This window comes from Solanum lycopersicum, chromosome 5 (assembly GCF_036512215.1).
Source record: "Solanum lycopersicum chromosome 5, SLM_r2.1".
Classification (NCBI taxonomy): domain Eukaryota; kingdom Viridiplantae; phylum Streptophyta; class Magnoliopsida; order Solanales; family Solanaceae; genus Solanum; species Solanum lycopersicum.
This window is the reverse complement of record NC_090804.1, coordinates 58,978,820-59,050,908: the sequence shown is the minus strand read 5'-3', so window position 1 is coordinate 59,050,908 and position 72,089 is coordinate 58,978,820. Positions and strand designations below refer to the sequence as shown.

The window sequence follows — 72,089 nt, the reverse complement described above, 5'->3', positions numbered from 1 at the left end:
CACAACATACTACGAGTTGGTAATGTGACCAATGTCAAGTTCTGGAAAGACATAGCTGGGGAATACAACTCTTCATATTGCTTATCACAATTTTTCCTAATCTCTAGCAACCCAGATTTCACAATGTCACAAAATAAAACAGGAAGTACTTGGGCTCCACTGTTCAGAGGAAATTTACAAGATTGGGAGCTTGATAACATACTCAATCTACTGGAAGGTTGGAGAATTGTGCAGCGAATGCTCGGACTTCAGATAGATTAACATGGGGCAACAAAGCTGATAGTTTATACCCTGTCGAAGCAGGCTACTCAACTCTTTGTGCCCAGAAGGAGGTGGTAGAAGACTGGCCATGGAAATTAAATTGGAAAACAAAATTACCCCCGAAGGTGATTTGCTTCACTTCGATAGCTCTCAACGAAGCATCTCTGACTCAAGATAATATCAACAGAAAGAAAAATGCCCATTGTCAACAATGCTACAAGCGCAAAACAATGTACAGAAACTAACAGTCACCTACTACTACACTGCTCAGTTGCTACAGGTATCTTTTTTTTTTTTGAACATGATGCTGCTACAGATATCTGGGATATGTCCTTTTCAGTTTTTGTGCTCAGTCGGGTCATGCATGCCTGAGAGCATTAAGGATGCTTACATATGCTGGAGTACTTGGAAAGTTGGTAGAGCCATCAGGAAAATTCTGGAAAATGGTCCCTGCTTGTATTTCTTGGTGTATTAGGATAGAAAGGAGCCGTAGATGTTTTGATGGAATAGCAACTCCTAATCACATTCTCAAGGCTAAGTGTCTTAATTTGTTGTATAGCTGGAGTGATTTGTCCCCAGACAACTTTTTGGATTTTGTTAGCTCCTTTTTTTTGTATGGGACTCATTGTAAGGAAGCAAACACACTCACTTTTGATCTTACACCTTTGTGTACTATTTGCATCTTCTTGATGCCTTTAAGGAAATCTATTTCTTCATCTAAAAAAAAGGTCTGTATTTTTATATCTCGTATTCTAATGCATCTCCATATGAACATAAAAACCTCTACTCTTGAATAGAAAGACTTAATTTTTACTCAATTCTCCAACGAATTTTCAGTAAAAAAAACTTGCGTATTTATTATCTACAACATATGTTCAATAATTAAAAGGCCAAATAATCACCAAAAAACTTCAACAAAAACAGTGGCATTCACAAATAAGCCTCAATTTCTACAGTAGATGTTCAAAACGAATTCATTTCCTATAATCAACTTAGCAATTAAACAATCATAATCATATACAAAAACAGTATCGAGATGTTACCTCCTCAAAACACTCAGTCCATTCATCCTTCAACAATCCGTAAACCAAAGGCTGTTTTTCCTCATCATTACTCGTAACCAACACTGCCTTTAACTCCCTTAAGGCTTCAGCCGCTTGTTCAACTCTTCCTACCTTAATCTCCTCCTTCACAAACCTCAGTCTATCACTCAATTCCAAAATCACATTAAGTAACTCTAACAATTCCCTTTTTTCCTTCACCTCTCTATTTTTTACCAGAATTTCATCAATTACAGCTTTGGTTTGAGCTTCAACTGGATGATCCGAGATGAGTTGAATCAAGTCGGATACTTGAGAAGTGAGATTTTCAGATTTTGAAACAACGTCGGAACACTGAGAAAAGAGTGTGGAGAATTCGGAGTGATGTGAGAGAATGTATTGCCGGACTTTGGATTTAATATCGACGGAACGAAGTTGTAGACGGTCGATGAGAAGACGGAGATCTGGAGCAGATAACGGTGAGTTTACATCGTCGATGTCCGGCGACGAGAGTAGATCTCTAACGTCAATTGAATTGAACAGTACGTCCATGTCTCGCCGGAAAACTCCCCTTTGCCTCTCGCGGCCCGTTTTCAATTACTCACGTATAGTAAAATAGATAGAAACCATTCCTAAATACCAAAAGGTCTTCTAATTAAATTTTGTTTGTATTTTTCTTAAAATTCATATAACTATAGGAAAAGAAAACATAATTCAAGATTGACCTATTTTTTTCTTGAAATTTCCTGGAAAACGAACTTCCATATCAAATAGATAGACATTAATTCTAAAAAAAAAAATGTTAGAAATAGTGACGGATTCAGAATTTGATAATGTGTATGTCCATCATAAAATTGCTAGTAAAGAAAAATAATGAAAAAGTATAAAAAAGAAGTTAAAAATTTATGGAGAAGTTCAGTTTGGGTTTTTTCAACAAAAAAATAAGTTTTACCAAGATTTGAATCCTAGTTGAAGGACACGATGACATAAGAATTCAAGTTTGGAGCAACACACTCACGGGATGTTTTGTTTAATGGACATGTTGAGGAATATATTATATAACATTTTCAGTATATTCTATAAACGTATACAAAATTTTCGTCTGGATCAATGGGTACTCAGCACCCAAACCTCAACACGTGAGTCTGCGGGGGTATGTGCCCTAATTATAACTAATATTCAATTATTTTTCAAATGTATTTTCTTTTATCGAGTAGTCAAGTGCGCTTCCCGAAGATATAATATGTTAAGACACAAAAAAAGTGTTATTATTGGAAGAAAGTATTTGAGAAGTGAAATAGCATATCATGTACCATGTTCTTAACTTGAAAAAAATAATCAAATCAACTATTTAACTTTCTAGCGTAAAATTTATCTTCATTTATTTTCTACGAATAATATAATACAGTTAGTTCTATACTATGCTGCTTAAAAATTATGTAGATAGTATTATATATCATAATAATTAATAATTTAAAATAATTAACTCTTTAGATTTTATTCATATCGCATAAATTAAAATTAAAAAAATAATATATAATCGGATTGTGTTACGCATGAGCTTCCATATCTAATAATACTTTTTATAAAACTTATATATATAAGTAATACATGTTTATAACAACCATAAATCTAATATATAATTACATTTCATTATTACATAATGAAATTATATATATATATATATATATATATATATATATATATATATATATATATATATATATATGCTTAAGTCATATACTGCCCCTCAAAGTTATCCGCATAATTCACTTAGACAACTTAATTGAGATTTGTACCTTTGAACATCTAAATTATTCAAAACATGTACCTATTAGACACAAAATGCTGATATAGCAAAAAATGTGTATTGCACTTCCTTGAAGCGCGTGAAAAAACTAAAAATAGTGTCTTTTTTATTTTATTTTTACATTTTTTTTCTTTTATTGACACTTGGCAGTATAATTAACTTAAAAATATTTTTTTTATTTACACTTTTTTCGAAAAAGAGAACACCCCACTCCCTATCTATATCTTCTTCATAATTTAGTTTACATAACTTTCTTCATTTTAGCTCCAATACTGTTTTTTTTTCTTTTTTTATATTTAAAAAATTTATATCTTTCAAATATGAAGATAAATGAAAATCAACTATAAAGATTCATATTTAAAAAAAGAAAGTCTTCGTATGATTTATTTCAAATCTCATAAAAACAAGGAACAAGTATGAAAAAGATGAAAAAAGATAAATGATTTTAAGTAAAAATAGTTAGCCGATATTTATTTATCACAATTTTCGAACAGAGATTTTTACTCAAATTCATATGTGGTCATTAAATTTATCAAAAATGATATAAAAATTTTGAAAGAAATAATTTTGGAGCTATCAATTTCATTTTGTCATCGATGTAGAGTTCAATAACCGCCAACAAAATTTTCTTTCTTCTTCACTCGTAGTATGAAAAAAAATTAATCTTGAAGTTATTTAAAAAGAATAAGATTTTGTAATTTGAGATAGAATGTGTTTTGGGGAAGAAGATGAAGATGAAAGGGTGTTGGGGTGGGTTGGGATAAGGTGGGGTAGAATAGGTTGACATTTTCATTTTTTCTTTTTCTTTTTAAAAAAATTACATATTTGTTATAAAATCAAGCTAATAAGAATATAATCATAAAGAGAAGAAGACAAGAGAAGTAGATAGAAGAAGAGGAATTTTCTTCATATTCAAGTGTATAGAATGGTGAATGATATCTCTACTTATAGTGTTGAGATATCATAGTCAAAAGTCACCTTGGAATTATACACAGTTATCATCAAGGTTCATATCACCTTGGAATCTTATCACATTGGAAACACTAATACATGAATCCAATTAATTGTTGGATAACTCTAATGGATCATCCACATAACACAATAGATTTATAACACTCCTCCTTGGATGTCCATAGATAATGTGTCTCGTTAAAACCTTACTAGGAAAAACCCCGTGGGAAAAAATTCTAGTGAAGGAAAAAGAGTACACATATCTTTTGATACGCACTATTTGTTGCCTCATTAAAAACCTTGCTAGGAAAACCCAGTGGAAAAAAACCTCGGTCAAGGGAAAAAGAGTGCAATGTGTATTATACTCCCCCTGATTAAAACATCACTTAATTTCTTGTGATGATGTCTCCAATTTTCGTACATTGTGGTTGGTATATTCTTTTTCAAAGAAAAATCATACATTTCTTGAATATGGTGTGTCATTTATCTCAACCAGACGCACTTTCGACTTGCTTCATGGGGGACTTTTATTTCTGCATAGCAATATTTGCTTCGTTGATCGCCAAGATATTATTGTGCCTCCACATGTAAACACATAGCGTGCTTGAGATAGATCTTTATGCGGATAATATAAATATTTTGCTTCTGCGTAACCAATTAATTTTGTCTTGGATTCCTCGGGATAGAATAAACCCATAACTATGGTCCTTCGAGGATATTCAATCATGTACTAAATACCATTTCAATGTCCTTTTATCGGGGAGAAACTGAATCTTGACAGTAAATTTACTGCAAAACAAATATCTGGTCAAATATTGTTAGTAAGATGCACTAGTGCCTTGATGCACCAAGATAGAGTTTCATCACCAAGAAACTCTTCATCCTTCTTTTGAGATCAAACTGAATCATCATTTATGTCAAGTGATCTTATAATCATTGGGGTACTCAATGAATGCAATTTATCCATATAAAATTGCATCAAAACTTTTCATTGTATGTGCACTATTAGACAAATATTTCAATTGTCAAATATCAATCTGTAGGTCAAGACAAAATTTTGTCTTACTAAGACTTTTTCATAAAAATACAAGGACAATTAGGGTCAATCTTTTGTACCCTTTTTCTTCCTTGACTATTTCAATCCATATAAGGATTCTTGAAGCTTTATTGGAAAAGTTTCTTTCAAACTCTTATATGCTACAGACATTTTCATATAACCTTCATTGTCTAGCTAGACATTACAATTATTCATTACATGCATTCAAGTTTTCATATGTTGGCAGATCAAAACAAACCTCATTGCATCCACCAAAGGAGAAAACATCTCCAATAATGCCAGAATTTTTGCGATAAACTTTTATGCCCCAAGGCACAAATCGTATTTGATATCTTACGGTTATACTATCGCATAATAATTTATTTGTACCCCACTGACATTATACCTTGATTTATGGATTACCAGTCCAAAATGTCACTTTTCTAAGTGAAATAAAATACACTTGAATTGTGCATTTTACTTGGCCAACCATTTATCTGTCCACACTATATGACAGATTTGAATTCAAGATCCTCGTCATAATTTATATCATTGAGCGCTACCTCATATCAAAGATACCGTCGACGGTTATTTGATATCGATTCCAACAAGACATAACTTATCGAGATCTCTTCATTTTACATTACTTCGGGTACATGTACCTTTTTCAAGATTTTATGAAGTGTTATGTCAATGTGCTCTTTTATAGAACTTGCCTCATTATCATGACCATATTTATCATTTGCTCCTTCCTTCTTCAAGGAATTTTATATTTCTAATCGATTGGTCTATTACGCTTCCGGCGTATCATAAACTCTATCCTTCAAGGACTTCTGTCACGACCCAAAACGAGTCGTGAGTGGCACCCACCCTTAACCTACTAGGTGAGCGAACCAACAATTCTAAACCCCAACATTCACCAATAGTTCAACTATGAATAACAAAATATAATGCGGAAGATCCAAAACTTATTAATGTAACCAATTAAATAGGCTTCTAAAGTTTATCAATTTTTATCCCCAAAATCTGGAAGTCATCACATCAAGAACATCTATCCTCAAATTACCAAATCTAAGAGTATTTAAGAAAACGAAACAAGTAAAAAGATGGTCCATGTCCGAAATTCGAAGACATCAAGATGTGAAGGAGAGAATCCAGCACGAGCTAGGAACAATAGCTCACCCCGAACTCTGATGTGCTGAAGACTTGCTAGAGCTGAGGGCGAGTCGAAGTCGATGGCACGCTTGCTGCACTCCACAAAATGACAAGGAAGAAAATACAAGTAGGGGTCAGTACAAGGAACACGTACTGAGTAAGTATCATCGGCCAACTCAAAATAGAAAACAATATATATACTGAATAATAATATAAAATCAACTACAATACTTAACAGTTGACAAGCAACAATCACATGAACCATTGACAACAACACCATAATAGGTACACCATCAATCACCATATTAGCACACCTATGAGGACTCATGCCTCCACTCCATACTCATTTGGGAATTAGGTTCTTTAAATTTGAGTATATTAAGATAATTCAGAATTCCTTTCCCTTAATGTTATTGTGCCGAAACGTGACACTCCGATCCCATATACGGTGTCGAAACGTGACACTCCGATCCCATATGTTGTGTCGGAACGTGACACTCCGATCCAAGAATACCGTGTCGGAACGTGACACTCCGATCCAATAATCTCATTATTTTATTTCAGTAAGCCTTCTTTATTCAAGGCGTCAGTTTAATAGTGAGGTTTCAAGATTAGAAATCCAATAGTCTCCTTATATTAGACCAACCACAAACCACACAACCAATCATTCAACCACACAATCAAGTATATAGGAGATTTTATAACATCACTCAATACATATCGATCGCTATTAAGAGTTTATCTATCACATAGAATTAAACCATAACCTGCCTCCACCGAAGAACCGAAACCAAGCAAGCTACCTCTCCAATGCCCTTGCCTTCCTCAGTGCCTATGATTCTTCTTGATCTGCAGTCTAAGTCGCTTGCTTTCTTCTTTCGTTCTCTCTCTCGCTCGTTCTTCTCTCTGCTCTTTTTTTTATTTTTCTTCTACAGATTCCTTTTACCCTAATTATCATATAATCAATTTTATAAAAATATATGATAAAAGTAACCCACCATTTATTTCCCTACTATCTACTTTAACCCCCAACTAAATAAATTATTAAACTTACACCACTAATTTCATAATTATAAACATGAATAGTCCGTAACACCCCTTTAAAATTTAGCGAAAGTCTAACACCGTATGGGGTTACGCAGATTGTGACGGTCCGTCGTACCTGTGACGGTCCGTCATGCAGGTCCGTCATGAAGTTCAGAGAATTAATCCAATGGGGTTACGCAGATTGTGACGGTCCGTCGTACCTGTGACGGTCCGTCCTGCAGGTCCGTCACGAAGTTCAGAAAATTAGTCCCAGTATCCAGATTCCAAGAGTTGAAGTGTTTTGGAACGAAGACGCTCGACGGGCCGTTGTGCCTATGACGGTTCGTCATACTTGCCGTCGAGGGTAGTGAAGGGAGCAGCAGGAGAAATTTCACAAGTATGGGACGACGGAGTCCATGACGGTCCGTCGTGACCATGACGATCCGTCGCATGGTCCGTCGACCCAGTAAGTATTTATCAGAAATAATTCTACTGCTCAAACCGACTAAATTGGGTTGTTACAACTTCATATTGGAGCATTTGAAGCTGAATTATATCATAGGGTCAGTGCATTCATCTGGCAACTGATTTGCAACATTATGCAACTGAATTATCCCTTGAACTTTAAGTTCACATATTTATTTAACGAGGATCTAAATAATTCATAATTAACCTCACACATAATTTTCAGCTGTCAATCATCTCTCCCCCTAATGTTAGAAAATCTAACATTCATTCCAACCTTATTTGGAAATTCATCTTTGTGCGTGGTGGAGCAATTAAAATCATAAACCGCACATTCAACATTTTAGATGAAAATTATATGGTTCCTGACCCTGAACCAATTTTAATGGGGAAACCTTGTTGGTTTGATGCATACATGTGTTGCTGCATGTTAAATAAAATTATCTCATACCAAATCTTATTTCAGAGTTTTGTTCTCATAACCACGATTTAGCTATAATTGGAGGCATACAATTTCTGCTAAATCAACCAGCATTATCAATATGATTTCATAGTTTGGAACTGTGTTCTTAGTTTTAACAATTCGAGCAAACAACCTTACAAAAACCAATTTGTAAGTTGACAACAAAATACATGTGATCATCGCATAGATGCATCAATCATATAGTTGCAAAATGATCCACATGACAGGTGAACAGGTCCATATTCACCCTTTTATATGTTCCAAAAATTTTAGGGGATTACAATCCCAACCTTAGATGGTACAATGATCAGTTTATCAAGAGAACAAACAACACAAGATAATTCTTGAAGAATCTTTATTTCTTCATCATATAAATCACCTGAATTCTCAATCACGTTTGCATCACATTTAATCGGAATGGTCAACCAGTCATGCCAACTGATCTTTATTTTAGTACACTTATAATTTACTTATACATGTGATTTCATCAGCGTGTACATGTTTGTATGGAACAAACAAAAGGAAAAGTGGGGTAATCTTTTACATAAACATTTATAACCCTCTTCAGTTATAGTGATTTATAGTCTCAATATTTATTTTCAATTCATCCGAAACATAAAAAGTTTCTTTTGAAACTTACTACAATTCCAATATTATTTCTCTGATAATAGCACAACTCGTTAGAGCTTGCAATTAATTTTGTGTACTATCACATATTTAATGACACCATCCGTATGGTGAGCATCTCCTTCAAGGAGGAAATTATATTATTTTTGTCATGGTCAAAATCATTACGAGCAAGACATCTTTCCTGCTTTACTTTTGTTGTACCATAGGTACAAAACCAATGACAAATTTGTATTTCCACACAATAATGACCAAAATCCTTATAGGCAAGAACTATTTCTTTCTTTTGCCCTTTCGGTAGTTCATGCCATAGTGACGTATAAAATGTATAATACAATTAGCAATTTCTGTCAAATAAAATTTATTTCCTCTCAAATCTCCCGTAGAAATGAGAAGTGACATGTATCATTTTTTCTCAAACCTTCCATAGAGGTGAGTTGTGGCATATATCCAACCCATAATGATTTTATCACATATGGACCCATTCTCTTATAGAATGGTCGAGCATTCACGATACTCATCACAAGTCACATTCTCTTCAAGGAATGAACTAATTATTTGTATGTACTTCATAAATTTGCATTATAAGCACATTGTCATGGCTTTAAAATTCATCATATTTCCATGACACACCTCAACATCACTTTGAAAGATTAAGTGTACCATCACTTTATCTTCTTGTATCATGATAGAGGATTTATAAACTTGTCAAATTATTAGGTTGACAACATTCACAAGTCTAATGACCTTTCATACCATTTTGATAATAAAAATTGCCTTCACATTTTGAAGGACTATTTGAAGAACTCATAGTATTCTTCCTTTTATCATTACTACAATGATGACTATTATAATTCTGTCCCTCCACGCCCTTATTCATATCATTAATTATTTGTCATCTTTCAGACTAAGCATTCACTGCTACCATATTCATATGATTGAATGGAGCAAGTCAACAGGCGGATTTCAGAGTTACCACATTCTTTTCAAGGAATGGAGCAAATTCAATACGATGAATTTCAAGACATTTCATCAAAAATATATTATTTTTCTTAGTCATCATTTTATCATTGTTATGATGCATTGGGTCAAACTCAATGTCTTATCCATATAAGAGGTGTTACGCCATAATTCTATAGGACTTGAACCCAATCATGATGCATCAAAACTCTAATTGATGTCTTACCCTTTTGGTGCGATAGAACTTGAATCTATCGTCTTATCCTCAAATATTTTTCATTATGGTGCATCCGGACTTTAACTTGATGTCTTACCCTTTTGGTGCGATGAAACTTGAATCCATCATCTTATCCTTAACCAACGGTATAATAAATCGAAGTACAACATGATTTATTCTTTGAGTCTTTCAAAACAATCAAAATAATTTTCAAACTCATGCTATTAAAATTTTATACCTTCTTCCATCTAACAAGTTTTGTATAGCATGTCATATTCAAACCAATAGTAGTATATGTCTTCGGTTCCTGATTTTATACATATAATACTTGATCTTCATAACGAGATCAACCAAAATATGAGCTAAAGAAAAACAAGAACTCACTCTCAATTAGATAGAGACTCGTGCTGATAACGTGTTATAAAATCAAGCTCATAAGAATATAATCATAAAGAGAAGAAGATAAGAGAAGTAGATAGAAGAAGGGGAATTTTCTTCTTATTTAAGTGTATACAATGGTGAATGATATCTCTATTTATATTGTTGAGATATCATAGTCAAAGGTCACCTTGGAATTATGCATGTTATCATCAAAGTTCATATCATCTTGGAATCTTATCACATTGGAAACACTAATACATGAATCCAATTAATTGTTGGATAACTCTAATGGATCATCCACATAACACAATAGATTTATAACAATATTAAATGTGTGTTTTTTTTTAATAATTTTTGGGCCCAATGCCAAATGTTATTTTTTAATTAGTCATGTTGTCACGTCACCGCAAATGTATCACACACTCTTTACATTGTTTGTTGATTATCAAAAAATGTCTAATAGAAACGATTATTATATAGGTAAAAGTGTTCAATTGGTACTAGTATTAGTTGAAGTGTCTAAGTGAATTATGCGGACAACTTTAAGGGACCGCTGATGACTTAATATATATATATATATATATATATATATATATATATATATATATATATATATATAAAAACATTTTATCATGTGAGCTAAAGAAAATATAATGTTTGATCAAATAATATAGCCAGATTTCACTTCACTATATAACAAGTAGGTTCCAAAAAAATTATCATTATTTTATATAATAAATATTATGAAAAAACATACGTTATTTCTAATTTACCAATTTAATTATCTCTTTTAAAGTTGGCATAATAGGTATTGAAAATTTGGGTGGGATAGTACTAAGGTGTTATCAGTGTATATATTGTTGTGGGTATGAAGAGCGAAGAAAGGGAGTCAATGACCACCTATGAATTTGGGAGAGTAATAAGGCTTTGAAATATTATTTATGTTTAATTTAGGATTAAAATATCATTCAACTATCACTATTTTCCTCCAAATATACTTGACACTTTAAAATTATCATTCTCTCCTAGTTTGCATGACATGTAATTAAAGTCTTTTTTATGTTATGAAGAATACATTTTAAAAATGTAGTGTAATTTTACTAATTTTGAATACTTATAAACAGATACATTCAAAAAAATATTTACATACATATCACTCATTAACGTTAATTTACATCAATTAATCATAAGTTGTATAATAAATCAATAATATCAAAGGTCAATTAACTATTAAAATAATATTAATTGTATATTTTGCAATTCATGCTTCCGATATTATTATTTTTTTGAAAAAAAGAAGAAGAAAGTGAATAATATTTTATTTTTTATCCATTAGAAATACTAAATACCTCAAAAGTCTCCTTATATTCTAGTTGATAAGCCCTGTCATTAAATAATTATTTAAAAAAAAATAATAGACCTATTTAATTCATCAAACTTATGTCTCTACAAAATAAATATATAAATTACATGAAAATTTATGAAGATTATAAGAAAAGTAATTTAAAAAGTCCAGTAACTTTATATATTGTGACCAAACAGAACTCAATGAGAAAATCATTCTTTGCAATTATTACCTAATAATTTTAAAAATTCCTATTTAAATTATTTGAAAATTTTAAATATAATTTTTTAATAAAAGTATTTAGATAAATTTGTAAGGTTGAAAAAAAAATTGGTAAGAAAAAAGAAAATTATTATTTTACTTTTTTTAATTTTATTTTTATTTTTCTTCTTTTATTCTATACTAGGTAAACTACCCGGGCTTCGCACAAGGATTGAACTATTTCATTAGGCTTACATATGATCATTCGGTAATACTTGTATTTTCGATACACAACTGGAAAAATCGTTTTATCTTAATGCAAAGTGTTTCTCTGAAAACTTAAAGTGCTATATTTTTAGAATAAAATTTTTTGTTATAAAAAGATTATGAGTCATAGATAGATTTTAAGTATAAGAAAGAAGTCTAAGAAAATCTCCCTGGATATAATTGATAATATGTTATGAAAATTTTAAATTCTATGAAATCATAAAGAACAACATTAGAAGTTAAAAAAGAGACCAAAAAACGTTGAACAACAACACTCTCAAGTAAAGTGGAACATCACGTCCATACACGATCATAATTAGCTAATTCAAATGAACGGTCTTGGACTCATTTTTTGTGAACCTCAATCAATCTCTTTTTTTTTATTTTTGTATGTCATATCAAGTATATGCTAAGAATGACTCTAAAATTGTTATTATCATAAATTCTTTCTGTCATCGTCCAAAAATAGTCATTACAATTTTTAAGGTCTCATATCAGCGACCCCAACTTATTTGGATTTAAACATAGTTATTGTTATAGTTATAGTATGTAGTTACAAAAACTTAATGCAATTATCAACCAAGAAGTAGGTGCCATCTGAATGTTCGCAACGGGATATAGTAAACCAAAATTTTGACAGATAACATATTAAAATTTTACAAGATAATCTTGTGAGCACTTGAATACACAAATATCCTAAAATTATAATAAAGACGACATTACTTTCCTAACAATCAAGAGGAAAATGGCATGTGCTTGATATATTTTTCAAAAAGATAGTCTTATGGTTTGTATCTAAGTTTACAGTCCACAGATTTAACTAAAAGAAGTCGAAAGAGTTATTATTTCTTTATAAAAAATTACAACATTTATCAAAAGAATGAGTTATCACAACAATAAAAATGATCTTTAATGATAATTAATAGCTTAATTATCGTTAAATATGTATTTTCAGAGGCAAATGGTATTCTGTATAAATGTCTCTAATGTTTATAACAACATTGAATTCAATGACAATTAATTAATGTTACTAAAAGTTGTAGCACTCTTTGTGAATATGCATATTTATTATCGATAAAAAATATTTTTACTATCGAGTATTTTGGAAATTTTTTAGTTTCACGAAAAATTAATCTCTTATTATGTTTAAAATAGAAGATAAGAAGAAGCATGACAAATTAGTTAACTTGCAATAAAAGATGTGGAATAATGATATGTATACAAATATTCTAGAAATAGTGCAACGTCATACAAAATTTTTGTACTTAGGAAAAACAATCAAAATTATATACTGACTGTGGCTAGCAAGAGAGCAATCATTTTTTTTCTTTTAACAAACTTCATCATTGGTTCTGTATTAGTTATCAAAGATATATTGTGTGCTATCAAATATAGCACAATCCACGACAATCTTCTCAAAAGTATATGAAGTAACCCTGTAAAATGAGACAAAAGAGAGGATAAATTTTCAATCTTCTTCACTGGAATTATGAAGATAATTCAAAAAAAGTCATCAAAATAGCAAAAAGAAATTGTAATAGATACATGAATCACTGTGATTTATAGTAAAAAAGTAAGGTTCATGAAATAGGAGGAAGAAAACTATGAGAAATGAAATACAAGAAGCAAAATTAATGTATTTGAATTAAAAAAAAACCATAAAAATAATAATTACAGAAATAAAGATTTGTTTACTAAAGAACAAAATGTAATGAATTCAACCATCAACCATTTCAACAGTGCTATGAGTTGTTCACTAAAAGCTCCAAGGGTAGTAATGTCGCATTGCAATTGAATCGATTAATTTGATTTGTTTATATGAAGAAGCTTGTAGAAAGGGACAAAAGAGAAGATCAATTTTCAATCATCCTTGCTGACAGTTTGACAGAATTAAGAAAAGGTCACCAAAATAGAAAAAAGAAATTATCATAGTTCGATGAATCACTATGACTTATAGTAAAAATTACGTTTCATGAAAACTTTCAAGAATGAAACAAAATTCATAATCAAATAATGTATTTGAGTTTTACTACTATAGTGGGGAAAAACCTATAATTATAGTGGCAAGAAATTCCTCTATTTATAGACAACATAGGATAGTGTAAACAAATATTTATTGTGCTTTATCGGAAAGGTCACAACTCTTTGAAAAAGTTACAACCCTTCAAAAAGGTCACAACATTTCATAAAAGTCATAATTTTTTATAAAAGTCGTAACTCTTAATTAAAGTCACAATTTTTCAAAAAAGTTACCACTTTCATAAAAATCAAAACTTTTCATAAAAGTCACAATTTTTTTACAAAAATCACAATTTTTCATGAAAAGGGAAGGCTAGTTTTGAAAATAAATAAATTTAAAAGGGAATTCTGGTTTCTTGTAGTGCCACATATGCGGACCTAAGATTCTCTTTTATATAGATATATAATATAATTATATTATATTATATTATAACTTTTCATACAATTAAACATCAATAAATAAACTAACAATATATTGAATTTACTAATTTAATTCGATGCTATATATATTATATGAGATTAATATACTAATAAATAAAGATAAAAAAAATTATTTTCTATAAATTTTATTTTCTTACTATTTCTTTTTAAAAAAGATATTATAAGTATATATGGATTTCAAACCACCCAAATAATTATTTTTTAATAATTAATTGATCTTTAATATTATTGATTTATTATACAATTTATGATTAATTAAGGTAAAATTAGCGTTCATGAGTGATTATATAATATTTTTTGAATGTATGTATTTATTAGTATTTAAAATTGATGAGATTATAGTACATTCTAAAAATACATTCTGCATAACATAAAAAAAATAAAAAGTTTAATTATGATAAAATATTTTAATTATAAAAATTTATTCTTAATAAATTAATTAAAAAAATTAGAAACAATACGATCATCATTTTAGTTAAATGAGTTTGATGAATTAAATTAGTCTATTATTAAAAAAAAGACTTTAATGACATGTCATGCCAACTAGGAGAGAGTAATGCTTTTGAATTGTCAAGTATATTTGGAGAAAAATAGTAATAGTTGGGTGATATTTTGGTCCTAAATGAAACATAAATGATATTTTAAGACAATTCCTTTAACTTGAGTGACTATTTGGGGAATTGACTCTGAAGAACGGGTATATTGAAAATGTTATGTTCATTTTTATTTTATTTTGTTTTAATATTGTGGTCATAATTACCATTTTATTAAATATAATAAAATTTCACAATGCCACAGCTAAGGTAAAGGGCAGGCCCAAAAGTGAGCGCGTATCAGCAAATAAAATTTGGACAGTATCATATCTCCATCTGCATCAATTCCTTTATTTCCCAGAAAAGGAAACCAAAGATTTCTTTCTGTTCCATCCATCATTTTTTTTATATTTCATCACAAAAATCTCTTTTCCCATCTGAATACCTTTTTGTTAATATTGTTCTTCATATGATTTTGTTCCACCCAAAGAAGTTTTCAATCTTCATGTTCAAATTCATTTTGTTATTTAAGTTCGGACATCTTTGAATTTTTATTTCTTTCATTATCGCACTTGATATATCCTTTGACTAATCTTTCTTTTGTAAACTGTTGATACCATCAGATCTAGATATTTGCCTCTGATTCCATGTTATGATGATCGATGTTCCTCATTGATTTCATGATGAGCTTCCTTTTCGTGAGACCACATATCTATGTGATTAAACTTGTTGTTACTACGCCTTTGTGACTTCTCCGTTCTTCATGATTCATTACACAGATTTCATTTGATGTTGATGCCTTTTTCCTGCCTAATTTTGCAGCGATTAAACCTTTTTGTTCTTATCTTTAGATTAGTTATTTGTTGCTTGTTCAAGTTGAGAATATGCCTAGCTTTAGTAGGAAGCTCCATGAAATTAAAAGAACTAAATCTATCGGCTCTATTAAAAACTAGATTCGTTATACAATCAACCATAAAATTACCTTCTCTATAAATGTGATTCAATCTAACCTGACAGAGTTGAGTCATTTCCTTGATGTCTTCTATAACTGTTGCAATTTGCCATGGAATTTCCCGAATTCTTGATGAATCAGTTTCAATATCAATTCATGTGATCCCAATAGCATGCAATGATAACTTGTTTCCCGTATTGTAACTGCCTCTGCTTCCATATATGTAGTCTCGTTTATCTCTTCTCCTTGGACATAAACTAGATCTCCGTCATGATTTCTAATAGAAGTCATAAGAATTCTCCCTGGATTGCCTGTAGAAGCTCCATCGTTGTAACATTTGAACTTGCCATGCTTTGGTGGTTTCCATCTTACTGACATATAGTACAATTTGGGTATGTACATCTCCAAATAATCCACCAACTCTATCCGGTTGGTATGAATCTGCCTTAACTTAAGATATATGACCCTTACCATTCTCCAAATATCGGTATTCACATTGAATACAAGACTATTGTAGGAGACATCCTTCTCATTCATTCTATTGTTCCTTTTTCTCCTAAGATGCCACATGATAATGGCGGGTACAACCGTCATAATCTTCTGTAGTTTTTTTATCATATGAGACTGTCCAATATCTTTGAAAGATTTGCTCAATGCTTATACCTTCAAAATTAGCAAACAATCTCCATAGCTGTAAAGTTATAGAGGATGTTAGAAAAATGTGAGATAGTGTCTCCTATTTAGGTTCTTGTCAACACCTACATCTGGAGACAATTGCATTCTCATCCTCTGTAGAACATCATCCACTGGAATTTTGAATTTCCAATCCCTCCATACAAAAAGTGACATCTTGAAAGGTAACTTTTTTGCCCAAATATATCTTGAAGATGTCCTCTTTCTCTCTCTTTTCGTCCGATATACTCCCATGCACTTCTAATTGAGAATTTCCCATTTGATTCAAGCATCCAACATGGTGAGTCAATGGAATTAGTAATTTAAGGTGATGAATTTTTTCTTGTGATATGTTGGACAAATTCATCCGGAATATTATCCTCTAACTTCTGAATATTCCACCCATCTCTTTCTACAAAATTACACACCTCTACTTTTTCATCATCTGCTTCTGGTATGATATGATACAGAGCCCCCAATGATGTCCCGTTTCAAACCAGAAACTAGAGTTTCCCATCTTCATTTTCCACCATATCTAATGTTCTACAAGATGCACTTCTACCTTGTGCTATAATTGGATGGAATTTCTTACGCTACTTATTTGCCATAAAAGATCCCCATGAGGAAGGTTTACTCCTGAAATTCCACCATAACTTACAAAATAGAGCATTTGAAATATCTAACAATGATTTGAACCCTACACCTCCTTTTTCTTTGGGTAAACAAAGGCTTAAGATGTGGATACATGTATTCAAGGTCATTAACAGAAGTTTCGTTGATATCACTTGCAGTTCGAGTTAGCTATGGTGAGTCTGCTTACTTTTGGAGAATTTCATTTACTTTGAGTTTTGTCAGGATGTCATGGGTCTTGTCCCGACTCCTATCGTTTTCATTTAGAGATTTAATAGATAGCCAGTAGAGTTTGAGAAGTTTGTTTCATTTATCTTGTTAAATGTTTTAAAGACTTGAGTTCTCTATTTCAGGCTAATTGAGTGTTCTAGTATATCAAAGTTAATCATTTGAACTACAACTTGTCTTTGAGTTCTATGGACTTTATTCGGTATTAATCTTTGTATGTTTGAGTTAGTCTTCCTCTTGTAATCAGTCAGGATGAGGGTTCGCTTTAGGATCATCACAAGTTCTCGAGTGTCGGTCATGTCCATGGTGTAGGCTCGGGTCATCACAATTTACTTTTTGAAAATCACTTTTGAAATGTTGTATGTATAAAACAATTAAGAAACATATACTTACAAAGAATCATCACTTAATATTTTTAAGAGTGGAGAAATAAACAGACTCTAACAGATAAAATATAAAAATTCAGAGAAAAGGATAAGACGTTCTCATTTCCACGTCAAGAAAGTGTTAGCACTTGAAGTGTCTGCTAATATGCAGTTATTCGGCGATATAACAAAAAATTGTTTGACTAACTTCGAGAATAAAATCATTAAAGTAAGGAAAGTTCTTGAGCTTATTTTTGAAAGTGAGATTCATTTGAACACTTTAAAATTGAATAGACATGAGTAAAACAATGGCTTATTCAACTAATAAAAATGCACAAAGCGTTTGATAAACAAAGTAACCAATCACAAAAGAAATTAGTTCATCTTTTAGCAAATTCGACTGGTTAAACAAAGTTACGGAGATCATGATACTACTACAATCAAACAATCAAAGTAATGAAAGAAGTATCGAATTTGGGTCTTCTTGGCCCACAATTCGGTGCTGCCTGAGACTTTGGACTAGAGGCCCAATTCCGGTATGTATATCAATTGTATACATTCACTGTATATCAGTGTATATCAACCTTTTTACACCTGCATTTTGAACGTATGCAACTCATTTTTGGCTTCTGAAGCCTATATATAAGCTCCGTTCCCTGTGTATTTGCTTTCATTGACAAGGCTGATCAAAGAAGAAAAGATTTGGGCCTCCATGGCCCATTCGAAATGCAAACGGAGAAACACTCAAGTCCAAATTGGACTCCAACAGTGTTTAACAAGAAGGTAAAGAGGAATAGATCAGTGAATGAACAATTTCTTTAATAAAATACATTCATTATAGTGAAGTGGAAACGATATAGAGATAAAAGAACTATCATATAAATAAAAGTTCAAATGGTGTGTTTGTGACAATTATTTTTAAAATTATGACACATAATTTGAGACATATGTCATTAAATTTAGGGAAAATTTCATATATGGCAAACGGATGTTATGAAATTACATTCCATGGGTATAGTTTACATAATTACATTCCACGGGTATAGTTTAGTTTGTTAGGTGACTCTAAATTTGTATAAAATATTTTTTAAAATTAAATTTATACAAAAATAATTATTTTTCAATAAATGGTAACAGTAGCACAAAAGATGCTAACAATAAATTTACATAATCCCATGATTTAAGCAAAACATTCAAAATCAAATATTTCCCCATAAAAAGAATTCTAAAGCTATAGAAAGACAATACCAGTTCAAAATCAAATATTTTTCTAATTTTTTTTAGATAAATCTATGAAACACACACACAGATATATTTATATATAAATTGATTATATCGTGTATACTTGCGAAATTGTATATAATTTTTATATAATATTTGTGTGTAATTGATTTTGTGTTTTAAACTGTATATGACCATCATATATTCTTTTAATTTTTTTTTGGGTAATCTTTTTGTATATAATATTTTATTATGTTTCTATTTTTTCTTTTTGTATAATTCTAGAAATTTGTATAATGTACAATAGTTTTGGTATATATAATATAGTTATATATGTGCATATGTGATTTCATGTTTTTTTTTTTTTAAAAAAAAGTATTAATGATTAAATTGATTGTATATAATATTCATTTGTTAATTGTATATATACTAAGCTTGAAATATGTTTCTATATTTGAGGGTGTAACGCTTATATATACAATATTTTATTATGTTCATATTTTTTTGTATATATCGACGAATTTGTATAATGTATTATAATATTATACAGTGATTTACAAATTTCTTTATACAAAATTAAATAATTGTACACAAATAGCTATTGCCTCATAAGACTTTGTATATGTTACCTTAATATACAATTCACTATACACCTAACTTTAGTAAGGGTAATCTTTTTGTATATAATATTTTATTATGTTCTTATTTTTTCTTTTTGTATAATTCTAGAAATTTGTATAATGTACAATAATTTTGGTATATATAATATAGTTATATGTGTGTATTTGTGATTTCATGTGTTTTTTTTAAAAAAAAAGTATTAATGATATTCATTTGTTAATTGTATATATAGTAAGCTTGAAATATGTTTCTATATTTGAGAGTGTAACGCTTATATATACAATATTTTATTATGTTCATAATTTTTTGTATATATCGACGAATTTGTATAATGTATTATAATATTATAGAGTGATTTACAAATTTCTTTATACAAAATTAAATAATTGTATACAAATGGTTATTGCCTCATAAGACTTTGTATATGTTACCTTAATATACAACCCACTATACACCTAACTTTAGTAATTGGTATACAACTAATAGAATATACAATTAAGAACTGTTTCATAATACTTTGTATATATTAACTTAATATACAAACCACTATATACATAACTTTGTAATTTGTATATAAATTAAACTACCTGATGTTTTCGATATTCTTTAGATTTGTCCAGTTTTGATGAGGCAGATTCAATCTCTTCTGAATTAATATTTATGACTTTTCTCTTACTTCCACCTTCAACAATCTTAATGCCGCTAGATTTCCCGTTGTTGATGACTTTATGAATTGCCATTGGGTCATTTTTTTTTCATGGATCTCAATTCTTCAATAGATTGTTCAACTTAAACTTGTTTATGTTTTGCCATAGACTCTACATTAACCCAGAATCATGAGTTAACCCAATTGAAACGAAGGTGGATTATCAACAACATTGACATGCAATGACATACCTCTCGTAATCCTCATACATGGACAGAAATCATCTATTTTGATTTTGAAAGACTTGTAAATTAATAAGTAATAAAGATTTTTAAAAAATGAAAAAACTAACAATCATACTACATATACAATTATTTTAGAAGGAATCAAGAAAAAAAATATTGAAAGCCATGAGTTTGGCAGTTACCTACGAAAAGTGGAAGAACATCGGAGGGAGAAAGTCAAAATTTTTTCAATGGAAATTCAAATTAGAAGGAAAGAGTAATTTTAGGAAAAAATATGGAATGAGAATAGAAGAGATAAATTTGATTTTAAATAAAATTATACAAAAAATTTTGGATGACTATTTTTAGTGGGTCTCATTAATTATGACAAAAAAATTAAAACTGTATCTACTAACCGTAAATAAATTAAACTATACCCTTATTAACTAATTACATGGGGATGTTTGACATCCCATGTAATTTTCCCTTAAATGGGTATGTCCACCCCGGCCTACTAAGTTGTTAGATACACATATACTACCACAAAGGAATGTGTGGTGTTATTATCGTAATGAATGCCGTATTTATTGTTTCACACTTTCTAGAATTTAGAGTTGAAATAAATACAAAGTTTTAAAATATGGAGCAAAAAGAAATTGAGCTTGTCTTTAATTTAATAATATAACTCAAGAACCAACCATAGATGTGATGAGTAGAAGGATCCTTAATCATAGATCTTGAATTTGAGCATATAGAAAACACTTCTCTCCAATGGGATTAATTACACGAAGCGTGTCTGAATCGAACTCCAATATAGATACGTACTCCACACTGAATGAAAAAAAAAACTAAAAAGAAGAAGAAAGAGAGTACAATCCAAAGAAACCCTCCTAATTAAGAAGCAAATTAAAAAGAGATGATCATAATAAATACATATATCATATATGATGCAGATTGAGAGAATGGTCACATCTAGTTAAGAAACAGTTGGTATAATTTTTGTTGTATTAACAATCACCGAAAATATACGATATTGATGTAATTAATTAATTTGTGAACTACTTATATTAATATTCTATGTTGAACAAGAATGAAGGTGGTGGTTGAACAATTTATATTTTCAGATATTTGCTGACAAATTTGACATCAGAATTTATTTCATGATGTGTCAATATCATATAAGAAAATGAGACTACATTACATCATTAATGTAAAAACAATTTATGTTATGGAGTAATATTAGGTGGCTTATAATAAGGAAAACATATATAATTTTTTTTCGTTTTAATTTACTATGTTTTGTCGATTTTATTCTTGTTTTTAAATACAATTTATTTTTTAATGTTTAGAGGATTATATTTAAAGTATAATATATAAATATGTCTTTTGACTTGATTTTATTTTATATTCTCATTCTTCAACTTTCAGTGTGCATAAGTAAGTACTTTAACTTGTATAAAATAGAACAAGTAGATAAATTAGTCCTACGTGACATAATACACATAAGACACCATACCTAATGAAAATTTTCATGTAGGATGCCACATAGGACGTGTGTGTCTATTTAATTTGTTCAACTTTATATAAATTTAAGTGTCTACTTGTAAACACCAAAAATTGAAGGAACATAAATATGAACTAAAACCAAGTTAAAAACATATTTATGTATTATAGTTATATTTAATAAGTATGATTCTATTAACTCCGTATCACTTATAATATTTTATCGAACCTGCAGTCCATGATATTATTGCAAAATATATATACTTTTAACTTTTATAATTAAATTAAATATTATTAATTATTTATATAATATTAATTTAGCATAATTCAATAATTCTGTTTTAAACTTACAGTTTGTATTTATAAAATTACTTAATACGTATGAAAATTATAGTTACAACCTAATTAAAAATGCATCTAATACAATGTCTTAGAAATCTAAAATTCAAATTTTGGCCGTCTGTACTTGTGCACTTTTGTGGGTGTGTTTTTATGAACTATTTTACTTTTTCTGCAGATTGATAAAATCAACAACTTTATCTCCCTTTCTGTATTCGGAAAATGACCTAAAATATCCTTCAAGTATTGAAAATGATATAAAATTACCTTCAATCCACCTTTTGGCTTCAAAATGTCCTTCTCATCTACCTATTGGCTCCAAAATACCCTTGATATCCACCTTTGGGTTCAAAATTGACAACTTATTTAATTTTTTTAAAATTAAACTCTTTAAAAATTTTTTTAAGATACTTGGCGTTCAACTATTGGTTATAATTTAATTTATTAATATAATTCATAAATGAACCCACTACTCACTCATTATTAACTAAATCCCACCCAATTAATAATCCAATTATAATATCAAAATCGACATAAACACTACTAAAACACGATGAAATTATAGATTACTGAAAAATGACAGCCAAAATTATTCGAGTCTGAATCGAAGCCCCAATTAAATTTAGGTTGAGCCGTTATTTAGGAGGACACTTTCAATAGAATTTTCTTTCAAGATTTAATTAGAAATTATGATTAAAGGTAAAGAAATAATATATCCCGATTTAATTCATGCATATTTTCTAATATAATTTTATAAATATTTATGATTTATTTTAAAACCTTTAATATATTATTTTGAAAATTTTTTACCTACGAAGTAACATCACATGATTGAGACGTAAGAATAATTAAGATGAACATAGTCAGACTCTTAAGTTTTATCGGTAATTTTTATTTAGAAACTTGAATGTATGATAATTTACTTCTATAAATATTTTTACTTCAATTTTTTAAAAACACTCAATTGGCAGTAGTTTTTCTGTCGTTGCATTAATAATGTGACAGATTTATTAATTTGGAGGGGTTCAATTAATAATGAGTGGGTAGCGAATTGATTTATAAATTATACTAATAAGTTAAATTATAACAAATTGTTTAGCGCCACGTAATTAAAAAAAATATTTAAATAGTTTAAATTTAAAATTGTTAAATAAGTGGTCAATTTTGAACCAAAAGGTGGATGAAAAGGATATTTTGAAGCCAATGGGTGGGTGTGAAGGATATTTTGGAGTCAATAGGTAGATGGAGGGTAATTTTATACCATTTCTAATACTTTGAGAATATTTTAGACCCTTTTCCGTTCTATATTAAATTAGATTAGAATTCAATTGAACTTTTCGGGCCCGTTTGGATGGGCTTAATAAAAGCAGCTTTAAAAAAGTACTTTTGAAAGTGCTGAAACTTATTTTTAAAATAAGCAGCTATGCGTTTGGATAAAAATGCTGAAGTTAAAAAAAAAAGTTGTTGATGTGTTTGGCAAATAAGTGCTGATAAACAACTTTTTAAATTAAAATGTCTGAAATACCCTTAAAAGCTGTTAACATAATAAAAGTTAATTTATTTATATTTTACAGCCATAAATAATTATATTTTGCTATCATTCACATATTTCTTTCTCATCACAAATTATTTATAAGAGGAATATAAACTTATTATAGATTTTAAAGATATATAATTTGAATAGATTAAAGAACGATTTAAGATTTTATTTTAGTTTCATCCATAGGTAATAATAATTGTCTATCATTCACATATTTCTTTATTATCACAAATTATTTATAAGAGGAATATAAAATTTTTATTTAAGTTATATGTGCAACTTATTTTACATTTTAATAATATATAATTTGAATAGATCACTTGAAAGATTTAAAATTTATTTTATTTTCATTCATTAGTAATAGTAATTGTCTATCATCCACACGTGAAAAGGGAAAAATAGAAGAAAGAGATGTTAGGGTTGTGTGGGTAATTTGGAGATTGTATAAAAATATTAAGGGCAAACAGGTAAAAATGTGGTCAACTTAAAACAGCTTATAAGCTGGAAAAAAAGCACCCCTACCCCACCTTTTAACTTTTGGCTTAAAATAAGTTTTTTTTAACTTAAAATAAGTTGTTTTGGGTATTGCCAAACAGCTAAATAAGTCAAAAATCAACTTTTAAGTCGGTTTGACCAACTTTTAAGCTGAGCCAAACAGGCTCTTCATCTTTACTAAATTATCATATGCTGCATGAATTTGTCCCTACAATTCTAAAATGAAAAGATTAGGTATATGATATGTCCCCCAAGTACACAATAATATAATGTGGGAATTGATCTTTTGTTACATTTGAGAATGTGACATGTGATCATGAAAAGGTATGACTTTGAAGTTTCAATATTTTAATCACTAGTAATAATGTGGCCACCCTGTTTTAGAACTTTTTATGAACTTGTATATAATATAAGAATAATAATGTATTTAAGAATAATAATGTATTTGTTTCTCTCGTTAAAAGACTGATCAAGGTTACTAGTGATTTTTCAAGGTTTAAAGTCGATGGATCTAAAAGAGACTTCATCTTAACGTATGGATTTTTATATGTAGATATTCAATTGTAATTTTCAGTTTAATGATTGGTTAAGAAGAAAGAGAAAATTAACTTTGCTATTATAAATATAGATTTATAATTCAATGGAAAATATTTATCCGCATCGAATGTTTATACTAAGTTAATGTAATTTTTATTATTACGTGATTTAATAAAGTAAAATAAACTATAAATTTAAACATATGACATGTATGTATTTACTGAGTATAAATATTCGATGCGGATAAATTTTATCTATCTCCAAATTAGACTTAAAATTTTCATTCTGGCATTCCATCAATGAAAAGGACAAGATAACTAAGTCTTTAGTTTGGGAGACAACCACAAAATGGAGAATTACTATTACACTCATGTATTAAAGTATGCTTCTATATCTAGCTTTACGTTTTTGATGATTTGATATAATAGATCTTGGTAAAGAAGGTAGTCTTTAATTATCACTAAAGTTTTAATTCCAATAATTGATATAACAAAATCAGAATGCGGAGATTTGGATAATTAAATTGTGGTCGTCTTTATCAGAGAAAAAAAATGTGTTCCAATCTTTTTTTTTAACTAAGATTTTTTCCTATTGAATTTTTCTGATAATATTTTTAATGAGCAAACATGTACTGCTCATAATATATTTGATAATATATGTCTTATTGGAGATATGATCCATTTGAGAGACTAAATGGTAATTAAATTGTCAGTGTACTCCAAGAGAAGAAAAAAAAAGGCTCAACTAATAAGAGAAATTATACTAATATCCTTAAACGAATAAATACAAGTTTATTACACAAACAAGAATCACAAATTACATGAAGATTACAAATATGACCAATATATACAATGAAATATATATTGTTTTTTTCACACTCTGGATCGTAGTACATTTTATAATATATTTTAGCAAATTAAATAAAAAACAAGACAATAAATGGTTGTACAAAGTTACATGATATTATAAAAATTGATTGAGTACATTTTTCATCAAGAAATTGGTGATAATGAGATTAGTTTTTTGGGAGAGATGGAAAGAATCCCAAAATACATATTTATTTGCATCAGTGCATGTTAGTGGGTTTAATTTGTCACATAAATAACTCATTTCAAATAATCCTGTGCCACAACATGCTACACCAGCCACCTCAAATCCTGTTTTCCAAGCAAAACAAATTAACCAATTCATTAGAAGATAATTAATTAATTGTTAATCCATCCAAAGAGATGTAAGAAATGGTGAATTACATTTAAGAAATTGTAAAATAAATATAGTTGGTAAGTTTTAATACTATATTTTTCTCCTATATATATAAGAAGTCATAGAGAGCAGCTCAAGCAGGACAACTTGACATGTGATATGTTTAAGAGCACAATATTAAAGAGAAATTTTTTACATTTCACATAACTTTAATTTAGGACCCCAAGATTCAATAGTCTTCTTTATTTTCTTAAACTCAGAGTCAAGTCAAATTAAATCTTTTTTTTTTGAAACGGAAAAAATATCTTAGATGAAGTCCGATAATACATATTTATGTATTATGCATTTACAATAACATAACAAAGCAAAGAGAGAAGTAACCAAATAGTTGAAAGGATTAAAAAGAAACTTACCAAATGAGGAAGGATTTCTGATAATTTGAAGTATGAGCTCATATGGATTAGAAAAAACCATTTTCATCCCTGGAAGTTCCCTATTTAACTTGTCAACCAAACCATTCAACATCACATTAAACCTCAAAGCACAATCATTATATTTCTCATTGCATGCAACTCCATGTCCTCCTATAATATTTGTTGCTCTTTCTAAAGGTAAACATCCCATTGGAGGAAGTCCAGTAAATGATATTTTCCTAGCTCCAAGTTGATAAATTTCTTTGATAAAATTCTCAGCAAGTTCAATTAGAAAGCCTTGATATTGTTCTATTGTAAATTGAGATGCACGTTTGCTTTGTATTGAATAATAATTTTCCAAGAAATCATTTGTTCCCAAGCTCACTAGATAGAGTGCTTCTTGTATTATGTATTTTGCTTTTTTCCTCCCTACATATGCTTCTAGTTTCTTTTGATACTCCTTGTAGTTCTCTATTTCCTTCCACAATGGTATCACATTCTGTCAAAAGGAGTCAATTAATTAGATATAAAAATAAATAAATTTTGACACCTGTATAGTCGCTCGTCAAAATAATTGATAATAGGCATACTTTCATCTATTTTGGCAGATTACATATATATACATATATATATATATATATATATATATATATATAATACTTCTTCTGTCTCAATTTAGATGAATTATGTATACGAATTATATATACATAATACTTTATCTGTTTCAATTCAGGCGGATTGTGCATAAGTAATACTTTCTCCATTCTAATTTATGGGAAATACATTTTTTTAGTTTATTTATTTATTTTTTTAAAAAAAGAAAATATTTTATTATTTGAAAAAAAATTAATGATATTATTGCTTTTTATTCTTGACACATTGATCAAGAAACAAGTAAATAATAGGGGTAATTTATCAAATCACCCTTATTAAATATAAGTCATTTAACAATGAAAAATGAGTAGCATTTAATAGCAAATGTAAAATATACACAACATAGTAAATTATTCATTAATTTATAAATTTAAAAAGTCTAGATAATTATTCATTAATTTTATAAATTTACAAAATATAGATGGACATTTTAAAATAATATACTCACCCTGTCGAATAATAGTTGTCTACTATTGACTTGACACACCCCTTAAGAAATATAAATACTATGGATAATATTACTACATTATCCTTCGACTTTATTAAATTTAATGCTTTGAAAAATGTGTTGAATTATAATATAACTCCATGTCCTTGTTTATCAATTTTTTCTTTCTTTTTAGTTGTTCCTAATTACTTATTCATTTTGACAAATCAGAAAATGATAAATTTTTTTACCTATTATACCCTCAATTAATTAATTTTGAAAAATGTAAAATTTCTTGAAAATCTTAAATTTTGAATTCATCTACTTAATAATTAATAGAGGTAAAATGATAAACTCTCTATGTCAATAATTATTTTTCTCAATAAGAGTGTCAATTCAAAGTGAACAGGTAATTAGGAACAGATAGAGTATATTTAATAAAAATGATAAAAAAGATATAAAAAATAAATTCTCTTTTAATTTTATAAATTAAATAAATATGATTGAATAATTATATAAAAAATAAATTCTCTTTTAATTTTATAAATTAAATAAATATGATTGAATAATTATATTTGATATAATAAACGCTATTATTAAAGGAGGAAAGTAACAAACAAGAACAGATAAATGAGGGAGTAATATTTCATGCATCTTGAGTTCATAAAGTTGCTGTACTCTTTTAAGGATAATTTTGAAAATTTTCAAAGTTTTTCTATATTTTTAACTTCTGTGCCCAACAAAATTAGACCACGTAAACTAAGAGGAAAGAGTATAATAAATGCTCCACAAAGATTTTTATATTTTTCCTTTTCCTAAATTAAGGAGAGTGGTTAATAGATGTCCTATTCATGATTCACCCAACAAACACAATTATATTACCACAAAAAATAAAATAATTAAACTTCAAGTCAATTTAAGATGGATAATATTGTTGTTAGGTTCAAAATAGAATAAATCTGAGTGGTGATAAATAAATTGATAAATAAAGTAAACTATATAATATTTTAATTAAGTGCTTTATAAATTAAAAACTAAATTAATATTTAAATAAACATAAAATTTATTGAAATTATAATCACTTGCAAAATAAAACTCGTAAAAGACTATACTATGAATGCCTGAATGATGTTATATTATGATATAAGAAGAACAATCTTCAATTAATTATAAAAATCCAAACTTTTTTTTCGAGAAAGAAATAACTAAATAGGAAAGAGTTTTAAATTTTTTTCTTTTAGAAAAATAAAACCAATGATTCTACTAGTACATTAATTTTCCTTCCCAAAAAGAATAAAATTCAAATATGATATGAAAATCATAACAAGACAAATATTCTATCCATGAAATGATTTGTCTCACTTTTTTTTTTCACTTAAAAATAAAAATGCTACTATATTTCACCCGTCCTAAAATATATGAAAATTTTGGTTTTATTAGAAATTTGGGCATTAAAATTTTATTTTTTTAAGAGATCATGCACAAGTATCTCTCAATTTATGTTCAAAATCTCATAGACACATTTATATTATATTAAGGTTCTATTATCTTTGAATTTATTTTATCATAATTTTCTATCCCTTTTCGATTTAAGTGACACTATCTCGTGGGTCCAATGCTGATTGACTTTTTCTTTCAATCTAGTGTCACGTAGGCCGAAAATATGCCTCACACATAGGTTGGGGAGGTACTTGTGAATTTTTCCTTTTCTAAAAAAAATAAAACTTATGTACATAAATTATATAAAACTATATGAAAGATACATACTTCCTTGGTTTGTAATTATTTGTCTATTTTTCCTTTTATAATTATCCCTAATTATTTGTCCATTTCAAAAAATTAGGAATTTTTTTTTACCCATTATATCCTCTATTAGATGACTAGTTAGTTTGAAAAATGTAAAACTTTTCATCCACTTCATAATTAATAGGGATAAAATGATAAACTCTTTAAGTCATTAATTATTTTCTTAATAGATTTGTCAATTTAAAGAATAAACAAATAAAAAGAAACAAAATGAATAAAATGATTTGAATTTCGAAAAATGTGTCATATAAATTGAAAAACAGATCGAGCAATAAGTAGAGAGATGTAATGAATTGCTTACTAGAACTTGAGAAGTGGCATTATCATAACCAGTACCAGCAGAAGCAAAACAAACTCCACCAGCAAAATCAGTAATACTAAACATTGGATCCAAATAAGCAGGCACAAATGGTCTCAAACCAAAAGCCTCTGATATAAAATCAGGCGGAATACGCCCATTACAAAATCTTCCTGTTGGCATTTTACCATAAAAATCACGTCCATAAGGCTCAAAATTACTCTTAAGAACAGTAGAAATTTGATTATTATTTCCAGCATCTACCGATGAATCGCCGAATACTATAATTGCTGGAACTTTTCCTCCTATAACACAAGGGATAATAATAGTTAGTTGAACAAAAATTATAATAAGACATGGAATGAACTTGTAATAAGCTTCCATTTTTTTTTTGGGTTAAGGTTATGGGAATTTGAGTTAAGTATATTTACTTCTTATACAGGTGAATAGGTGGGAAAGAGGGTCCTTTGGCAGGAGTTTGTTGGTGAATAATTAATGATTGAGTAATGAAAAAAATTATCTACGTGTTACTCGTCCTCTTTTATATTACTTCATCCGTTTTATAAAAAAAATTATTTAATTTGATTTGACATAAAGTTTAAAAAATTAAAGAAAATTTTTGAATCGTATGATACTAAATTAAAGTTATATCAAATGTAAAAAAATTGTCTTCAATCTTGTGACAGTAAAACATGTCATGTAGAAAATTAAAATTAAAATTTTACCAAACTAAAAAGAAAAGAATGTCATTCTTTTTGAAACGGAGGAAGTAGTTATCTAAATTATTTTTTACTAGCTCTTTTAAAAGGCAAAGGCTTACGGTGAGACATTTTATGTAGTACAAAATGATACATAAGTTTTGAGATATAGTGTGTAAGTTTCATGAATTTACGAGATATATATTTGATTTAACTTCTGTTTAGTGATTTTATTACTAAAAATTAATAAATAAAAGTAAAATTTTCAATGATAAATCTAAATAAATCACTAGTAATATAGGAAAAATATATTGTAATTTTTATTTCAGAAAGGTAACAAGACAAATAATAACAATAATACTAGAGATAATCTTTAAAGTAAAATTATTATCCATCTCTACATGTATAATGTGTTGGCACTCAATTTTGGCCTAACATTTTAAAAATTCGTGATTTTGAAGCTTTATTTATTTAATAGCAAATTTTGGTCCGATGATTTTAAAATTCATACATTTTGAGTCAAATACAAAAAAAAATAAAAATAAAAAATCTGCCTTTTCCACATTGTCTCTCAAACAATTTTCAATTTTGCAATAGTCCCACATCGATATTTTATCCTTTTTGACGATTTTTGGGTTTCTATATAAACCCACTTCATTCACTATTTTTAAGAGAGGATTTGGAGGGGAAAACAAAAGAATACTCATAAAATTTTGAGAATTCTTGGTTCCCATAGTTCAAAAGAATACTCATGAAGGATCTTTCATGGAGGCATAGTTTATGGTTGTACCCCTGCGTGGGACTGATTATTTGTATACATTTTTCCTATTATGTATTTCCATTAGGTTTTATTCATAAAATTTGTATAAATTTGAGTTTTGAGACAATGAAATATTTCAAATGACGTATACATCCTTCAAATCGATAGGCCTACCCTAGGCATTAAAGGGTCCCATATTTGTATAGGATGCGCAATAATTGTTTGTATGCTATGTGATATATTTCAACTTGTCTTTAATTAAAACAGTATTTATGTGTTTTATTCATTATTTGTGTGATATTTTGTATTATCCATTATGTACAGGAACTAACACTTTTACATTTTTGAGTTGTTCTTCTTCAATGCGAAATGTTGATTTGTGTCCGAATTCATGAAATCATTATTTGTCCAAAGTTGCAAGAGACAAGAGGATTAGCGAAATTAGAGTCCTTGCATTTCTCAATTATATCAAGTCAAAACGATAAATCAGGGGAGTATTTGACTATGAGGTCGCATCCACTTATTTTTATTATTATTTTGCATGATGGTCTTTCTCTCACATATTTCTCATATTTTTGTAGGGATACCGTCCCCGACTTCAGTTAGGGATGGTCATAAAATGTCTGGATATCATGAAAATTGGAAGGAGCCAAAAATTCAAGAAAACATCCAAAAGATGTACAACAAATTATTACTGTAGAAATTAGTATGTTACATTCAGCAGACAACATAAATATTGAAGATTAAGAGGCTATAAAACATATTGGTGCAAAAAAAAAAATCATGACTACAAATTTCAGTGGCGTTAGACCTAGGAATTTCTTTGAGTTGTCTAAATCTTTAAATTCTTATATGCCTTATCTGGCCGAACTACGCATACATGATTCTCATTTTAATGAGATACGTAGGCAACCCTTCTTGGGTTCGGTATTATCTTTTTCAAAAAAAGAAAAAAAATTATAAAATAGTTTGCACATATTTTCCAAGTCATATCTGGCCGAACTCCGCGTACCTAATTCTCATTTTAATGAGATACGTAGGCAACCCTTCTTGGGTTTGGTATTATCTTTTTCAAAAAAAGAAAAAAATTAAAAAAAATAGTTTGTGCGTATTTTTCAAGTCATATCTGGCCGAACTACGCATACCTGATTCTCATTTCGGTGAGATACGTAGGCAACCCTTCTTGGGTTTGTATTATCTTCTCCAAAAAAAAAATTATTGTAAAATTGTTTGTGCATATTTCCCCAGTCATATCTGGACGAACTACACGTACCTGATTCTCATTTCGGTGAGATACGTAGGCAACCCTTCTTAGGTTCGGTATAATCTTTTAAATTTTTTTTTATAAAAATTGTTTGTGCATATTTTCCCAGTCATATCTGGACGAACTACGCGTACCTGATTCTCATGTTAATGAGATACGTAGGCAACCCTCCTTGGGTTCGGTATTATCTTCTCCAAAAAAAAAATTTAAAATAGTTTGTGCATATTTTTCAAGTCATATCTGCACAAACTACGCGTACCTGATTCTCATGTTAATGAGATACGTAGGCAACCCTTCTTGGGTTCGGTATTATCTTTTTCTAAAAAAAAAAGTTTGTGCATATTTTTCAACTCATATCTGCACGAACTACGTGTACCTGATTCTCATTTTAATGAGATACGTAGGCAGCCCTTCTCGGGTTCGGTAATCATTCTTCAATTTTTTTTGTTTTTAACATACTGTAAGAGTCATATCTTCAGCTCGGTTGGGACCTATGTGGTTAAGAGCATGTAAATATATTCGATATGATGGAAAAGACTGACTTTGCGGTGTACTACAGATTCTCGTAGTACCTCTTACCTGTACTTTTGTGATGCTTGAAAATTCTCTTGCATTCAATCAAGATACGAATAAAATTAACCTTATGTTTCATGTGCATTGTGTGGTGAGATTTGATCAAAGTTCAATTGTGTTACACTGTTGATCTAGAACTTGACCTGAATGTTATTCGAGGCGAAATCATGAGTAATGTTTGGTTTGAGAAAGGATTGTAGGCCTTTTTTTGACTCGATTGTGCCTTTCAAAGCCTACCAAATTACATTAATCCCTAGTTTTCCATTTTGAGCCTGAGACCTTCATTTGGACAACCAAATCTTAACCACTACCCTTTTGAGTGCTTACAAGCACTATCCTCTCTTGGCCCAACCTTCTTGAGTGCACCAAGAATGTGTAAATCATAAGAGTAGATCCACGTTTGAAATTTCAAAAAGCAAAGATATTGAGTCTCCCAAAATCAAGGAAGCAAAGACTCTAGTTAAAAAGAGAGAAAAAAAAGTGGAAGAAATAAAGAAAGGCGAAAAATTCCTTTACAGGATCAGTGAAAGGTGGGAAGGAAAATATTCCAACAAAAAAAGAAAAAATTATTATAATAAAGAAGTGAATAAAAGAAAAGCTCCAACGAATAAGGACTCAAAAGAAGAAGAAGATGTCACACCCCTTTTTCGCGCGGCGGCGTAAGGGTTTTTCCAATTTAAGTGACGTTATTGATTAGGAGATTATTTTGATTTTTTCAGAGTCGCCACTTGGAATTGAGTTACGGTGTTCCAAGTCACCCTTTTTGTTTAATCCCTAATCAAAAGGAAATGACTCTTTGTTTGGTCTGCGAACGAGTTCGGGTAAGGAATTCTGTTGACCAAGGGGAAGGTATTAGGCATCCCTCGAGTCCCGTGGTTCTAGCACGGTCGCTTTATGGACATTTATGACTTAAACTAATTTATGAATATTGTATTATTAACACAAATATATTTAACCTCATTCTTTGACTTATATAAATATATTAAAACTATCTTATTTTTATTAATCTATGCCCTTTAATTAAAATATATATATACACATATAAATTAAATCAAGCAAAACAGAATAAAATAAGATATTCTTTATTATTATTATTTCTTTTGTTTTTATTATTATTTTTATTTTTTATTCTATTTTTTTACATTTTTTTTATACTTTCTCATCTTTTGCTATTATTGTTATTTATTGTTATTATTATTTTTTATACTTTCAAGGTTTTATTTATTTATTTATTTTAACTTAATTTTTTTTTGTTTGGACAAAGAAACTTTTGAGAAAATAAATATAAAAAATTCTTTTCCTCTTCAATTGAATTTTTTATATTATTTTTATACTCCTTTTCTATTATTTTTTTTTGTTTTCTCTCTTCCCTCTTTTTTTGTATGTTCTTTTTCACAGTTTATTTTTTTTTAACTTTTCCATTTTTCCTTTTATTATTATTATTATTATTATTATATTTTTTCATTTTTTATTCGATTTTTTTACGTCACTAACATTAAATAAAAATTCTACTAACTAAAATTAATATATTTACATAATAGCTACACATTTTTTCATTATAAACTAAATATTAAAAATTACATGACTTGGACAATAATTTTACTTAAGTATAAAATAAACTATGGGTTATTTAAATATAAAATAAATCATGGTTTGATATAATAATTTCACACTAAAAATAATTATACCAAGATCTAAACATAAAACTGATATGAACGTTTGAACATACTTCATACAATAACATGAATAAATATTAATGGTTTAAACATACGCGAAATTTAACAACTTTAATATATATTGCAATTCATTCTCGCATTATCATGACATAAAACTAATACAAAATTAAATTAGTATTACCTCTTGTGGAAATTATTTCACCAAAAGAAAACAATGCGAATAAGAAACCGCGAAAGTAAACCTCAACTTCAACCTTTGGTTTCTTTGTGCGTGTGTTCTTCCGGAAAAAAAAATTCTTTGTTGTTTCTTCTCCTTTTTCTTTTACTTACAATTTTTTTTTCTTTTTCTTTCTTTCTCTTCTTATTTTTTTTCTCTCCTCCTTTCTGATTTCTCGTCCCCTTTTTTCCTTTTTATGTTTGTCTTTTTGTGTTTAGTGTAGTGTGTGCGTGTGTGGGACGTGGGGGTAATGGGTAAAGTGGGGGGTAATGGGATTTTTTTTTACTTTTTTTTTATATTAAATATATATGAAATGATAACCATATAATTATTAATTGTTTTGAGTAAATAAATAAATAAAATCTAAATGGATAATATATATATATATATATATATATATATATATATATATATATATATATATATATATTTTAACAATCAAAAATAAACTTTTCTAATAAAAAGTATATTTATGTTGTTTATTTTTATATCTTTTAAATAAACTTAATGAAAATAAAAAAAGTCAAAATATATTTAATATAGATTGATAAAATTATTTACGCTCTAAAAATTGGTGTTAAATTTAAATTCGGTCAAAATTACGTGTCTACAATTTGCCCCTCTTTGACTGGAAACACGAAGAGTTTTTCAGACAAAGAAGTAGACAAAGTGACAAGTTTTTAACGAACTTTAATTTGAAAGACCAAAATTTGTGCGACCGAGTCCTTGTTTGGACATCCTACATATCCCGGGTGATAAGGGAATCAGGACACTTGTAGTTCAAGGAGATAAAGTGATGAGTTGGAAGTTAAGTGAGGTTCCATCGAGGCTCCAGATCGCGACTCTTATCCTTACATAAAAATTGAAAACTATTAGTCAAAAGAAAAACAAATGTACAAACTTCCATCCATGCAGCTTTTCTTGAATCTTCACTTGAATTTTGACTTTAAGATATCACCTTGATTTTTGAGTGAATATCTTAACTTAGAATTGGAATGGAGGCTGAACTTGCCACTTAGGCGGAACTTTCGACATTCTTCAAAATGACAACTTGAAAAATGCTCTTGAATAAATGCGTGTTTTCTTGATCAAAAGTTGACTAGCAAAAGATGTGTGGAAATCAGGCTGCTACATGCATTGAAGAAGCTAATTCTAACCATCATGGAATTGATTATTCTAAGAAATTTGAAACTTTGTTCTTGAATTTCAAATCCAGGTCTCGCTTGAGGAAACCTGAGAACCACCACAAACAAAAAATAAATAAAATTTTTGCCCCAGTTTTCACTGAGAAAATTTTGTGAGTTATTAGCAAATATAAATATAAAACATAAACTTCGGCTAGGAAGTGTTTATTTCAGGAGAAAATAAAACTAAAAATCTAGACTAGGGAGTGTTAATCCTACGAGAAAGTAATCTAATCCCATTATCCAGGAGGGTCCTGCTAGTCCCATTATCCAGGAGGGTCCTGCTAGTCCCATTATCCAGAGGGGTCCTGCTAATCCCATTATCCAGGAGGGTCCTGCTAGTCCCATTATCCAGGAGGGTCCTGCTAGTCCCATGTCCTGCTAGTCCCATTATCCAGGAGGGTCCTGCTAGTCCCATTATCCAGGAAGGTCCTGCTAGTCCCATTATCCAGGAGGGTCCTGGTAGTCCCATTATCCAGGAGGGTCCTGCTAATCCCATTATCCAGGAGGGTCCTGCTAGTCCCATTATCCAGGAGGGTCCTGCTAGTCCCATTATCCAGGAGGGTCCTGCTAGTCCCATTATCCAGGAGGGTCCTGCTAGTCCCATTATCCAGGGGGGTCCTGCTAATCCCATTATCCAGGAGGGTCCTGCTAATAAAGTTTTCAACAAACTAATAATACCAACGAAACATTGTGAATGCTATCTTCATTATTTGGAAGTTCCTTCAAGGAAAATAATAATAATAATAATAATAATAATAATAATAATAATAAATAAAATAAATATTCCAACATTCAAGTAATTGCTATTTTGATATATATTAGCCAACTTTCATATAATATTCCACAAGTCTTTATTGTAGGGTTTCCATTTTGCTCGCTGCAGACTAGGTTGAACATCTAGGTTCCTCGAATCCTTAATCTTGAAACAACTTGTGTCCCTGCTTCAACAAAGAAAATTTGTGAGTTTGAAAAGGTGGTGGTTGGTTTGTGGTTCCATCTTTCGACAAAGGCGGCTCAAACACTTATGACGCATTGGTTGTTTCCAACGTTCAATACTTCTTACTGATTGATTGTACTTTCATCCACATTTGCTTATTTTGCAACCTAAATCCAATGTCTTCATCTCATAACACTCATTGTTTAGCCTTCATAGGATCAGAGAATTTTCGAATTCAACACTTGAAGACAGATTAACTTAGTAGCCTGATGCTTTGTCTAGTACCGATTAGAGACTTGGTAGCGAGTCTTGAAATTCCTTCATAGTTTTTTTTTGTTTTGTTTTTTGACAAAGACTCGACTCAAATACATACCAAAAAAGTGACAAAAAAAGTATAAGAAAGTTACGAACTATATGAGAATAAAAGAAAAGATTCGATGAAGACTCTTTTTTTTGTAAGAAGAAGAAAGAAAAACTTATCTGAGTGTGGGAGCCGAGTCTATTGATCATGCCATGCACTTTGAATTGATTTCCAGACTTGGCTATCCAATCTATTCATCAACCATTATTGATTATTCAATCTTGATGTGGAATCCCAACACTTAATGAAGCCATAAATAATCTGAACCCTTATAGAATTTGTGGTATTAACGAAGGTCTTTGCTGCTAAAACTCAATCATGTTAATTGCTCCAACTCACGTCTGCCTTAGGGTGCATGTCAGGATTTTCACCAATAAGACTCTCTTATATTCAACTCCTTTTCGCCTTACGGTGCCCACTTAGGATTTTCACCAATAAGACTCTCTCATTTTTATTTCTTTTTACTCACATTTGTCTTATGGTGCCCATTCAGGATTTTTACCTACCTTTAACCAACTTATTCTCGACATATCAAGGGCTGATGCAAAGACTTTTTTTTTTGACTTAAGATGATGGGCTTGATTTTGAGCTGTGAGATGAGAGACCGAATAAATAAACAAACGACTTTTGCCCCAGTATACTACAATATGAATTTTTGGATTTGTATTTGGTTGAACCGAACCCAATATTAGGGCTGCCTACGTATCTTGCCGAAACAAGAATCAGGTCAAACGTAGTTCAGGCAATTTGTTTTGTTTTTTTTTGTTTTTTTTGTTTTTTTTTGTTTTTGTTTTGTTTTGTTTTTGTTTTCGTTTTTTTTTGAAAAGTCAAGGACACAGCATAACCAAGAGATCCCATTGAATCAACCCTTGAAATATCAAGCCCAAACATAAGGGTTTCTAATGTCCAATCATATGTAATATCTTTTCACAGCATCGGCATTGACGACCGTTTCTGTCACTTTGCCTTCTATATCTGCTAAATAAAGAGCACCATTGGATAAATACCCTTTTAACAACGAATGGTCCTCTCCAATTTGCAGAAAATTTGCCTTTGGTTTCAACATGATGTGGCAAAATACGTCTCAACACTAATTGACCCTCTTCAAAATGTCTGGGACGCACCTTTTTATTGTATGCCCGTGCCATTCTTTTCTGATATAATTGTCCATGACATACTGATGTCAGACGCTTCTCATCAATCAAACTTAATTGCTCTAACCGAGTTTTGACCCATTCATCATCATCAATTTCAGCCTCCACAACGATTCGTAAAGATGGGATCTCAATCTCTGCAGGTATAACTGCTTCAGTCCCGTATACCAGTGAATATGGGGTAGCGCCCACTGACGTACGGACTGTAGTGCGATAACCCAACAAAGCAAAAGGCAACTTTTCATGCCATTGTCGAGAATTTTGCACCATCTTACGAAGTATCTTTTTTATATTTTTGTTAGCAGCTTCTACAGCCCCATTTGCCTTTGGGCGATACGGAGTCGAATTTCGATGCTCAATCTTAAATCGGTGGCATACCTCTTGCATTAAGTGGCTGTTGAGATTTGCGGCATTGTCAGTTATAATCACCTTTGGAATACCAAAACGACAGATGATGTTGAAATGGATGAAATCCACCACGACCTTCTTGGTCACTGATTTAAAAGTTACTGCTTCCACCCACTTTGTAAAATAATCAATGTCCACCAAGATGAACCTGTGACCATTCGATGCTTTTGGTTCTATCGGTCCAATCACATCCATTCCCCATGCCACGAAAGGCCATGGAGCCGACATTGCATGCAACTCAGAAGGGGGAGAATGTATTAAATCACCATGTATTTGACATTCATGACATTTACGAACAAATCGTATGGAATCCCGCTCCATGGTGAGCCAATAATATCCTGCTCGAAGTATTTTCTTGGCTAGAACATATCCATTCATATGAGGTCCACAAACTCCTGAGTGTACTTCAATCATGATTGTGGAAGCCTCTTGAGCATTTACATACCTTAGAAGACCTAAATCGGGTGTCTTCTTGTACAGTATGCCTCCGCTTAAGAAAAAACCCCTTGCTAGTCATCGAATAGTCCTTCTGTAACGACCTATTTAGTCGTTTTGAGCAGCAGATTTTATTTCTGGAAAAACAGGCTGAGGCGACGAACCCAACGACGAACCGTCATGGGCACGACGGACCGTCGCAGGGTCTCGTTTCCAAACACTTAGAAAATATGAAATTGAGTACTGAAAATCGACTCTCTGAACTTCATAACGGAGTGGCAGGACGGACCGTCACAGGTGTAACGGACCGTCACAGGCCATTCACCCAAAAAATCAAGTTTCTGAACTATGCGACGGACAGCAGGACGGACCGTCGCAGGCGCGACGGCCCGTCACAGCTTGCGTAATCCCAGTTGGAGTCGGATTTCTGGTTAAGTTTTAAAGGGGCGTTTTGGACTATTCCTGCTATAATTATATATTTCGTGGGTTTATATTAATAACTCAAATTCTTGGGGGTTAAAAGAGGTAACCTTAAGTTAATTAGTGGGGTATTATTGCCATCTTTTATTCTTAATTATATACTAATTAGGGTAAAAGAAAGAGAGTTTGAATAAGAAAAATAGAAAGAACAAAGAGAGACAGAAAAAGAAAGAGAACGAGTAGAGAGAGAGAGAAACGAAGAGGATAGCAAGGATTTTGAGAAGATAGCTTGTTGATTGCAATTCTTCGGTGGAGGTAGGTTATGGTTTTCATGCTATTCGTAGTAAACTCTTAATAGCGAATGATATGTGTTAGTAGTATTGTAAACCTTCTATATGCTTAATTGTATGCTTGCATGAATGATGTGATTATGTAATTGTGAATAAATAAGCATGATGAAGCTATTGAATCCCAAATCTTGAAGAGAAACCCTAATCTACTTTGTTAATGATGATGCCTTGGTATAAAAGAAGGCTTGATGAACGAAAGTGGTGAGATTAGGGGATCGGGTGCCACGTTCCGGTACCAGGATTGAATATGGATCTGGTGTCACGTTCCGACACCAGGATAGAATATGGATCGGGTGCCACGTTCCGGTACCAGCATAGAATATGGATCGGGTGTCACGTTCCGACACCAGGATAGAATATGGATCGGGTGCCATGTTCCGGTACCAGGATAGAATATGGATCGGGTGCCACGTTCCGGTACCAGGATAGAATATGGATCGGGTGTCACGTTCCGACACCAGGATAGAATATGGATCGGGTGCCACGTTCCGGTACCAGGATAGAATGAGGATCGGAGTGTCACGTTCCGACACAAGGATAGTATATTGAGGAGCGGAGTGTCACGTACCGACATGAGGGGAATAAAGATAGTGAATCTTGAAATATGTTAATATATCCAATCTAATGAACTAAATTCCCAAATGAGTATGATGAGGAGGTGTGAGTCCTCATTGATGTGCTTGGTGTTGTAACTATCCGACACGATTTGGAATTGGCTGCGGTGGTGTTTGCATTAAAGCAATGGAGACACTATTTATATGGGGTTAAGTGTGAGATCTATACGGATCATCATAGCCTACAGTATGTCTTTACTCAGAAAGATTTGAACTTGAGACAGAGGAGATGGATGGAACTACTGAAGGACTACGACATCACTATTTTGTATCATCCGGGGAAGGCGAATGTTGTAGCGGATGCTTTAAGTAGAAAGGTGGGAAGCATGGGAAGTCTAGATCACTTGCAAGCTTCTAGACACCCATTGGCTAGAGAGGTTCAGACTCTAGCTAATGACTTGATGAGATTAGAAGTAAATGAGAAGGGAGGATTGTTGGCTAGTGTGGAGTCAAGATCTTCTTTTCTTGACAAAATTAAGGGAAAACAGTTTGATGATGAGAAACTAAGGCGAATCCAAGATAAAGTATTGCGAGGGGAGGCTAAGGAAGCGCAAATCGATGAGGAAGGTGTTTTGAGAATCAAGGGAAGGGTATGTGTACCCCGCGTCGATGATTTGATCAACACTATTCTGACAGAGGCTCATAGTTCAAGGTATTCTATACATCCGGGTGCAACCAAGATGTATCGTGACCTAAAACAACACTTTTGGTGGAGTAGAATGAAGTGTGATATTGTTGACTTTATTGCCAAGTGTCCAATGTGTCAACAAGTAAAGTATGAACACCAAAGGCCCGGAGGAACACTTCAGAGAATGCCCATTCCGGAATGGAAGTGGGAAAGAATTGCAATGGACTTTGTGGTTGGTCTTCCAAGGACAATGGGTAAGTATGAATCCATTTGGGTGATTGTTGATAGGTTAACTAAATCTGCTCATTTCATTCCGGTAAAGGTGACTTACAATGCAGAGAAGTTAGCCAAGATCTATATCTCAGAAATCGTTCGATTGCATGGGGTTCCACTATCCATCATATCAGATAGAGGTACGCAGTTTACTTCTATGTTTTGGAAAACATTGCATGCGGAATTGGGTACTGGGTTGGACCTTAGTACTGCATTCCATCCTCAGACCGACGGTCAGTCCGAAAGGACGATTCAAGTGTTGGAGGATATGCTTCGTGCGTGCGTGATAGAATTTGGTGGCCATTGGGATAGCTTCTTACCCTTAGCTGAATTTTCATACAATAATAGCTATCACTCGAGCATTGATATGGCTCCATTCGAGGCACTATATGGGAGGAGGTGTAGGTCTCCCATTGGGTGGTTTGATGCATTTGAGGTTAGACCTTGGGGTACTGACCTTCTGAGAGAATCGTTAGATAAAGTGAAATCTATTCAAGAAAAGTTGTTAGCGGCTCAATGTAGACAGAAAGAGTATGCAGATCGAAAGGTTAGAGACTTGGAGTTCATGGAGGGTGAACAAGTCTTGTTGAAGGTTTCGCCAATGAAAGGGGTTATGCGATTTGGTAAGCGAGGTAAACTTAGCCCGAGGTATATTGGTCCATTTGAAGTACTTAAGCGAGTAGGGGAGGTGGCTTATGAGTTAGCCTTGCCTCCAGGGCTGTCCGGAGTGCATCCGGTATTCCATGTGTCTATGTTGAAAAGATATCATGGGGATGGAAATTACATTATCCGTTGGGATTCAGTTTTGCTTGATGAGAATTTGTCTTATGAGGAGGAGCCTGTTGCTATTTTAGATAGAGAAGTTCGCAAGTTGAGGTCAAGAGAGATTGCATCCATCAAGGTGCAATGGAAGAATCGACCGGTTGAAGAGGCCACTTGGGAGAAGGAGGCAGATATGCGAGAAAAATACTCATATCTGTTTACAGATTCAGGTACTCCTTTTCGCCCTTGTTTTCCTTCTTGTGATCGTTCGGGGACGAACGATGGGTAAATTGGTATCTATTGTAACGACCTGTTTAGTCGTTTTGAGCAGCAGATTTTATTTCTGGAAAAACAGGCTGAGGCGACGAACCCAACGACGAACCGTCATGGGCACGACGGACCGTCGCAGGGTCTCGTTTCCAAACACTTAGAAAATCTGAAATTGGGTACTGAAAATCGACTCTCTGAACTTTGTAACGAAGTGGCAGGACGGACCGTCACAGGTATGACGGACCGTCACAGGTGTGACGGACCGTCACAGGCCATTCACCAAAAAAGTCAAGTTTCTGAACTATGCGACGGACAGCAGGACGGACCATCGCAGGCGCGACGGCCCGTCACAGCTTGCGTAATCCCAGTTGGAGTCGGATTTCTGGTTAAGTTTTAAAGGGGCCTTTTGGACTATTCCTTCTATAATTATATATTTCGTGGGTTTATATTAATAACTCAAATTCTTGGGGTTAAAAGAGGTAACCTTAAGTTAATTAGTGGGGTATTATTGCCATCTTTTATTATTAATTATATACTAATTAGGGTAAAAGAAAGAGGGTTTGAATAAGAAAAATAGAAAGAACAAAGAGAGACAGAAAAAGAAAGAGAACGAGTAGAGAGAGAGAAACGAAGAGGATAGCAAGGATTTTGAGAAGATAGCTTGTTGATCGCAATTCTTCGGTGGAGGTAGGTTATGGTTTTCATGCTATTCGTAGTAAACTCTTAATAGCAAATGATATGTGTTAGTAGTATTGTAAACCTTCTATATGCTTAATTGTATGCTTGCATGAATGATGTGATTATGTAATTGTGAATAAATAAGCATGATGAAGCTATTGAATCCCAAATCTTGAAGAGAAACCCTAATCTACTTTGTTAATGATGATGCCTTGGTATAAAAGAAGGCTTGATGAACGAAAGTGGTGAGATTAGGGGATCGGGTGCCACGTTCCGGTACCAGGATAGAATATGGATCGGGTGTCACGTTCCGACACCAGGATAGAATATGGATCGGGTGCCACGTTCCGTTACCAGCATAGAATATGGATCGGGTGTCACGTTCCGACACCAGGATAGAATATAGATCGGGTGCCACGTTCCGGTACCAGGATAGAATATGGATCGGGTGCCACGTTCCGGTACCAGGATAGAATATGGATCGGGTGTCACGTTCTGACACCAGGATAGAATATGGATCGGGTGCCACGTTCCGGTACCAGGATAGAATGAGGATCGGAGTGTCACGTTCCGACACCAGGATAGTATATTGATGAGCGGAGTGTCACGTACCGACACGAGGGGAATAAAGATAGTGAATCTTGAAATATGTTAATATATCCAATCTAATGAACTAAATTCCCAAATGAGTATGATGAGGAGGTGTGAGTCCTCATTGATGTGCTTGGTGTTGTAACCAAGGGTTATGGTAACTGTAAATGCTGCATGCTAAGGATATTAGTTGATTTTATGATATTGCTTAATACATACTGTTTTCTATTTTGAGTTGGCCGATGATATATACTCAGTACCCGTGTTTTGTACTAACCCCTACTTTTATTGCTTTCTTCTTGTTTATTTGTGGAGTGCAGCAAACGTGCCGTCATCTTCGACTCAACAGTAACTCAAGCCAGTCTTACTACATCGGAAATTCAGGGTGAGCTAATGCTTCTAGCTTGGACTGGATCTTCTTCTTCAAGTCTTGATGCCTTGAACTTCCGGCATGGACTAGCTTCTTATGTATTTTTAGCTTCTTAGAATACTCTTAGTTTAGTAATTTTATTATAGATGTTCTTGTGATGATGACTTCCAGATTTTGGGGATAATAATAGTTATTGATTTTATTAATGAGTTTAAGTCTTTCGCATTACTTTATGTTGATATTATATTGAAATGTTAAGGTTTAGATTGGTTGGTTCGCTCACATAGGAGGGTAAGTGTGGGTGCCAGTCGCGGCCCGGATTTGGGTCGTGACACCTTCTTTGATTACTAGTTACATCTGACGAACATTCTCCAGACTGAAGATAAGTTTTGATATCATGAAACCAAGGCTTACCATCAAATTCCTGCTCAATCATGTTGCAATAGGCATGTTGATCACGAATTTGTATGTATAAAGGGTCGATATGGGCGTCATCAGGGTGTTGGAGCATCGAAGACAAAGTGGCCAATGCATCTGCAATCTCATTGTGCATTCTGGGAATGTGTCTAAACTTTATCGACACGAATCGTTGACAAAGACCTTGTAAACAATGTTGATATGGTATCGGCTTTGGGTCTCGAGTTTCCCATTCTCCTTGAATTTGATGAACTAGTAAGTCTGAGTCTCCTAACACTAACAATTCTTGGATGCCCATGTCAACAGCTAACCTCAGACCCAAAATGCATGCTTCGTACTCAGACATATTATTAGTACAATAGAATCTAAGTTGGGCTGATATAGGGTAATATTCCCCTAATTCAGACATAAGAACAACTCCTATTCCAACTCCTTTCCTGTTAGAGGCACCATCAAAGAATAACTTCCAACCTTGATCGTTATCGTGAATAACTTCATCGATACAAGATATCTCTTCATCTGGAAAATAGGTTTTAAGCGGTTCATATTCTTCATCAATAGGGTTCTCTGCCAAATGATCTGCCAATGCTTGAGCTTTCATTGCGGTCCGCGTTATATAGATAATGTCAAACTCTGTGAGCAATATTTGTCATTTCGTAAGCCTGCCTGTGGGCATGGGCTTTTGAAAAATATATCTCAACGGATCCATACGAGAGATGAGATAAGTAGTGTAAGACGAAAGATAATGTTTCAACTTCTGTGCTACCTAAGCTAGGGCACAACACGTTCTTTCAAGAAGGGTATACTTTGCTTCGTAAATGGTAAATTTCTTGTTGAGGTAATAAATGGCCCGCTCTTTCTTCCCAGTGTCATCATGCTGACCCAGTACGCAACCAAAAGAATTATCAAGTACTGACATATACAATATCAAAGGTCTTCCCGGCTCGGGAGGAACCAACACAGGGGGATTTGATAGGTAACTCTTAATTTTTCAAAAACTTGTCGACATTCTTCGGTCCACTCGACTGTGGCATTCTTTTTCAACAACTTAAAGATAGGCTCACAAGTTGTTGTGAGTTGAGCAATGAATCTGCTGATGTAGTTTAACCTTCCTAGAAGGCTCATAACCTCAGTTTTGTTCTTTGGAGGTGGCAATTCTTGGATTGCTTTAATCTTTGAAGGATCCAACTCGATACCTCTTCGACTGACTATAAACCCCAAAAGCTTCCCCGATGGTACTCCAAATACACATTTTGCAGGATTAAGCTTGAGATTGTACCTGCGGAGCCTTTCGAAGAATCTCCTTAAGTCTTTCACATGATCTGACTGTTTTTTAGATTTAATGATAACATCATCCACATAAACTTCGATTTCTCTATGAATCATATCGTGAAACATGGTTTTCATTGCTCTCATATAAGTAGCCCCTGCATTTTTTAATCCAAAAGGCATAACACGATAACAATATGTACCCCATGGAGTGATAAAAGATGTTTTTTCTGCATCTTCATCATCCATAATAATCTGATGGTAGCCCGCATAACAATCCACAAAAGATGCAACCTCATGTTTAGCACAATTATCCAATAAAATATGGATGTTAGGCAAAGGAAAATCATCTTTTGGACTTGCCTTATTCAAATCACGATAATCAACACACATTCGAACTTTTCCGTCTTTCTTAGGGACAGGTACGATATTGGATAACCAAGAAGGATATTGAGCGACTTGAATGACTTTGGCCTCAAGTTGTTTTGTGATCTCCTCTTTAATTATCACACTCATGTCGGTTTTCAGTTTTCTCAACTTCTGCTTTATCGGAGGAAAATTGGGATCAATTGGCAACTTGTGAACAACCATGTCCGTGCTTAATCCAGGCATGTCATCATAAGATGACGCAAAAACATCTTTGTAATCAAACAAGGCCTGGATTATATCGTTCTTTTGATGTTGAACATGTACACTTATCTTAGTCTCTTTAATAATTTCCTGATCCCCCAGATTTATCGTCTCAGTTTCACTCATGTTTGGATTTGACTTATTTTCAAAATGATTGAAATCCCTCCTTACTTCTTCAAATACTCTGTCTTCATCATGTTCGATTTCTTGACTTATTATTTCAATATTAGGTCGAAGATTAGATTGGATATTAAGATCTGGCGAAAAATTCTGCATGCATGTCATATCACTAGAATCGGCATAGAAAGAACTGTATAAAACGACAAAAGAATTACAATCCTTGAATGAATCGGATGGCAAAAGAAAAAACAAGACAGACTACCAAGACTCGTCTTTAACGGGGAGAGGGGTGGCCTCCCAATTGATTAGATTGACATCAGGACCAATGAATTGCACATCTCTGTCGCTAGTGCCTTCTCCGAGTTCCACCATATCAACCTCGACAAATAAATCTTGAAAATAGTTGATCATTTCTTCGCTAACTTTCATTACTGGCTCTGGAAAAGATGATTGATAAGATTCTGTTGCGTGGGCTTTGATGAAAGATTTGTAGATTGGTTGTATAAGCTTGGTAAGTGACCATACATCTCTCTTCTGCTTCTTTGCCTTCATTTTGTCCTCGAATCTAGGTTGGTAGCCTAAGCCAAAAGTACGATGCTCTTTCGTAGACTCACAGGATAAGCTCTTCCTTGCAAGCAGATTCCTAAGCCTTTACCCGGCTCAAACCCATGTTTCAGCAATTCATTCACCACCATTACAGACGCGATGGGCATATTTGGTTTTGGAATGACACTCCCCTCGGGGACATGCTCAATAACCACTACCTCAGAAGCTTGATAAACTAGTGCCTCATTCTCATTATCCGCATTGATAAAAGGGAAGGAGGAGTCTTTGTAGATTGACAAATCCCCCTCACCATGAACAATTACCTCTTGTCGGTCTTATTCAAACTTAATCATTTGATGCAATGTTGAGGGGACGGCTCCAGCCTTATGCACCCATGGCCTCCCCAAAAATAGATTGTAGGACGCGTTGATATCCAACATTTGAAAATTCACAGCGAAATCCACAGGCCCTATGGTTAGTACGAGATCTATCTCACCAATAACATCTGTTTTTGACCCATCAAAAGCTCTAACACATACATTGTTGGGTCGGACCCTTTCAGCACTAACATTCAATTTCTGTAGAGTTGATAAAGGACAAATATTTGCTCCAGATCCTCCATCAATTAGAACTCGAGTGACATATGAAAGCTCACACTTTACAGTGATATGTAGGCCTTGGTTATGTCCTGTACCTTCTTTGGGTAGTTCATCATCTGAAAAGGTGATGCGGTTTACCTCAAATATTCTCCCAGCAATCTTCTCTAACTGACTCACTGTAACTTTACTAGGAACATGTGCTTCATTCAAAATTTTCATTACAGCCTTACGATGTTCATCAGAATGTATTAGCAAAGACAACAAAGAGATTTGGGCTGGAATTTTTCTTAATTGTTCCACCACGGAGTAGTCTGATAGTTTCATCTTCCTTAGAAATTCCTTTGCCTCTCCTTCAGTGACCGGACTCTTTACTTGTATTTGGTCATTTTTAGTTTTCCTTAACTCCATCGGGACATAACATCTTCCTGAACGAGTTATTCCTCCCACTTCATCTATTTCTTCAGCAACTTCTTTTCCCTTGTATGTCACGACAGTAGGTTCATAATTCCAAGGAACAGCTTTGGGGTTAGTCATTGGGAGCTGGGATACTGGCCTGATAATCACAGGAGGAATATGGGCCCCTTGCATGATCAAGATAGGTTTGTTTGGCCTTTTTGGAACAAACGATTTTGCCTTACTCGGACTTGCCCAAACATCTTCAAGGGCTCCTTTCACAGTTAAGATGGGTGTGTTTGATGGACTCAACTTTTCTAACACACTTTCCGCCCCTAAAGGCATCATTTTTGTTAAATCAACAACATTTGCTGACTTCTCAATGCCAGTTCCACCCCTAAGGATTGGCTTATACGGAGATGCAAAATCTTCATGACCCTTCATCATTTCTAGCATGTTTGTTTCAGTATGCCTCGGCAATGGATTTTGATTGATGTTGGGTCCACTCAGACTTTCAACTATAATTCTATTAGAATCGATCAAATCCTGAATGACCCTTTTCAAATACCAACATCTCTCTATGTTGTGACATGGGGCATTAGAACAATATGCGCAATGTTGAGAATAATCCAAATTTCTCGAGGGAGGATTCGACATCTTTCTCTCAATAGGACTCAAAACATTCAATGTCCTTAATTTTTGAAACAAGCTAGCATACGACTCCCCAATAGGAGTGAACTCACCTTTAACGCCATTTCCCTTTTTGTATTGTGGTCTGGGACGGAAAGGAATTCTAGCAGTGTTTTGATGAACTTGTGGGGGTGGTGGATGATTTTGTGGAGTTGGTGCACGCCATTGTGGATAAGAAGGGGGTGCAATTGGTTGTGCATTAAAAACATGATATGGAGTGTATGGGACAGAATATTGTGGAGCTTGGGAAGGAAAATAGTGTTGTGAGGAATTACCTTGGACATGAGTTCTAGGCGCTGATACAATAGCGGCCACATCCTCCCTTCTCTTCTTCCCTCCAATATTTCCAGAACCATTTTGAAGCACTTGTGTTGTGGCTTTTAAGGCAGCTTGACTTACAATCTTTCCAGACTTGATGCCATTTTCCACCATTTCCCCTACCTTAATAACTTCAGCGAATATCTTCCCTACGGCAGAAAGCAGATAGTGAAAGTAATCAGGTTCTTGCGCCTGGAGAAAAACGTCAATCATCTCTGACTCCTTCATCGGTGGTTTAACCCTAGCAGCTTGTTCCCTCCATCTGATAGCATATTCACGAAAATTTTCCGTGGTATTTTTTCTCATGTTGGCTAACGAGGAGCGATCTGGAACAATGTCAATATTATATTGGAATTGTTGTACAAAACATCGAGTCAAATCATCCCATGTGTGCCAGTTGGTGATATCTTGATCTATGAACCATTCAGATGTAATCCCTATTAAGCTTTCTCCAAAATAGGCCATAAATAACTCTTCTTTGCCCTCTGCACCCCTCAATTGGTTGCAATATCTCTTTAGATGAGCTATGGGGTCTCCGTGACCATCGTATTTTTCAAACTTTGTAGTTTTAAAACCAGCAGGCAAATGGACGTGAAGAAACATACACAAGTCACTGAACGAGATGCCTTTGTGGCCTCCTAGTCCTTGCATATCTCTTATACTCTGTTCCAAACTCTTCATTTTCTTAGTCATTTCTTCATGTTCCTCATTCTTGGCCATCCTCTCAATTTCAACAGGGGAACTATATTGATGAATGTGGGGATGAGAACTTGGAATTTTAATGGTCTCTTCAAGAGTGTAACTCTGCTCACGCCGAACTTTGGGCGGAGGATCGCTGTTGGATTTGGGCATCATCGTTGGCTGCGGGATGCTGTTAGTCGGGGCAGTTGACACAAAGAGTGGGTTACTTATTACAGGCGTATTCGAAGGGCTTGCCATAGAAGTTCCAGCGACATTGGATGTGTTGGCATAGGGGTCGAATCCAGGGGGATATATCGGATCGCTTGTCGACACCTGGATAGGGTGAGACATATTTGTATTAAAATAGTCTCGGATTGAAGATGGTGGAGGTTGTCCACTCATCCAAGCCTCGTACATCTCTGCCATTTGTTGTCTTAACACCCTTATCTCTTCTGTTGTCCCTGTTTCTTGTGAAGTCATCTGGTTTTGGATCTCCTCATCATTGTCCGATTCATTTCCGTCTCTGGGGGCCATTTTCTGTTTCCCTTTCGATCTTGTGTTGTAAGGATGTGATGCCAGTTTAACCACAAACCAACCACCTTTAAGATAGTATGTCTCTCTCTATCTCTCTCTCTCTCTCTCTCTCTCTGAATAGAGTAACAAACCGATTAGTGTTAAGAAATTATGCACATTGTATCCACATACATACTTCTAATATGGAGGACCTCATGTTTCATCCCGGCTTACCTAGGCATTCTTCTCTTCATTAGTTTTTTAATATTTCATTATTATTACTTATTCATTTACTTATTTGTTTATTTATTTATTCTCATTATGATTATCATTTTTTAAGAGAAAGAAGAAAGAAAGAAGAAAAAAAAGAAAAGAAAATAATAATAATAATAATAATAATAATAATAGTAATAATAATTTGGATCGAACCCCATGGGTTGCCCACGTATCATGTTTGGCCCATGAATCAGATCTTGCGTAGTTCGAGGAAGATATTAATAATAATTATTTTTATTTTTTAATTAATTTACTTTTTTTTTGCATGACATATGCACACAAGGTGGCCGAAAGTAAATCTTTTTCATTCATTTTCAAATATTTGAAACAATGATTTGGATAAAACAAACAAAAAAAAACAGAAGTACCTAGGACTTAGATAGACTCTAAATGAAATAAAATAACAAAACGAAAAGAAAGAGAAAAAACTAAAAATAATAATAATAATGAAATAATCACTACTAAGAGAATAGACTCTAAAAGAAACTGAATCCTCAAATCTCAATCATCTCCAAGGCCCTTATAAATCTTCGCCAACGCTTTCGGTAGATATGGAGCCAAAGCACGGGCCTGTTGGCCCAACCTCTCATCGTTCTGGTGTAAATATCTAGCATAAACATTATTGAGTTCATCCCTGAGTTGTAGTATTTGGTCTCTGGCTTCATCCATATTGTCATAACAATTCTGTAACCAGTGGTGAGCAGTATTGACTTCATGCGTCAAATTTTCCCTTTGTTCTTGGAGTTCTTCAATTTGAAGGTGGAGTGCGTCTCGCTCGGCTATTCTTTGACCTCTCTCAATCTCACAGTCTACCTGATAAGCACTAAAACGCCTTGCTATTTCTATTTCCCGTTCCATAGAGGCTTTAACTTGAGTTTGGAGTCTAGACTGTGCGCAGATAAGTTGGGCCTTTTCTTTCTTATACTCCTCTTCCTGTTGCTCCATAGCGCCTGTGGCAATGCCCAAGTCTTCTTGTAAGGTTAGAATGGTAGAGCGGTATTTTCTAACTCTAACTTCAAATATCGCATCACGTTGGGCCAACTCCTCTTTAGCGTTTTTCAGGTCATTACTTAGGATATCCAGAGTAGATTTGTAGCTTCTTTCGACTTTGAGGCGAGCTTGCTTAATCTTAACCTCAATTTCTGCTTCTCGATCTATAGGTCCTTTTATTGACCCCTCTGGCATAACCTTAGGAAGGGGTTGATCATGAACCCAGTCTAAGTATGCTTGGTCCACCTCGTCTCTTGTGCGATCCTTCACCATATCGTTGGGACTTGAGAGTATGCATCCCCCCCAAATCTTAAATATCTCTGATTGCCTTAAAGGTATCTTGGGATGAAACTCATACATGAATTCACGCATATCTTCATTGGGTGGTATAAACTGGCGTCGCCCAAGTTGTCACATGACTCTAAGTGGCATGTAAGGTTGGACACCTCGAAGACCCATTAGAACAATGAACGATTGAAAAGTAGACATGTATATCACCTCGGCCGATGGAAACCAATGATAATTCCACACAATCTTGTCAGCAGTCAGATTATTGAGGTGTTGCTTCCAAGCTTCAATACCTTTCGGAAGACTATGATCTTTGATTCTTTCTTTGTGACCTCCAATATAATCATTCCATTCTACTTTAAAGTCCACTGCATAAGGGTGATGACGAATGTGTTCAATCATCCATAGTTGTAATAACATATTGCATCCCTCAAAGTAGTCTTTTCCATCCTTGCAAATAGTTAAAGCATGATAGATGTCTGCCAGAATCATTGGTACGAGGGTGATATTAGGCTTCTTCTCAAAAGCTGTAATGACTGCAGCTAAGTTCATGCTAATCTTTCCTCCCTTTTTTGGAAATACCATGATTCCCAAAAAAGCCACCACGAAGGCATCATAACTGTGTGCTTCCCAAGTCAGACGACACCCATTATTACGGAGTTTCTTTCCATACACTTCGAATCCATCACTTTTGCCATATCTTTTGTACAAAAATTCTAACGGGACCCATCCATTATTGAGACAACCACCTATATCATTCTCATTTATATGCAGTAATTCTAGAAACCTCCTCCCATTAATATGTTTTGGTATCATAGGCTCTTCTTTGTGAAGATGTTTACCCTTTCCAATGAATGCCCCTATCTCCTCAAGGGTGGGGGTGAGTTCACAATCAGAAAAACGGAATACATTCCTTAATGGGTCCCAAAAATGCACTAGTGCTTCTATCAAATCCCGTCGTGACTCAACATACAAAAGGCTTCGTAGAAATCCCAAGCGTTTGAACACCATTCCTCGTCCATGGTTTGTCATATTTTCATACCATGTCTTCAAGAGTGTTGGGGCCTTATCCACTATCATGAATCGAGGTGATTGGTCCTCTCTTTGTCTCTTATCTCCCTTTCCATATGGATTCATATTTCCCTATATTATGATTGTGACAAACTAGGCTTAATAAAATATATATTTTTTTAACAAGAATAACGGAAAAATCAAACACACAAAAAAAGTAATTTTTTTTATAATAAAATATATTTTTTAAATAAGAATAAGTAAAAGTCATACACACACAAAAAAAGTAAATTTTTTTTAATTATTTTTTTAATAAAATAGTCTTACACATACACACACACAAAAAAAGCAATTTTATTTTTATTTTTATTTATTTATTTTTTTTAAAAAATATTTATTAAAGGAAGAATGAGAAAATATATATATATATATATATATATATATATATATATATATATATATATATATATATATATATATATATATATAAATAGCCCTTAAAATTTTTCCAAAACTAAAAATATTAATATATTCGATTCTATTTTATTTTTGTTGATTAAATTTTCAATCTTTTTTTTTTTTTTTTAAATATAATAGATTTTTCTATTTGTAAAAGAAATATGAATTTTGATAGAAAAAATTGTGTTTAATAAAAGAGTTACGTCAAAACTCTAATTTGGTATTTTTCGTTATAATTGATTTTTTATTATAATTCATTCATCTAAAGCCGATCAACATTTGTATAGTCTTCTCCGTAATACACAAAATAATGTACATGATAGTTTCAAGTAGGGATACTTCTCCTAGACAGGCTCGACCCTCGTGTCGAGCTCCCCATTAATTCAACGTTATGCATGATGTAGATAAATCAAATCCTATTAGGGATAGTCATTGTTGAGGCTTGTTTTACTAGGTAAACAATCTAATAGGGAAGGTGTCTAGACTGGCCATAAACGAGCGGACTACTCGAGTCGAGAAGGGACAACTTACCAGTAGCAGGGCTTTCTGGCCTCACTGTTAGTCCTTCCCATCCTAAGACATGTGTTACTATAGAATCCTTCCCAGGAGCGTTGCCGCATCTCTGGTATCTCATGGCTCGGGAGCGTAATCGCATCTCCGAATAAAGTATCTCAGAAGACTCAGATGGATGCGCGAGGAAAGTTAATTATATTATAATTCACATATAATCAAAAGGGTAAATAAGCAAGCAAACAACATATTATGTCATTAAACACAATATTCACAAATCGATAAGTACGTAAATACACAACAAAGTCAATGTAGAAGTCCATGCTTACAAGCTCGAATTCTAGTTAGTCCCTAGCGGAGTCGCCAGAGATGTCACACCCCTTTTTCGCGCGGCGGCGTAAGGGTTTTTCCAATTTAAGTGACGTTATTGATTAGGAGATTATTTTGATTTTTTCAGAGTCGCCACTTGGAATTGAGTTACGGTGTTCCAAGTCACCCTTTTTGTTTAATCCCTAATCAAAAGGAAATGACTCTTTGTTTGGCATGCGAACGAGTTCGGGTAAGGAATTCTGTTGACCAAGGGAAAGGTATTAGGCATCTCTCGAGTCCCGTGGTTCTAGCACGGTCGCTTTATGGACATTTATGACTTAAACTAATTTATGAATATTGTATTATTAAGACAAATATATTTACCCTCATTCTTTGACTTATATAAATATATTAAAACTATCTTATTTTTATTAATCTATGCCCTTTAATTAAAATATATATATACACATATAAATTAAATCAAGCAAAGCAGAATAAAATAAGATATTCTTTATTATTACTATTTCTTTTGTTTTTATTATTATTTTTATTTTTTATTCTATTTTTTTACATTTTTTTTATACTTTCTCATCTTTTGCTATTATTGTTATTTATTTTTATTATTATTTTTTATACTTTCAAAGTTTTATTTATTTATTTTTTTTAACTTATTTTTTTTTTGTTTGGACAAAGAAACTTTTGAGAAAATAAATATAAAAAATTCTTTTCCTCTTCAATTGAATTTTTTATATTATTTTTATACTCCTTTTCTATTTTTTTTTGTTTTCTCTCTTCCCTCTTTTTTGTATGTTCTTTTTCACAGTTTTTTTTTTTTAACTTTTCCCTTTTTCCTTTTATTATTATTATTATTATTATTATTATTATTATTATTATTATTATTATTATTATTATATTTTTTCATTTTTTATTCGATTTTTTTTACGTCACTAACATTAAATAAAAATTCTACTAACTAAAATTAATATATTTACATAATAGCTACACATTTTTTCATTATAAATTAAATATTAAAAATTACATGACTTGGACAATAATTTTACTTAAATATAAAATAAACTATGGGTTATTTAAATATAAAATAAATCATGGTTTGATATAATAATTTCACACTAAAAATAATTATACCAAGATCTAAACATAAAACTGATATGAACGTTTGAACATACTTCATACAATAACATGAATAAATATTAATGGTTTAAACATACGCAAAATTTAACAACTTTAATATATATTGCAATTCATTCTCGCATTATCATGACATAAAACTAATACAAAATTAAATTAGTATTACCACTTGTGGAAATTATTTCACCAAAAGAAAACAATGCGAATAAGGAACCGCGAAAGTAAACCTCAACTTCAACCTTTGGTTTCTTTGTGCGTGTGTTCTTCCGAAAAAAAAATTCTTTGTTGTTTCTTCTCCTTTTTCTTTTACTTACAATTTTTTTTTCTCTTTTTCTTTCTTTCTCTTCTTATTTTTTTTCTCTCCTCCTTTCTGATTTCTCGTCCCCTTTTTTCCTTTTTATGTTTGTCTTTTTGTGTTTAGTGTAGTGTGTGCGTGTGTGGGACGTGGGGGTAATGGGTAAAGTGGGGGGTAATGGGATTTTTTTTTTACTTTTTTTTTATATTAAATATATATGAAATGATAACCATATAATTATTAATTGTTTTGAGTAAATAAATAAATAAAATCTAAATGGATAATAATATATATATATATATATATATATATATATATATATTTTAACAATCAAAAATAAACTTTTCTAATAAAAAGTATATTTATGTTGTTTATTTTTATATCTTTTAAATAAACTTAATGAAAATAATAAAAAGTCAAAATATATTTAATATAGATTGATAAAATTATTTACGCTCTAAAAATTGGTGTTAAATTTAAATTCGGTCAAAATTACGTGTCTACAGAAGAAAAAAAGAATTGAAAAGAATTTGAGATGGCGGAGAACAATGAAGAGGATCGAACGCCAAAGGCGTACCAATCATTAAGAGCACAAATTTTGTGTGATGCTCAAGAAAAAAATCCTACTCATCCCTAAGCCTATGTTACAAGCCAATTACAAACCCTGCATGCTCTCATTCCAAATGTTCTCACATTAGTGGAGATTTACATTAGGGTCAAGCATATGGTATCACAATTGTGTACATTGAACATTCTTGTGAGTGTGAGTGCACTTTGAAAAATGTCCTATAATCAAATGTTTCAAATATGTGTGAAATAGGACTAGCCTTTGTCGTGAGGGGACTTGAAACATGAGGATTGATACAATTCAAAATCTTTATTTGATACACGATGAACGGATCTTGTTGATCCTTAAGTATATTTGAGGAACCACTTGAAGCTGTAGGAATAACATTAATTCAATATTTTTTTAAAAAAAGGAAAAAAAAAGAATGGGAGATTTACATGCAGTCCTAATTGTTGGTACCAATCATGGTGAAGATTTGACTATCTCCTCACATTTTTTTATTTTTTTTAAAAAAAAAAGAAAAAAAAGAGAAAAAAAATTGTCTTTTGAGTTGTTCATTATAAAAGGTGTTGTTAAGTTAACCTTATATGTGTGAGACGCCTATTTTACTTCATTGGATTGTCCATCCCCAAAATGTGATATGTCTTGTTTTAGGTTTTGATTATAGCAAAAGATGTCATTTGCATATTCCATCATTGTTCGTGCATTTTCTACTGATAATCTTTCAGATTCTTTGCAGCACTCATCATCCACAAGAATGGAACTACATTTGACCCGATTCTTGCCTCGACAGGATATGAAGGCGCCACAATGACTCGATCATATATCCAGTGTGATTATTACTTCTCCATACAATAAAAACTGGGACAGAATTTTTGAAAATATTTCAAAAATTCACAATAGAGATAGCCAACAAGTCAATATTGAAGATCATTTTGAGACTTGCCATAATTCTAACTGGGACAAAATTTTGAGGAGGACCTCAAAATTCTGATAAGTACTGCGAGAAGCTTGATAGCAACTACAAAGAGCATGCATCTCTAGTTAATTCATGCATCACGAGTTGATATTCGTGCATTGCGAGTCAATTCATGCATCGAGAGTCAATTCATGCATCAATAGTAAATATTCATGCATCACTAGTTAATATTCATGCATCGCGAGTTAATATTCATGAATCACCAATTAATATTCATGCATTGCGAGTTAATATTCATGCATCGCGAATTAATATTCATGCATTGCAAGAAGATTTCATACCTCGCAGAAAATTCATGCATCGCGAGAAGATTTCATACCTCGCAGAAATGTATGCATCGCAAGAAGATTTCATACCTTGCGAAATTTATGCATTGCGGGAAGATATTCATGCCCCACAGAAGATCATGCGTCGAGAGAAAATTCATGCATCACTAGTTAATTCATGCATCGAGAGTTAATATTCATGCATCGAGAGTCAACTCATGCATCGAGAGTTAATATTCATGCATCGAGAGTTAATTCATGCATCGCTAATTAATATTCATGCATCGCGAGAAGATTTCATACCTCGCAAGAAGATTTCATACCTTGCAGAATTTATGCATTGCGGGAAGATATTTATGCCCGGCAGAAGATCATGCATCGAGAGTCAATTCATGCATCGAGAGTTCATATTCATGCATCGAGAGTCAATTCATGCATCGAGAGTTAATATTCATGCATCGCGAGTTAATTCATGCATCACTAGTTAATATTCATGCATTGCGAGTTAATATTCATGCATCGCAGATTAATATTCATGTGTCGCAAGTTAAATTTTTTATGCATCGCGAGAAGATTCACTTCCTCGCAAAAGTTTACATATCGCAAGAAGATTTCATACCTTGCGGAATTCATGCATCGCGAGAAGATTTCATCCCTCGCAAAATTTTATGCATCGCGAGAAGATTCAATTCCTCGCAAAAGTTTACATATCGCAAGAAGATTTCATACCTTGCGGAATTCATGCATCGCGAGAAGATTTCATCCCTCGCAAAATTTCATGCATCGTGAGAAGATTCAATTCCTCGCAAAAGTTTACATATCGCAAGAAGATTTCATACCTTGCGGAATTTATGCATCGCAAGAAGATTTGATCCCTTGCAAAATTTTATGCATTGCGAGAAGATCTCATCCCTCGCAAAATTTTAGACATCGCGAGAAGATTTCATCCCTCGCGAATTAGCGCATCACAGAAAGATATTCATGCCCCGCAAACAATCATGCGCTGTCAGAAAAGGGATCGTGCATCTCAAATGAAATATTTATCCTTCAACGTCAACTGACATTAAATGTCGAGGAGAGAAATTAAGTGTCGACACGGTGAAAAACACTATCTCCCATTTTAAATTGCATTTTTAAGCTGACGAGTTTTATCTCAGCCTTTGTCAAGAGCATTCGAAAGGATGAATTTCTTCCAAAAAATAAAAATAAAAAAAAACAAAAAGAAAAAAAAGAAAGAAAAAAAAGTCACTAGTTAATATTCATGCATTGCGAGTTAATATTCATGCATCGCGGATTAATATTCATTCATCGCAAGTTAAATTTTTTATGCATCGCGGGAAGATTCACTTCCTCGCAAAAGTTTACGTATCGCAAGAAGATTTCATACCTTGCAGAATTCATGCATCGCGAGAAGATTTCATCCCTCGCAAAGTTTTATGCATTGCGAGAAGATTCAATTCCTCGCAAAAGTTTACATATCGCAAGAAGATTTCATACCTTGTGGAATTTATGCATCGCGAGAAGATTTCATCCCTCGCAAAATTTTTTATGCATCGCGAGAAGATTCAATTCCTCGCAAAAGCTTACATATCGCAAGAAGATTTCATACCTTGCGGAATTTATGCATCGCGAGAAGATTTCATCCCTCGCAAAATTTTATGCATCGCAAGAAGATCCCATCCCTCGCAAAATTTTATGCATCGCGAGAAGATTCCATCCCTCGCAAATTTGAACATCGCGGGAAGATATTCATGCCCTTCAAGCAATCATGCACTGCCAGAAAAAGAATCGTGCATCTCAAAGGAAATATTTATCCAACGTCAACTGACGTTAAATGCCGATGAGAGAAATTGAGTGTCGACACGGTGGAAGACACTGTCTCCCATTTAAATTGCATTTTTAAGCCATTTAAAGTGCAAACCACTTTAACAAGGACGCAACACATCATTGAACCTTTTGGAGACAGGTCTGGGATTGACTTCCACCACATGCAACCACACTTCTCTACAAAGGTCATGTGTTCAGTTAAAATTGGATTTGTCAATTTTCGTTGTCCATGATTTCTTTCATCAATCATACACAACGAAAGGGACAGCTGTTGGCACCCAATTTTGGCCTAACATTTTAAAAATTCGTGATTTTGAAGCTTTATTTATTTAATAGTAAATTTTGATCCGATGATTTTAAGATTCATACATTTTGAGTCAAATACAAAAAAAATAAAAAAATCTGTCTTTCTCACATTGTCTCTCAAACAATTTTCAATTTTGCAATAGTCCACATCGGTATTTCATCCTTTTTGAGGATTTTTGGGTTTCTATATAAACCCACTTCATTCACTATTTTTAAGAGAGGATTTGGAGGGGAAAACGAAAGAATACTCATAAAATTTTGAGAATTCTTGGTTCCCATTGTTCAAAAATTTTAAAGTGTTTTTGTGGTTTTTCGAGTTGAGGAGGTGGAGTCGTCTCCTTCAAACTCGTAGTTCTGGTTCGCCGCCCAGAACCAGGTAAATTTTTTTTCTTAGCCTTGTTTTATTTAATTCCCAACTCTTTTATGTTTTTTGTTTATTATATGTAGCTTATTTTGTGTTTTTAGTTTAATGTAGTTCTAAAAGTCAATTAATATTTGTGTTTATTGTAGTTTTAATATTAGCATTATTTTACGGTTTGATGTTTATTTATTGGGATGATGCCCAAGTACCCCCTCAACCTATGCCTGAAATCCCAGAGACACACTTATACTATACTAAGGTCCTATTACCCCCCTGAACTTATTTTATTAATAATTTTTTACCCCTTTTCGACCTACGTGGCACTATCTTGTGGGCCCAACGATGGTTGACTTTTTTTTCAAACTAGTGTCACGTAGGCTAAAAAGGGGCAGAAAATTACTTATAAAATAAGTTCAGGGGGGTAATAGGACCTTAGTATAGTGTAAGTGTGTCTCTGGGATTTCGGACATAGGTTGAGGGAGTACTTGTGCATTTTTCCTTATTTATTTATTATTATTATTATTATTTTAAAATTGTTAGTCAACTATTTGCTATCTTAACTTTTCAGGGTTTTGTTATTATTCTATTTTAATGTTATTTTTAATTTTTATATATTATGTTATTGTTATTTCCATTTCTAATTATGTTGTTTTAGTTTGGTTGTTGTTTTCCATGTTCTCTTGGGATAAGTTTGTTATGTTTTGTTGATGTTCAGGTTATATTAAGTATATTTGTTAAATGGCTGATGAAAAAACTCTCCGTCGGTTTTGGAGGCCTCCCCATTTTAAAAAGACGAAATTTTAATTCAAGTTTATATATTTTATATGTTTAAATTGGCCAATGAGAAAACTCTCCGTCGGTTTTGGAGGCCTTCCCATTTTAAAAGACGGAATTTTAATTTAAGTTTATATATTTTAGTTGTTGAAATGGGCCGATAAAGAAATTACCGTCGATTTCCAAGGCCTCCCATGTTAATAAGATGTATTTTTTATTTTTTAGTTATTATTTGAGTTTTATTTATATTTATTTGGTACTAATTCTTTTACTAAGTGTTTATAGGTACTCGGAGGTGCTTCTCCTTGAAATTATTCGAATGTAGTTCGAATCATACTTATAATTTCATTATCTTGTGAATATTGACGTTAGGCAAACTTAAGGCCGATTATTATTTTGTTTTATTTTGTATATTGCATGTTTATTATATCTGTACATTATTTTATATTCTTCCTCAATTTGAAAAAAAAATGAATTCAGTCGGGAACCACATTTGTGGATTCCGAAGGGTGCCTAACCCCTTCCCTTCGGAATAACTTGAACCCCTTACCTAAGAATCAAATTGGTTTCGTAGATTAATAATTGGTTTTCTTGTTTTCCTAAAATTAGGTGGCGACTCTTTTCAAAACTCGTTTATTTTTAAAACTTTGTTAAAATTGAAACAATTAACGATTTTCGAGTTGCCTCGACGTTTCGCCCTATTTCGCCAGAGTAGGGATGTAAACATAATGTATTACTTTCCATCCTCAACTAATATTAGCACCAAATATTGTTCGTATCTTGCAAAGAAGGAAATAATAAAAAGTGTAAGAGTAATAACAAAAAATGAATAAATATAATGATATGAAATCTATATCCTATCAATTTTAAGGCATAATTATCTAAAAAGTATTTATAACATTGTTATTTTAGTTGCTTTTTTTTATTTATATATTTTACAAAAAATCGTTATTATTATAACATAAAAAATAAGACGACATAACGTATTATATCTTTACACCACTAATAAAAAAAATAATTTATAGCAAAAATATCTGAAAAATGTTTTTGAAAACTATGCTTGCACACACACGTCAAGAATGCTTTAAATAGAGTTGTATTTTCCAAAATTAACCTTAGTAATAATGGTTTCGAGCTTTATTACTTTATATAATTATTTAATACTAAGAATAATAATAAAAAATAACTAAGACTCACTAAATTACTAGATGATATTTACATGGACCTTCCTCTAAGGATTTCAGATTCAGAGTTAGGGCTAAGCAAGTATGTAAAATTCTCTAAATCCTCGTATATATTAATGTACACAAATTTAATGTACTCCAAGCCGAGGAAAGAAAAAAGAATTGACTAAAAAAATAAGAGTAATAATAGTAATGTTCTTGCACAAAAAAAATAATTTTAAAATTTTTAGAATACAATTTTTTAAAACAAAAGTTACTATCACTTGGCGAGTTGAAAGAAGAGTACAAATATCATTATATCACATCTTCTTGATATGACTATTATATACAATTATATATATATATATATATTTTTTTAAATTCTAACTCTTGGATGATGATATACAATCTAGCAAATCAAACTAAAAAAATAACACTAAGGTATAAAACCTATCGATCTAGGTATACAAAAATACATGATATTACACAAATTGATGGAGGACATTTTTCATCAAGGAATTGGTGATAATTTGGTTAGTTTTTTGGGTGAGATGGAAAGAATCCCAAAAAACATACTTATTTGGGTCAGGGCATGTGAGTGGATTTAACTTATTACATAAGTAACTCATTTCGAATAATCCTGTGCCACAACATGCTATACGTTCCACTTCAAATCCTGTTTTAAAACAAAACAAATCATTAGAACATAATCAATTGTACATTAAAAAACGCTCAAATTAGCTATGAACTTTGTCACTGTTCTGTCGTTAGCATAAAAGTGTCGCTAATTCTTCGCTATATATATATATATATATATATATATATATATATATATATATACTAAAACGATTGAATTTATCGACGATAAACAATGTTTGCTAAACAACAATATTTGTCACCAATTTTACTAGCAAAGAATTAGTGACACTTTTATGCTAACGATAGAACAGTGACAAAGTTCATAGCTAATTTGAGCGTTTTTGTACATAAATGGATACTTACCTTTTAGAAATTACAAAATAACTATACTTGCTAAACTTTAACTTAATTTTACTAGTTTCTATCTTTGTCACATTTATGTGACAGTATTCTAATTTCGAGAGTCAAAATCATTCATGCCTTTTAAACTCTTTAACTATTAATTACTATTTTTAACTTATCGTTTAAATCTCAAAAAGTGAAAATATAATATCAATTAAAACGAAAATGGGCATCCCGTGTATAAGTATTAGGCTCATTCACCTAACACACAATTATTTATCATCATTATATATCTCTAGCCCGTTCTAAATGTTCCTTGAGATATTTCTGCTTATGACTCTTGAATTATAGAAGAAACAACCTCGATTGCCTCTAAGAGCTAACTTATGAAATGAAATGTGTTCAGTTTGTATGATCTTTAGTCATACATATATTTTGTGTGCCACTTCTGATGATTTATGCATTGATGAAATTTAACAAATGAGGTAATTGAAAGATAAAAACTTACCAAATGAGGCAGGATTTTGGACCATTTGAAGTATGATACCATATGGATTAGCAAAAGCAATTCTAATCCCAGGAAGCTCCTTATTTAACTTTTGAATTAAAGCACTCAACATCTCATTAAACTTCAAAGCACAATCATTATAATCGTTATTGCATGTATCACCTTGTCCTCTTAACATATTTGCTGCTCTTTCTAAAGGTAAACAACCCATTGGTGGTAGTCCAGTTAATGATATTTTCCTAGCTCCAAGTTGATAAATTTCTTTAATAAAATTCTCAACATGTCCAATAATAAACCCTCTATACTGTTCTGTTGTGTATTGAAATGCACGTACACTTTGCATTGCAAAATAATTCTCCAAAAAATCATTTGTTCCCATGCTTACAATATAAAGTGCTTCTTCTATTATGTATTTTGATTTTTGGATCCCTACATATGCTTCTAGTCTCTTTTGATACTCCTTGTAGTTCTCTATTTCCTTCCATATTGGCATCACATTCTGTCAAAGGAGACAATCACAATGGTTACTATGTCTCGTACACGTATAGTTGCTCATCAAAATAATAGTAATTAATAGTATATTATAACTAATATTTTCTATGTTCTAATTTATATGATGAGTTAGTTTGATCTGAAACAGAGTATAATAAAGAAAAAAAGACTTTTGAAATATATAATCTAAAATAAGTCTTAGATTTTTCTGTGACTATAAATCATTTTATTAAAAATAAATAGACATATTAAAATTAAAAATTATTAATATTAAAATATAAAAATATATTATTCTTATTGAGACGGACCAAAAAAGAATTAAAACAAGTAATAAAAATTGAGATAATTTCATCTATATATGACTGACTAGTGGTTGTAATTATTTTTTTATTTTGGCAAGTGGCCAAATATGTAACTCTCCGCTAGAGTTTAATGTAATTTGTCCACTAATTACATGAAATGTGTGTATATTATATTGTAGGCGTATTATAACAATAATATATATATATATATATATATATATATATATATATATATATATATATATATATATATATATATATATATATGAAAGCGAACGGACTTAAGTTATATGCTATGTTAGTTTAATAATGATTTATGATATTTTCTTCGTTTCAATTTATGTGAATCTATTTAGGAAATCTGTAATTTAGAAATAAAGAGTTTTGAAATTTATTATTTTTAACATGTTAGAATATTTTTTTGGCTATAAAACTTTTGAAATTTATAATGTCAAATATAGTATATGTAACGATCTGTTTAGTCGTTTTGAGCAGCAGATTTTATTTCTGGAAAAACAGGCTGAGACGACGGAACCCACGACGAAACCCACGACGGAACGTCATGGGCACGACGGACCGTCGAGGGTGTCTCGTCCCAAAACACTTAGAAAAACTGAAAATTGGGTACTGAAATCGACTCTCTGAACTTCGTAACGGAATGGCAGGACGGACCGTCACAGGTGTGACGGACCGTCACAGATTCTTCAGAGAAATTGAGTCTCTGAACTCTGTGACGGGCAGCAGGACGGACCGTCGCAGGCGCGACGGGCCGTCACAGACTGCGAAATCCCAGTCTGGGTCGGAATTCTTGATACGTTTTAAGGGACGTTTTTGACTATTCTTGCCTTAATTATAAAGTTAGTGGGTTAATGTTAATAAGTCTAATTACTTGGGGGTTAAAAGAGGTAACCTTAAGTTAATTAGTGGGGCATTATTGCCATCTTTTATTCTTAATTATATACTAATTAGGGTAAAAGAAAGAGGGTTGGAATAAGAAAAAGAAAAGAACAGAAAGAGAGAGAAGGGAATCGATAGAGAGAGAGACGATCGAGAAGGGGAAACACAAAGCTTTGGAGAAAATTTGCTTGCTTGATCACTAATCTTCGGTGGAGGTAGGTTATGGTTTTCATGCTTTCATAGTAAACTCTTAATAGAGAATGATATGTTTTGGTAGTATTGTAAACCCTGCTATGTGCCTAATTGTATGCATGCATGAACGTGATTATATAATTGTGATTATATTAAGCATGATGAAGTTATTGAATCCCAAATCTTGATAAAAACCTAATCTCTTTTTAATGATGATGCCTTGGTAAGGGAGAAGGCTTGATGAACTAAAGTAATGAGATTGATGATGCCTTGGTAAGAAAGAAGGCTTGATGAATTGATGGAAGGAGATTAGGGGATCGGGTGTCACGAACCGACACGTAGAATTAGGGGGATCGGGTGTCACGAACCGACACGTAGTATTAGGGGATCGGGTGTCACGAACTGACACGTAGAATTAGGGGATCGGGTGTCACGAACCGACACGTAGTATTAGGGGATCGGGTGTCACGAACCGACACGTAGAATTAGGGGATCGGGTGTCACGAACCGACACGTAGTATTAGGGGATCATGTGTCACGAACCGACACGTAGTATTAGGGGATCGGGTGTCACGAACCGACACATAGATTTAGGGGATCGGAGTGTCACGTACCGACACAAGAGGATTAATGAATATTGAGGGAGCGGAGTGTCACGTACCGACACAAGAGAAATAAAGATAATGAATCTTGAAAGATGTTAATATACTCAATCTAATGAACATGATTCCCAAATGAGTATGGTATTGAGGCTTGAGTCCTCATGTGTGAACTTGACGGTAATTGTTAATGATATAGTATTTGTTGTTGCTACATGTTGAGTATCATAGTTGATTTTATGATATTACTTGGTATATATTGATTTCTATTTTGAGTTGGCCGATGATATATACTCAGTACCCGTGTTTTGTACTGACCCCTACTTTTATGCTTTCTTCTTGTTTATTTGTGGAGTGCAGCAAACGTGCCATCGTCTTCAACTCAACAGTAATTCAAGCCAGTCTTACTACATCGGAAATTCAGGGTGAGCTAATGCTTCTAGCTTGGACTGGATCTTCTTCTTCAAGTCTTGATGCCTTGAACTTCCGGCATGGACTAGCTTCTTATGTATTTTTAGCTTTTAGAATACTCTTAGTTTAGTCATTCGATCATAGATGTTCTTGTGATGATGACTTCCAGATTTTGGGGAATAATAGATGTTGAATTTTAGAAGTTAATGAATTGGTCTTTATTCAATGAGTTTAAGTCTTCCGCATTACTTTCTGTTGATATTATATTGAAATGTTAAGGTTAGATTGGTTGGTTCGCTCACATAGGAGGGTAAGTGTGGGTGCCAGTCGCAACCCGAATTTGGATCGTGACAGTATAAAATTTCTATTTTTTTTATCAGTCGGTAAAGATATTAAATTTAAGCAAATGAAATGAATATTACTTGCACGATGCTTTAATGATTATACCTAAAATTACTACGTAAATTAATACTAGGCCCTTCCTCACCTGTTTAGGCGGATTGTAAGACATACTATAAATGTTCCATGGACAAAGTTAATTCAAACCAATAGTTTTCTAGCCCAAAAAGGTTCATTTTTTTGTTTTCTATAATTAAATAAACCTAATTATGTGCACAATAATATTAATGTTATTTTCGCCCAACAAACACAATTATATTCCGGACCACAAAATAGAAGAAGCACAAAAATATACTTGTCATTTTCAAGTGTATAAATAAAAAATATGCAAAAAAGAATAGTTTAATAATTGTGTGCTTAAAGGATTCTTTGTTAATGTACATATAATTATCGTTAAAACTTGTTTTTTGTTATAATAATGCAAGAAGAAGAAATCGAATGCGCTTATTAACAGATATAATAAATTAATAACAATAATAATAATAATAATAATAATAATAATAATATTATTATTATGAATAAAAAAAGATAAATACGAGTAGTTTTATAATGTAAAGTTATGTCCATAACTGATTACCTTGAAAATATCATTTAATATAAGGAAAATGTTCAAATATGTCATCGACCATTAAGAAAGAATCATCTATGTTATCCTTTAAAAGTTTGACTCATCTATACTATCTTTTTTAGCAAAAAAACTCATTCATGTCATTATTTGTTAGCTGAAAATAATTTCAATCTTGCAAAACTATTTTTTACAAGTAGTCAAATATGATTCAGTCACAATCACGTCATTAATTAAATCATTTTTTAAGAAAAAAGTGCAAATATGTCATCAAACTTTGAGAAACAGCTCATCTATCCTTTATACCATTTCAGTTAACAAGTAATAACATGAATGAACCTTTTTCTCAAACGAAAATGCCATAAATAAACCAAACTTTTAACAAATATTCCATATGTCCTTAATTACTTTCTATTTTTCCTTTTTAGTTGTCCCTAATTATTTGTCCATTTTGACAAATCAAGAAATGACAATTTTTTTCTTCATCATACCCTCAATTTAGTACTTTGAAAAATGTAGAACTTTTTAAAAATCTTAAATTTTTTAATTCATCTACTTCGTGATTAATAGGGATAAAATAGTGAACTTACTATATCAATTATTATTTTCTTAATAGGTATATCACTTCCAAAATAGACAAGTAATTAGGAACACAAGAAATAACATCGCCAAGCCTGTCATGTCATGCCAGGTAAGGCAAACAAATAAATTGAAACGGAGCGTGTAATATATAAATATGGAATAGAATCTTACTAAAACATGAGAAGTGGCAGTGTCATAACCAGTACCAGCAGAAGCAAAACAAACTCCAACAGCAAAATCAGTTATATTATACATTGGATCCAAATAAGCAGGCACAAATGGCCTCAAACCAAAAGCCTCAGATATAAAATCTGGTGGAATACGTCCATTACAAAACCTTCCTGTTGCCTTATTATCATAATAATCACGTCCATAAGGTGGAAAATTACTCTTCAGAACAGTTAAAATTTGATTATTATTTCCAGTATCTACCGTTGAATCGCCGAATACGATAATTGCTGGAACTTTTCCTCCTACAACAAAAGGGATAATAATTTGGACAAAAAATAAAATTATGCATGGCATGAAGTTGTAAGCTTTCATTTTTTCAATTTTTTTAATTTTTTAATTTTATTTTGGTGATGTAATTTTTTGTTTAGGGTTATGTCGATTTGAGTTAAGCATATTAATATTTTTATACAGATAAAAAATGGGTGGGAAAGCGGGTCCTTTGGTAAAAGTTTGTTGGTCTATAGAGAAGTAACCACTTGTACTCTATTTTATAGGTAATCCCTTGTTTTTGGTAAAAAATGATGTAAAAATTACAATCATTAGTAGCTTAAAATATTAAAAGTTACTAAAAAAGAAATTCGGTTGCATCTCGAAATTTATCAATACTAGATAAATTTGAACAAAGAAAGTAACAAATATTATTTGAAATGTAGTACGTACTATAATTAAACCAAAAAATAATATATCTTAGGTCAATGCTCTCAAAATCTAGTATTTTCTTGTCGGAAATTTTCTTAGCTACTAATTAATTACATTTTATAGCTATAATTTTGGTTGCTATGAGTATTTTTTTATATATATTTCACTTGCCAATATACAAATAGGATAAATATTTAGGACTATTTCAGAACTTATATCAATCAAATATATCAATAAATTATATACAATCAAGATAAGCAAATTATTTGCAAATAGTTAGGGTAAACAAATATAAATTATTTTATATAATTAGAAACTAAATTATACATATTCTGGACGATCCATGTAAATATTGTTATATGTTAGTGTTGGAATGTATGCACCCACCCACCAATCAGTCAAGGACCAAGTCCCTTGACTCAGCAAGAATGGTAACTAAAAGTTGTATCCACTTGTTTCGATGAGACCAGGTCCTCAACACAGTTACAATAACAATAAAATAAGTGTTGAAAGTAAAGATTGAACAAACAACTTTATGTGAAAACCTCCTTACTCAAGGGAGTAAAACCACGACATGTTCTCAACAAGACTTTTCAAACCGCTTTCACTAACCTTCAACAAGCAAAAGTAAAAGATGAATACAACACTAGATTAGCCTGCTAATCTCCACACTAAGCAATACCATCTATTACTTAGATTAGCCAGAGCAGATACAACACTGCCCACTAAGCTATCACCCTTAGTTAACTTAAACTTCAATTAAGCGGATACCACACCACCTACTAAACTAACTCAATTGATTAATATAAACTTTTATAATAAGACAAAAAGTTACTCCTAACTATGTTCTTACAAGATTCAAACAAGGTTTGAAACGTTTCTAACAAACAATTGAAATGAATCCTACAAGTTAGGCTCAATTCAAGCATTCAAGAACAACAACGGGTATGTAAAACACTTGTTATCTTAATAAGGTCCTTGTTGTATGTATTCTTGTGCTTGAATTCTTAATGAAGATGACCTTCTCGTTTTAAGCTTATGAATTTTCAGAGAAAATTCAAGTTTAGTTTGCCAAATCTTGAGTTTTTGTTTGTTGGAAAGAGATGATATAAATCACCACAAAATCATTGAGAACATCCCATTGGCTGAAGGCCTGTTGTTAGAAAAGTTGTGCAACTACCGCATTAGAGGTGGTGGCTTTTCTGAAAGCTGTCTTGTCACCTTTTCACATCGCAGTCTCGCAGGGACTAGATCCCCTGCAAACTTCCTTGTGAGTTCTTGGAAAGGCTTGCTGGCTGACTTCCTTTGTTTTGATGAATCGATTTATTTGTTGTTTGTCATGTTAACTAAGTCAACCATAAAGAGTTATTGACTTTTGTACAAATACCCTCCTCGATTTTGATTTGTGTAGTATGCTGACCCTCACCAACTTTTGACATGACATCTTTACAACTGTACCCAATTATGCATCTGATGAAGAGAACTCTGCTTGGGACCAGGTCCTTGCATTTGTGAGTTACTGAAACATACAATCTCGTCCGCTCTTCCTATTGGTGTAGAACACTGCACTTTTCACCTACTACCTGACATGACAACTTTACATCGGTGCCCCATTTGTATCTAGACGAGATCACTCTGCTGGGGACCAAGTCCCCACATTTTTGAGGATCATTAAAACGCCTAAAATATAACAATTCCCCCCTTTTTGATGATAACACACAGATATACCTCACATTGAGTTTATCATTCATTTCACTGTTAGCAGTCTCAATAACAAAGATCCGGTTACTTGTTAGATCCCTAAGTTTGTTAAATCATCAAAAGTTATTATCAGCTCCAAACTAACAGTTAATCATGAAAATAATTTCTTCAATATGAAGAAAAAATGTATCATAAAATATTAGTCAAAATTCTTATAGTTTAACTCTAAAAAATGAAACTATGATGTTAAAAGTGGACGAAGGTAGTGTATTATAGTCTATTTTAGAGAAATAATTTATACATGGTAGAGAGTTTAGAGACCTGTAAGAACATCCTCATAATTTAAATACTTTTGATAATTTAAGGAGAAAGATAATTATAAATAAACTTTTTGATAGTTTTAACTTTTAGGGTGTGTTTGGTTTCCTGGAAAACAAGTAGATTTATGATTTATTTTCTCATGTTTGGTTGGTTGGTAAAAAATATTTTTAGAAAATGATTGTGTTTGATTTATGAATAAAAAATATTTCTGATATGGGTGGGTAGGGTCGAGGGTAGTGGTGAAGAAAAGAAATTTTTTAAAAATATTTTTTAAAAGTAAATTATTATTATGTTTTTTTGGGGGCGGGGGGTTGGGGAATCCAAAATCGGGGTGAACAAATAATATTTTGAAATTGAAGATATATTTTAAAAACAAATATAATTTTTTTTAGAGAAGGATGGAGGGACGATTGCGTCGGGGGGTAGGGCGGAGTGAAAATTAAAATTTTGAAATTGAAAATATATTTTAGAAATTGTTGTTTTTCTAAAAAAATGTATCTGAAGTTGGATGAGAGTTTTGGAAAGGTATAACACATAAATATGTCCTTTAACTTGGTCTCATTTCACATTTATGTCCTCCAACTTTGGGTATGCACAAGTAAACACTTAAACTTGTATAAAATTAAACAAATAGACACAAACGTCCTACTTGACATCCTACATTAAAATTTGTGTATTATGTGGTGTCCTATGTGTATTGTGACATAGGACTCGTATGTCTATTTGTTCAACATTATACAAGTTTAACTGTCTGTTTATGCACACTCAAAGTTGGAGGTTATAAATGTAAAATGAGGTTAAGTTAAAGGGTATATTTATGTATTATGCCTTTTGAAAAATGTTTTCTTTAACTTTTCAAGGAAAATCATTTTCCTTAATTTTGAGAAAAATGAGTTGATTAGAAAAATATTTTCCTTAACTTTTGTTCCAATCAAACATTGAGAAAATTAAAAAATATTTTCCT

The 72,089-nt window shown here is 32.1% G+C and overlaps 4 protein-coding genes across 5 annotated transcripts in view; all 4 read right to left on the bottom strand.

Annotated features, from left to right (window-relative positions):
* The window catches only part of LOC101250410 (centromere/kinetochore protein zw10 homolog), an 18,211-nt gene extending 16,065 nt beyond the window's left edge, over positions 1 to 2,146 (bottom strand). The window contains exon 1 of one of the 2 annotated variants that reach the window (XM_004240106.5): positions 1,305 to 2,146. In XM_004240106.5, the coding sequence (XP_004240154.2) occupies positions 1,305 to 1,853 (549 nt within the window). In that variant the 5' untranslated portion in view covers positions 1,854 to 2,146. The remainder of the gene's footprint in view (positions 1 to 1,304) is intronic. The other variant, XM_010323257.4, reaches the window with a different exon arrangement.
* Positions 2,147 to 25,919: 23,773 nt separating this feature from the next.
* Positions 25,920 to 30,475, bottom strand: LOC101250696 (GDSL esterase/lipase At2g04570). The gene is made up of 3 exons (XM_004240107.5): positions 29,976 to 30,475; positions 26,788 to 27,286; positions 25,920 to 26,328 (listed from the first exon to the last, which is right to left on the bottom strand). Exons 1-3 carry the CDS (start codon positions 30,354 to 30,356, stop codon positions 26,135 to 26,137), a joined length of 1,074 nt encoding a protein of 357 aa, XP_004240155.1. The 5' UTR covers positions 30,357 to 30,475; the 3' UTR covers positions 25,920 to 26,134.
* A 17,440-nt stretch (positions 30,476 to 47,915) lies between these two features.
* On the bottom strand, positions 47,916 to 50,795 carry LOC138348925 (uncharacterized). The gene has a single exon (XM_069298527.1). It carries the CDS (start codon positions 50,793 to 50,795, stop codon positions 47,916 to 47,918), a length of 2,880 nt encoding a protein of 959 aa, XP_069154628.1.
* A 6,758-nt stretch (positions 50,796 to 57,553) lies between these two features.
* Positions 57,554 to 68,827, bottom strand: LOC101250993 (GDSL esterase/lipase At2g04570-like). Its single transcript, XM_004240108.5, has 3 exons — positions 68,405 to 68,827; positions 63,795 to 64,293; positions 57,554 to 62,981 (listed from the first exon to the last, which is right to left on the bottom strand). Exons 1-3 carry the CDS (start codon positions 68,774 to 68,776, stop codon positions 62,788 to 62,790), a joined length of 1,065 nt encoding a protein of 354 aa, XP_004240156.1. The 5' UTR covers positions 68,777 to 68,827; the 3' UTR covers positions 57,554 to 62,787.
* Positions 68,828 to 72,089: the final 3,262 nt, after the last annotated feature.

What these genes read in the sequence shown, in the direction of transcription:
- LOC101250696 (XM_004240107.5), bottom strand. Translation starts at nt 30,356, where the DNA reads ATGGAAGCTTATTACAAGTTCATTCCATGTCTTATTATAATTTTTGTT. An exon ending in ATGCCACTTCTCAAGTTCTA is followed by an intron (nt 27,287 to 29,975) that starts GTAAGCAATTCA and finishes TCCTTTTGACAG; the next exon opens with AATGTGATACCATTGTGGAA. An exon ending in CAGAAATCCTTCCTCATTTG is followed by an intron (nt 26,329 to 26,787) that starts GTAAGTTTCTTT and finishes CTTGGAAAACAG; the next exon opens with GATTTGAGGTGGCTGGTGTA.
- LOC138348925 (XM_069298527.1), bottom strand. Translation starts at nt 50,795, where the DNA reads ATGGCCCCCAGAGACGGAAATGAATCGGACAATGATGAGGAGATCCAA.
- LOC101250993 (XM_004240108.5), bottom strand. Translation starts at nt 68,776, where the DNA reads ATGAAAGCTTACAACTTCATGCCATGCATAATTTTATTTTTTGTCCAA. An exon ending in CTGCCACTTCTCATGTTTTA is followed by an intron (nt 64,294 to 68,404) that starts GTAAGATTCTAT and finishes CTCCTTTGACAG; the next exon opens with AATGTGATGCCAATATGGAA. An exon ending in CCAAAATCCTGCCTCATTTG is followed by an intron (nt 62,982 to 63,794) that starts GTAAGTTTTTAT and finishes GTTTTAAAACAG; the next exon opens with GATTTGAAGTGGAACGTATA.